This window comes from Desmodus rotundus, chromosome 2 (assembly GCF_022682495.2).
Source record: "Desmodus rotundus isolate HL8 chromosome 2, HLdesRot8A.1, whole genome shotgun sequence".
Lineage (NCBI taxonomy): Eukaryota > Metazoa > Chordata > Mammalia > Chiroptera > Phyllostomidae > Desmodus > Desmodus rotundus.
Window position 1 is genome coordinate 16,898,705 of NC_071388.1, and position 72,089 is coordinate 16,970,793.

Sequence of the window (72,089 nt, forward strand, 5' to 3'; positions counted from 1 at the left end):
ACATATACAAATTAAACTAACATTATAGTAGACCTCCATAAATTCATCACCCAGTACTCTGCCGTTTTTGCAACATTGATATCTCCAGGCATACTTAATTTCATCACCGGGGGAAATATGAGGACAACATCAATGGTGACTATGATGATAATGGCTACATGTGAGATTGTTCCAGGCCAAATATATTTAAATATAAGTATAACTTACACTCATTAATATTTAATTCACCTTTGTAAATATATATGTTTATGAGTTTTGACAAAGATCAACACTCATGTAACCATCACCAATGTGTCCAAATGATCTTAAAGTTGGCATAATAAAATTATGAAAAATAAAGAGATTAATAATATTATTTGAAAGATCTAAAGTTAAAAAGTAATATGTCTGGAAACTATAAATCCTCATGGTGTCAAAGTGAATTGTTTTTTATTAGGCTATTTTGTTCCCTTAAGTGGACTGGTTAAATTTCCTCCAAAAAAGAGAAAAAGAAAAAATAAAGTTTATGTAGTCTTGAATTTTTAACAAAAGCTAAAATCTACCCCTATGAAGAACAAGAACCATAATGGCAGAGAGATCACAAGAAAGCAGGAATTGACATATATACATGGTTGAAAGATCTCCATTCTCACACTCCATAACTACGATTACTGAGAATCTGTCTGTGGACTTGCTTTTTTCTGACCCACAATTCAACAGTCTATGGAAGATCATTGTTTCAGTTCTGATTCTGAACTCAGAATTATTGGTACATTCCCTATGGACCCAATTGACAGTAGATACTGACTTTTCTTCCAAAATCGGCTAATCCCAGGTATGACTTCCTGAGCAGGAGGCTGTGTGAAGGGATGGTAAATCCAGCCAAGGTATCAGTTTCTGCTTTTTTCTCACCAAATAAGCAAAAACTAATATGACTTAGCATAGACAAAAAGAAATCTTTGCACATATGTTAAAATTTTCAGTGGCTAAGCTAACATACGTCGTGGCTTGCTTCAATGATCAATTTGTTAACATTAATCAGCGTATATCTCACTATTAGTAGTTTCATTATCAGGTGAAAATACATCAGAATTGACTTTAGTTCTTATAACTTTTGTGTGTAGTGCATTAGGGAAAACAATGAATCTCTTAGTATGGGTTCTCAAGAAGAATCAAATCAAATCTAACTTATTTAAATATTTTATGCATTTTTTTTATTGTTATTTAATTACAGTTGTATGCCTTTTCTCCCCATCCCTTCACCCCACCCCAGGTGAACCCACTTCCCTCCCCCCTCTCCACCCTCCCCCTTGGATTTGTTCATGTGTCCTTTATAGTAGTTCCTGTAATCCCCTCTACCCACTGTCCCCGCCCCCACCCCCCCACCCCCGCCCTTGCTATTGTTACATTGTTCTTAACTTCAATGTCTCTGGTTATATTTTGTTTGCTTTTTCCTTCTATTGCTTATGTTCCAGTTAAAGGTGAGATCATATGGTATTTGTCCCTCACTTCCTGGCTTATTTCACTTAGCATAATGCTCTCCAGTTTCATCCATGCATTTTGAGTTTATTCTGGTGTATGGCATAAGATGGTGGTCTAGTTTCATTTTTTGCATTTGCCAGTACAGTTCTCCAAACACCATTTATTGAAGAGTTCCTCTTTACTCTATTGTATATTATTGACTTTTTTGTTAAATATTAATTGACCATAAAGATGTGGGTTTATTTATGGACTTTCTCTTTTGTTCCATTGAGTTATGTGTCTGTTCTTATGCCAGTATCAGACAGTTTTGATTAGAGTGACCCTATAGTACAGTTTGATATCAAGTATTGTGATCCCTCCAACTTTGTTCTTCTTTCTCAAGCTTGCCGGGGTATTTGGGGTCCTTTTGGCTCTACATAAGTTTTTAAAATCTATTTTCTAGATCTGTGAAATATACCATTGGTATCTTGATAAGAAGTGTGTTGAATCTATAGACTGTTTTGGGTACTATGGGCATTTTAATGATGCTAATTATTCTAATCTATGAACAGGTATATGCTTTCACTTATTTTTTTTTCTTTTTTAATTTCATTTTTCAGTGTCTTATAATTTTCTGAGTACAGGACTTTTACCTCCTTGGTTAAATTTTTTCCTAGGTATTTTATTTGTTGTTCTTGTTATTTTTGTAATAGTAAATGGGATTGCTTTTTTAGTTTCTCTTTCTGATAGTCCCTTATTGGTATATACAAATGCCATCAGTTTCTGAATATTTACTTTGTGCTCTGCTACTTTGCCTAATTATTTTATCAGGACAAGTTCTTTTTTGGTGGAGCCTCTAAGGTTTTCTATGTACAATATCATATATAAGTCACACAACTATAAAAATTTTAGAGGAAAATATAGGCAATAAAATTTCAGATAACTCACATCGCAATATGTTTACTGATATATCTCCTATGGAAAGAGAACAAAGGAAAAAAATAAACAAATAGAACTGCATCAAATTAAAAAGTTTCGGCACAGCTAAAGAAATCATCATCAAAATGAAAAGGCCACTCACCATATGATAGAACATATTTGCCATGATACATCAAAGTTTTAATCTCCAAAATATATAAAGAACTTACACAATTCAATACCAGGAAGACAAACAATACAGTAAAGAAAATGGGCAACAGACCTGAATAGACACTTCTCCAAAGAGGACATAGAGATCATCCATAGACATATAAAAAAGTGCTCAACATCACTACCCATCAGACAGAGGCAAATTAAAACAAAAATGAGATATCACCTCACAACTGCTAAAATGGCCATCATTAATAAATCAACAAACAACAAGTATTGGTGAGGATTCAGAGAAAAAGGAACCCTAGTACACTGTTGGTGGGAATGCAGACTGGTACAACCACTGTAGAAAACAGTATGGAATTTCCTCAAAAAATTAAAAATGGAACTGCCTCTTGTCCCAGCAATTCCACATTTGGGGATATATCCCAAGAATCCTGAAACACCAATTCAAAAGAATATACTCATATGTACCTATTTGATCATAACAGCACTGTTTACAATAACTAATATTTGGAAACATCCACGTGCCCATCTGTAGATGAGAGGATTAAAAACTGTGGTACATTTACACAATGGAATACTACATAGCAGAAAAATAAAAGGAATTCTGACCTTTTGCAAAGTCATGAATGGAACTGAAGACTAATACGCTGAGGGACGTAAGCCAGTTGATGAAAGACAAATACCATATGATGTCACTTATAAGTGGAATCTAATGAACAAAATAAACTAATGATCAAAATAGAACTAGAGGCATGGAAACATAGAACAGACTGACAGCTGTAAGAGGGGAGGGGAGAAGAGGACTGGTTGAAAGAAGGTGAAGAAATTGAAAAGAAAATATGAGGTCTGTCAGGAAAAGGTCCAACCACTGTTAATGTAATGAGAATAGTTTGAGTGACATTGATGTAACCTGGCAGCCAAAGAAAGGGGACTGGAATGGGCTTGCATGAACAATGATGACTTCACTGTACTAGTCAGTGGGTGCCGTAGACTCTATTGAGTGAGTGTGTGTACTGTGTGGCTGTCGCATTCAAAATGACTGAGTGAGTAGATCAACAAATCTGCATCAAATTTTTCATTAAGCTTGAAAATTCCTCCACAGAAACTATTCACATGATTCAGAAGGCCACAGCTATGGGCAACTGATGACTGGCAGCTTCATAATTCCAACACACCCACTCATACATCATGCCTCCTGCAGAGTTTTTGGTGAAATATCAAATAAAGCAGATGACTCAGCCCCCTAAAGCCCATATTTGGTGCCCTAAGACATCTGGCTTTTCCCAAAATTAAAATCAGTTTTGAAAAAGGAGATTTCAGACCTTCAATAAGATTCAGGAAAATATGACAGGGCAGCTGATTACAATTAGGAGGACTGTGTGAGGTCCCAAGATGCTTACTTTGAATGGGACTGAGGTGTCATTGTCCTATGTACGTTTCTTGTATTTTGTATCTTCTTCAGTAAATGACTCTATTTTTCATATTACATGGATGGATCCTTTCTGGACAGATCTTGTATGTGAAGGACCCAGGACTCAGACAGAGGTGTGGGAATTGACTGTTGGAGTGGGGGACGGGCATGGTGGTGGGAAACAAGGGGGAAGAATTTGAACAACTATCATGTTCAGCAAGCATAAACAATAAAATATTTAAATTAAAACAATAACAAAAATAAAAAGAACTTGAAAAAGCGGGGGGGGGGGGGGAGCTTTACCACAGAGCCCCCCATCTGCCATGGATGGGATTAAATCTACTAAGACATGATCTGCTTGGGGAGGAGAGGTAGCCGATCTCTCAAAGGAGAAGGGCCCAGAGCCTTTTCCTCCATGGGCTTTTTTATTAGGTTCATTTTGCACAGGAATACAGGTAAAGCTCATCAATCATTGTCAGGCAGTAAGGGTCAAACAATAGATAACATATAGAGAACTCTGAGGGCTTATTCTGAGTTACCGTCAGTTAGTTAAAGGGCTATAAAACTTTGGGCGCCAGACTCATTTCAGGCCTGGACCTTTATCATTTAAGCTGAGGGTATAAATAAAGCATGTTTCACAGGATTTTATGCATTCTTTCTTAGGCCTGATTCCCCAGGGAATCTGCCCTTTCCAGCACAGGGCTGTACCGCCCTCTGTCATTGTTTCAGGCTTAAGTCAGGCAGCGGAAGTAAGGCAGCCAAGAGATTAGGAGACTTCTTGCAGACAGAATGAGGACTCAGGCTATGTCAAAGCTGAGGGGCGAAGGTCCATCACCCCCTTTTTCTATAGCCCTCCGAATCCTTCCCTGTGGGCCTCTTCATGACCATGCCTGTCTTAGGTTGTTCCTCCCTTGAGGAATCTTACCCGTCATTGGCTAACTGGTCAAGCTCAGGGTCAAGCAGGGTGAAGTAAAGTGGGCAGAGATGGTGCCCCTGCCAGGGAGATAAGTTTTGTCTCCTTAATGGCTTATGGTCCCAAGGTCTCTGACTCAGCCTTAACCTGGGGGTTACAGCTTCTGAAACCAGGCAGGGTGGTTCCAATAAAAAAGGGTCATATTGAATCTTTTTTCTAGGATTGGATTGAGTAACAATCCATAAAGTAATCACTATGGTCAAGGAAGTAAAACAAACTGCGGTCTTTTATCCAGAATTGTGAGATGGATTCCCACCAAATATGTGTGCAGTGAATATGGAGAATAGGAAATCTCTAAATTCCTATCAACAAAAGTAGAAGTAAGAAGCCTACATATTGTGCGGAAAAAAATAACAAATGCACATCACATTGGAAAAACTTAGTTTTATCAGGAAACTATCAGAGTTAATTATTAACAAAATATAAATATTTTATTATTTGTCTCAGATAAGAACATTCTAATATTGAATTCATTTTGATGAAACAACATTATTCATCTTATATTGAATAATGGGTATTTAAATTCTTACTGTGATAGAACTCTTAATAATTTGCTGAAATTACAAAAATATTTAAAAGTAGACTTTTAATAAGTCATGTTTGATATTGGCCTAGTAATTATTTCAACTTATATTTTTTAAGTTTCAAGAAAATAATTTAAAATAAATAATTGCCTTAAATTCTAAAAGCAAGACATTAAGGATTTTTAATCAAGTTGAAATCCCTTGATTACTTCTTCTGAGTTATGCTATGGGCACAGATTTATGAAAATCAGACAGCAATTATGTGGAGGTACACTCACAGGGGCATATATCCTATTGCACAGATGCAACACATGATTGAGTTATGTTTTGTTAATGAGGGATCACATGTTAAACATATTATGGAACACCTTATGTATTGAAGTATTATGTTAAAATATCAAATAACCATGTTTTATACATTTATGCATAAATATATTATGTAAACTCATTGCATGCAATCTGTACTTATCAGTTTTTATATATTTAATTGTATTTATGTAATAGAAATAATATATTATTGATCATATAATCAACTGCATTTTCAGACTTATGACCTCTTTCTAGTACCAGCAGTAAAGCAACATTTTGCTTGCTTTTATCAATCTAGCCATTGAATAATATCAAAAACAGTGATTCCTTTTATCCTTTCTTTCATATTTTAAGTTACTTTTCATTCATAGTAGGCAGTTGAGTGCTTTCCACATTTTCCCCTTACTGTACACTAGATAAATAACTGGACACTGTGACAAGATAATTAGCAAAACCTAACAGGCATGCTAAAAAACTGGAAGACATTACTGTAGAGGAGTCTACCACATAGAGTTTTAAAATCCTGCTAATAACAGCAATGCATATACCGACTAGAAGTTACTTACAAACTTAAGTGAGTGCTTAGTATTCTAGCAGAACTACATACTTCTTTAACACTATGGAAAAGAAAAGATAAAATATTACCAGAAGCTCATAACTAACATTTACTTGTGCATTACTAATGAAATAAATGAAATTAATGAACAAATTTTCCCCTAGGATCTAGTGAGCATGAAAATTGCATAAAATTAAATTAGTATATTTCAATCACCAAGAAACATGATTTAAATTAATATAGAATCAGAAATCTGTAAGAACTCTGAGTAATCTAAGCGACCATCCTGGGTTTCTCAATGCAAACATACACAGATTTGTCTGGAGGTCATGTGTGAAGTTTGTGCTCTCTGACTAAAGAGAGAAGCAATTTTATTCACCATCAAAAATTTCTGCAGCAATAATTTTTAAACATAAAATGATAACTATAATTCAAATCACTGGAAAGTGCCAGAAAATTTATTCAATTCAATAAAATAGAGTGTCCCACATCTCCACACGATGATTGAACATTACCCTACATTTCATAAGCTATTTTTTGGTAGTCTTCAGTTGCCCGTGTGCACAGCATGAAACAATAATGCAAAATCCCATGCGATGCCAGGTTTTACCCTGGAAAGTTAGTGGGAATTGCTCTTGGTCCCAGTCACAATGAACCAGAGTTAGGTCATTAGCTGGGCTTTCACCTCACTCCTTTCTCCCAGGAGCAGAATGTGTTCACTGAGGCTTGTAATTAGGAATTTCTCAATCATCTCTCTCGATGATGATTAGTTGATGCAAAAGCACCTGTTGAATTGTTGTAAATAAAATTCAAGCATCTCTTGGGCCAGATCTCTTCTGGTGTCCTGACTATTAAAAGATCAGGGATATTTTCATGCATTCAAAATGTAAAGCTTGCCCTCTTCTAAAAGCTAAAAGCCCAGAACAATTTACCACATGGAGTAGGAATATTCTAAACATAATCCACCTGGCGTGGCTCTAACTCTTACATTCATTCGAGGTCATTGAACGACATAACAGATGCATGAGTATCAACACTGAAACAGCTGTAGGGACATGTTCATTTTGTCTCCTGTTTGGGGGGAAATTTTTGTAAACAGGGCAATGCTTTATCAAACATGTCTATCCCAACAGAAATCCATCTACCAGGCAGCCACTCAATACGAAGTCGCACACCACTCTGAGGGCCAGGCGTGAAGTGCATGGACCCTGTGCTGGCCTCACAGAGCGTTTCAGACAATCTATCCGAGGTAACTCACCAAGAATAACATCATTACCAATATCTAACAAAAATTAAGCTTTAGAAAGCAATATTTTGAGAGAACAATCAGGAGAATATGCATTTTTTTTCCTTTTTTTGTAACAGTGCTTCTTAAAACAGATCTAGAGGGCAATTGGTAACACATGTTCTGATGTGGAAATCTCCTCTTGATATATAGGTGTATTTAATTATTAAAATATTCCTAACTAGTGGTATGTGTGTATGTGAGTTCATTGCAGGACTGCTAAGTATTGCTAACATTATGTAGCACTTACTGCATGCTCTGCACAGTTATAAGCTCTTTACATTTATGAAATCATGTAATCTTTGAACTCCACCTGACGAGGGAAGTACTATTATCGATGCTATTTTTAAAATGGGCAAAGTGAAATACAGAGAGATTGGGACTTATCTAAGGTCACACAGATGATAAATATCCAAATATATAAAATTATTTTTCAATGATAATATTTAGAAGGTAATATCTCCAATACTTATTTGAAAATACAAGGGGGGGGGACCCAAAAAATTCGGAATTTATTTACAAAAAATTGTGCATTTATTCTTTTTTTAATTTTTTTTAAATTTTTATTGTTATTCAATTACAGTTGTATGCCTTTTCTCCCTATCCCTCCACCCCACCCCAGGTGAACCCACCTCCCTCCCCCACCTCCACCCTCCCCCTCGGAACTACTATTCTTACATGTTTAAACTTCAGTCACCTTTGAAGTACTCTCCATTTGATGCATACACCTAATAAGACCTTTTTCCACTGTTCAAAACAGTTTTTTTTTTTGAAAGTTGAAAAATCTTTTTTTTTTAATTTTTTTTTGTATTGTTATTCAATTACAGTTGTATGCCTTTTCTCCCCATCCCTCACCCCACCCCATGTGAACCCACCTCCCTCCCCCCTCTCCACCCTCCCCCTTGGTTTTGTCCATGTGTCCTTTATAGTAGTTCCTGTTCAAAACAGTTTTTGAACTTGTCGATATTCATGTCCTTTAGTGCTTCTGCCATTTTTTGTTTCACCTATTCCACATCGGCAAAATGTTTCCCCTTTGAGGACTTTTTTCATCTGGAAGAACAACAAAAAAAAATTCACTCAGGTCAAAATTTGTACGTAGAGAGGGCTGAGCAAGAGGGTCATGCCATGGATAAAAACTGCTGAACACTCACTGTAGTGTTGGCAGATGCACTCGTAAATCATCCATCATGAAATGAGCGAGCATGTTAAAAGAGTCTTCAAAAAACATTTGCTGAGGTGGAACTTAGCCTCTCACAACAACACCAGCTGGCACACCAATATTGATGGGTTCCTAGAGCACTCACCTAGCAAGGGAAGCCTGTATTACAAGGGGCCTATCCTCCAGAAGATAATTCTGTTTTTGTGTGTGTCCCTCCTCATATCATCCCCACATAAACACTTAATATTTCTCAAAGCACATGTTCTAAGTGACAAAGCATGAACAATGTTGGTTTGCATAGTTTAAATATTTTATTGTTGTAAACCAAATTATGGGGGAACTACATGATAGACTAAATCTGTATTGCTTCTCTCAGATTCACTTTTAACAGTCTTTGCTTGGACACTCTGCTTTCCACATACATTCACACACACTATGTGAAATGCTACTGGTGAGATTTATAGTCACGGCAAAGTAACAGGGACAAGATTTAACCTTCCACGGTAAATATCCGAAGCAATGTATAAAACAATGGTTTTCAGCCATTGGACAAAAGATAGCTCAGGACAGTTATCTTTGATATAAAAGAAAGAAATGTACCCAGTTCGCTGCATGGAAAGGCTCTCAGCCACAATGGAGGAGGGAAAATTCAAACAGAGTTTTTCATGACCAAAAGAAACTAACAAACAAAATAGAAATAGACTAAGGGAACAGACTGACAACTGTCATGGAGGAGCAGGTTGCAGGGCTGGGTGAAAAGTTGAAGGGGTTAAGCACAAAACGAAACAAAACTCATAGACATAGACAATAGCATGGTGATTCCAGATGGAGAAAGGGGGTGGAGGGAGATAGACAAGGGTAAGGAAGGATAAATGGGAGGATGTAAGAAGGCTTCTTGGGGTAGTGAACACACAGTACAATATACAAATGATGTATTATAGAATTGTACACCAGAAACCTATATATTTTTATTATAAAATAATATAATAAAGTCAATTAAGAAAAAAGAAAGTTCAAGGAGAGTCTGTGGATTTTGTGTGAATCTTGCTGATTTGAGGAGAAAGACCTCAGAGTACAAGGAGACAAAGAACCAGAGGGAAAAGTATGGCTAAGAGAGGAAGAGATTTTAGGTATGCAGAGGTTTTCCTCTGACCACCAGCCTCTCACAGATGTTTTGTCTGCATAAAGAAGCTGTAAAAGGAACCACAGAGTGGGAACAAAAGCCGTCAGAGACCACACACACATACCTGGGGATACCTTCTGGCACAAGGTAGCCTTGGAGTGCTTAGAAAGATGTTGCTTCTTTAACAGGCTCAAATTAGCACTAAAGCAAGGCTGTTTTAATGCCATCTAACAACACCACAAAAACAAATCTTACACTGATTGTTTCCAGCAAACTTAACTGTGTTCCAAATAAAATACCAAAAGATTTAAACATATACAGAAGAGTACAGCATCCAATAAAAAATTCACCTAATATACAAAGTGAAAGATTACCCATAATGAGGTGAAAATTCAATTGAAGAGACATAGAAATGACAGATAATATCATTAGAAGCCAAGAATGTTAAACTATTTCATATAGATACTATATGTTCTCTGATTATGGTTAAAAATTAAAAATAATTGATAACTAGCAAGTTTTCACGTGTTTTAAATGTTAGTAGGGCTTTGCATATTCCTTAAAGTGAAGCAGTGTCGAGAGAACATTTCTGATCTCTCCCCTCCCACATCCCTTAGACTTCTCCACACAAGAAAGGGCAGTTTTGATGTTAGGAGATTTGACAGAAGGGTGGAGGGCTCTGAATGTCATGGCTCTTGACTTCTAGCCTCCTCTTATCAGAGTGACCCCCCCCACCGTGTGTGTGTGTGTGTGTGTGTGTGTGTGTGTGTGTGTGTGTGAGAGAGAGAGAGAGAGAGAGAGAAATAGAATTATTTCCTTTGCTGTGAAGAGGAGAATACCACAACCAAAATATGCCCCATGGGCAGGGGGATTATTTTGAGATGAATGCATTCAAGATCCAGCAGACTCAAGAATAGCTTCTCACGTCTCCCTGAACTACCTAAAATAAATTTCAGAGGGGTCCTGTGCCAGAAAGGAAGCTACTGTAAAAGATGACCCTTTTTAAAAAGAATCTGAAAGACTTATCTTCATGGCAAAGCAAACACCTGATTACCAAAATCCTTCCTTCTAATCTTCCTATGGATTGCCTTCCTTCTTTTTAATGTCTCGGGTCTCTATCTGGTTCCTTAGCTCAGAATGGAATATAAGTCTGAATGCCCTGGTTACCTTTGAGTTTCATACTTTTATGGGGCTCACCTACATATAGGATTACATGTGTTCTTCTGTTAATCTGTTTTATGTCGATTGAATTATAAAACCAGCCAAGGAACCTAGAAGGGAAAGAGAAAAAATTTCCACACCTGCTCTACAGTTGCCTATACTTAGTAACACTATCAGAACAGGTTTGCACCTGTGGCATGACTAAGGTGGCCTTAACATTTCCCTTGGTTTGATTAAACTTCAGACAGGCTTCTTCCTGACCGTAAGCTCCTGACCTCCCATTTCTTAGAACATTTACTTTAGAAAACTTACAATTCTGAATTTGGCAGCCCAGGAAAATCTTTCTCAATATCTTGATGCAATCCATTTCAAGTATAACCATTAAGAAAAATAAGACCCCTGTTTCCCAGTCTCTGTGGGAAGGTAAAAATTTAACTTAGATAAGTAACAATTAGCAAAGATAAATGATCTAATCATATTTACCTTCTCCCCCATGAAGTCCTCTAGTCCTTCTCCCAAGGTTCATCTCACACTTTAAAATCCTTCTGCATTTTGTTTCAGGAGTTAAGTTCAATCTTTCTGCACTATTGCAATGTCCATGTCTCTATTGCCACAGTCCTGAGTAAAATCTTCCTTGCTTTTTTAACATGTTCCAGTGCAGTTTTCCTTTTACATGAACGCATACGAGTAGTTTTGAGTGGATGAGTTCAATTCAAGGCGGAGAACTGGAAGTTAAAAGTTTGCTTCTGCACGAAGACACATTTCCCATCTGACTCCTAAGCAGGTGTTTCAGCTGCTAAGGAAAACATAAAGGAAAGTGACATAACTGAGAACTAAAAAAAACATCGATTATCTAGAAATGTTCACAGGGAATTTCCAGATCTCGCTCTCTCTTTCTGTCTCTGTCTCTCTGTCTCTGTCTGTCTGTCTGTCTCTCTCTCTCTAAAGCACACATGCCCCCCCTCCACACCCCTTGGCACACTTCCTCTTTTTCTGAACTATCAAATGGGTGAGGGAGAAACAGAAGTCTCTTCCCATACATAGAATCTACACACCGAAATCTGAATGAACGGTGTGTGGACCCTAACCTGTTTTCTGTTTGTTTGTTTTGCTTTATTTTTATTGAGGCACAAGCAAGTGAAGTCATGGCTCCAAGGGAAGCTAATTAGCAAAAGACCAGATAACATCATCCAGATTTCCAAAAGTGTCACTACCCTAAACTACTTCTCTATTTATTGTTTACCTGACTAAACTTGAAGATATATTTTAAATCAAGATTTTTTATAGAAAGGGAAAATATTTTTTATGTTTTTCAGGAATCTCAATAGTTATTGGCAATTAAAACGTGCTCATTGGCTGGCTGTAAGCAACATCAGGCCCCTTACGCAACGTCAGGCAATCCTCTCTGCTCCTTCCCCTCCCTCCTTTCCTTTCATTGGCCCTGCACTGGCTTACAGGTGCACTCTAGCAGAGCTACACGAGCCAGGTGATGGCATCAAAGTAACCAGAATCATGCAATTTTCAGCATTCAGTCCAGTCACTTTTGAATTGGACACTCCATAGTACTGTATGTTTTATTTCTCATAAAACACAGAAGATTGTGGGTCTACCTGTTGTGAATTGCCTCATACTAAATGTTGCCATGTTGTCAAAAAATGAGGAAAATGGAGTATTTTCTTTATGGCCTTATATAAACTTTCATTTGAAAAGCCAATAAACATTTTTGTTTGTATTTTCTTTTGTTTATTTTGTTTTATTAAGATCCATGACCACACAGAGCACACACTAGGTTATTATAATGCATATGTCTGCATCTGTACATTTGAATGTTAAATAAAATAATATAATCATTACTTATCATTTTCTATTTCTCAGCATAGCATAATATCAATATAAGTATACCTTGATCATGTACTGAGAGATTTACCGAGTTCACCAGGTAATTTTTGCTGTGCAAGTCATCTCAAAAACAATACAGCAAACCTCCTGCCCTCCGACAGCCATTCACAGGGTGACTGGAGATACATCACGGCACAACCCTCCTTTACCTCTCTCCAGTTCTGGCTGACGGCAATGCACAGCCTCAGCTTAATGTGTGCAATGATGCGCCCTGATGAGTGAGAGCTTTTCTCAGCGTGAGTCTTATTAGCATTTTCCCGCACTTGGCAATATGCAGCTCAATACTTCCTCGATCCTCATCCCTTCATTGGCCCCAGCAGATGGCTCTGATTTCTTTAAAGAAAGAAGCATTCTCTACTGGCTGTACAAAACATTTTTATTTAAGTTTGCCCTACGAGAGACAGGTGAAAGACTGACTTTCAGTAGCTACACAGGAGACTGCTTCCAAGTGTTCTTTGCATTAATATGTAAGGCAATAATCAGTAAGTAGTATCTTTTGACAAACAACAGGTGGCTTTTCGTTCTAAAGGAGGCAATATCTTATTGTGAATCAAAGGTTTCCCGTGGTTCTGCCATCACTTTCAGGTACCTCCTACCAGCTCAGGGGATATAGATATCTTCACAGACTAGAGCAGCACTGCTCTCCCTGGAGTTGCCTTCCATGCTTGCATTGAACTTCAATGATCTGGCAAGTCACTTCACCAGTGTATGCTTTCCTTGCACTCTAAAATCACAGGGGGCTTTTGAAGTGAAAACTCAGGCTTCCTAATCAGAGAATACAAACCATAATAGTGCATGCTCTGTAAGAACACTCAGTGCTGGAATAAGCACACACAATGCAGATTGCCCTCTGCTTTTATCCCATACTTAACTCCCCAGAACCATGTGCTCTGCATTCAACTACTTCCCATTGCACAAATATGCAATTCAGCTATGAAACAATTTTAAACCATTGATGACGCAAAATGTTTTCTAAAAATTATTTTACTATATTTAGTTGAGTATACCAGCAACATTAGAAGCATTGAAGTTACAATTTGTCTTAAAAATGAAAAGTTAATTTTCTAAACAATTAGATATGAATGCTTTCATGTTGCATGAGATGATATATTAAATACCATGTTATCATATGTAAGGCAAATTAAGATGAGTGAGATGTGTATTTATGCAATAGGCAGCCACAGAGAGGTACCACAGAGAAACTCTGTTTCAACCTATTGTACATGCATAGTACCATTTATAAAATATAAATTATGATATATGTGTGAATATTATCCCTTTCTCCCACAAAAACAACTAAATTACTGAGAAGTGTCTACTGTACTTGTAACAATAATTTTCAACTTTAGGATTTACGAATATTTGTAATCTATATAACAAACATTGGGTTAACCTTCTCCTAAATTTTTTGGAGTGTCCAAACACATATTTTTAATTTAATTTTATTTTTATCCTCACCCAAGGACATTTTTTTTTTTGCTTTTAGAGAGAGAGGAAGGGAGAGAGAAAAACATAGATGTAAGAGAGAAGCATTGGTTGGCTGCTTCTCTCACACACCCAGAGAGAGTATCGAGCTGCAATTTAGGTATGGGTTGTGACTGGGAATTGAACCTACAATAATTAGGTTACATGATGGTGCTCCAATCAACTGAGCCACACCAGCTAGGGTCAAACACATTTTTTAAGTGAAATGCATAGTATATTTATCTGTACTTCTACTTAGTTATGAATCATTATATTTTGTATGTGATGATATATTTTAAAATCCTCCCATATTTCCAAAATTTAATAATAATCAGAAATATGTTGAGTGACCTAATATGCTAGATTAATTGGAGAGTTGAAAATAGGAAGAGTTTATTATAAAGAATTAGAACACAATCAAAACAGCAATTAAATATTTTTGGAGCTGATCAAATTCAGGGTATTTGATCAATAAATCAGCAAACATTGAATGTACTTTACTAGAAACTGGAGAAGGCCATATCAACCAGAGGAAGTTAGGGACAGAATTGTGTGCCTGGTATTATTTAGAGAAATGAGAGAACAGCCTAGAATAAGAAAGCAGGAAAATACGAAATGTAAAGGACATGACTTTCTAACAACGGTACATAAACCAGACATGAGATCTGATTATTAATATAATTACAAATCTGTAGATGTTATATCATCTTGGGGTGTGAGGGACAAGAATATTTTAAAACTTGCTCATCTCTCTTTCTCTTTAGACAGTTTTTACCAAAGGATTTATCCAAAAAGTCGACACCAGACATAAGATCATGAGAGAAACTACAGCCATTTTAGAATTTCTCAATGCTGACTTCGTTTCTAATCTACAAAAATCTGAGAATTTATAATAGACAGTATGTTTGCTTTTATTTTGTTTCTAATCTAACCTGGAGTTTAAACTTTATACTTCTCCAGATGAAGAAACTGAGACTTCCAGAGTTTAAATTATTTATTTAAAGTTATTCAGGTAAGAATGCAGGAAGGTGCTTCAAATCTAGTTAAAAGAGCTTTCCAATATGCCAAAGTAACTCTAGAAATATTAATTTCACAGTGTTTACTCGTTATTGAGTCTATTCTTTGAAGTAAGGATTTTCGATTTTATTCTGCCCTTGCACTAGCCTTTTTCTTGTAGTTTTTATTTGCATCTTAGAGTTGAAAAAACTAAGTCAAATACAGATTGAGAAGTCTATACATTTTTCACAATTAGAGTCAAATTCTATAGTCAAATAATTCAGGATTGAATAAAAGATTTCCATATATTAGTGTACTACGTGTCTTCAGAGATAGAAATAATTGTTCATATTTCTGGCTTCTCTCTGAAAACTAATCCATAGATTTCCTTTAACATGCTTCCCAAATGCCCTGCTAGACCAGTACTATGTACAATATTTTCTAAAAAACACTATAACATTTCTGTATTTAAGTTTGAGCTACTCAAGTTTGGGGTGGGGGGAGCCATGCACCCTGATGAAGTATAAGGATGTTTTAGACTGAACACATCAGATCACATCAGAGCATCATCTATCATCTATCATCTACCATCTGTGTGTTTTCAGTACTGAGCAGAAAGAAATCATGTGTGCAGATGCACGGTGCTTCTTAAATTTAGTGATACTTTAACACAAACTGTGCCTGTAAACCTGCCATACTTGAGAATACGTTTAAGAATACTGGAAGAACACACATTACAATTAAGTGGATATAGTTCCAGGGTCACTTGGATCAATGTAATGTAGTTACAGATAAAGAGCCAGCAAAATGACAAAAATTAGTAGTGAACACCACATCCGACGACCTCAGCTAACAACTACTATAACAGTGCCTAGATTTACTACTTAAACTCATATGGCTATCTACGCAGATAATTCACTTGGATGAATAGATAAATTTGTCACTTAACTTAAATAATTAAAACAAATCCATTGTAGTTTCAATATTCCACAACCAAGAAAATTCTTAACCTTCCTTTATGCAGAAAAACGTCCATTTGTGTTACGAACTATGCTGTAACCATAACGACGAGTGTTGTGTTAGAGTGTTGTCCAAGGTGGTTCTACACTCAGCACGTTTAAAAGGAACAAGCGGCATGAGAATTTAATATAATGACCCGTGCCATGGTTTTCAAGTACCAGCAGACTTAATATTATAATTTAATGCATTTATGCAAAATAATATAATTTAAATCATTTATATGCCTGGACATTATTTATATTTTTTCCTGCATAGTAATTAATTATTCTGATTTGATAATCCCCATAAAGTGTTTTAAAAATGTTAGGAGCTTAACTTTTTTTCTAAGGAATACATTTTTCCTAGAGATTAATCCATATTTATTATCAGGAGATGTGATTTCCCTCTTCCAGGATAAGGCAAGTTTGTTGACATATATGCCGATTTGGTATTTCTTAATACAACGGAGAGAAAACATATTCTGCCTGTTTATTTTTGTGATTAACAAGGAGCTGGGACTGCACTGAAGTGCAGATTCCTTTGATTCACATCTGTAGAAATGCCCAGAGATGAATTGTTTTATTTTCTAACAAGCAACAGATGGATCCAAGGCTGCAGTTTGAATCGAGGTGACGTGAAATTGGACTATTTTCTTTTTAACTATGTTCTAACTCTGAATGATTCTATTATGTTCCATTACAAACTTTGTTTTGTTACAGAGTCTGCCTTTTACCTGCTTGTTTTTTTTTTTTACTTAACACCTATTTTGTAGACCCAGGTATCTTGAAGAGTCTATCAAAGAAATTAGATCATCCTGGCAGCTAACATGCTTGAGGCTACTCTCTGCATGTCCTCTTTTTGTAGCTCAGAGTACTTTTCACGTGATCTAGCCACAAGGAGGGGACAGATAGAAAGCAAAGGAAACCCCGCTACTTGAAAAGATTGATAGAGGGAGACGCTGCTGAAAATATGGTAGATAAAATAGCATAGCGAGTCACATCTGGCTGGCTATGCAGTGTAGAAAATAAATAAACTTTCTGAGCAAGTAAAACTATTGTTCATAGGTGGAGCGAAGTTAGGAATCTAAGAAGCTGTATCCCCACAAAACAGAATGATGTGATGACGGGCTGGTCTACAAAAACTAAATGTGGTTTACAATTTCGAGTTTTGGAAACAGAAATGCAAAATTTCTCAGCCTTCTTTATTCTGTCCCTCTTTAGAACAGGTTAGTTTCAATCTCCAGAAATCTTCTTTAATCTCTTCATGAACAGCTGTGGAATTCATACGGGGGGAAAACCCGATAGTCCCAAACTATTTCATCCAGTGCATGTAAATGCAGCAATTTGCACAGGAGAATGTGTGTGTGCGGTAAAGGGAAAGCAAATGTCTTTCCTCAGGAGCTAGGAAAGGAGTGATTAACAAACACTAGTTGAACCTGCATATATTTGAATCTCCTGTCTCAACCGCACCTTTGAATCAGACTGCCTGCCTGCTTTTGACATGTGGTTGGGCAAAGAGTAGTCAGCCACATCCAAGCCAAAGGGAAAAGACTTATAATGATTAAATAGGATCTTATCATAAAAATAACTTCTGTAGAAGGTGAAAAAAGTACATTGGAGCATTTCACATATTATGCTAACCCTGGACAAAAAAGAAATGAAAGGTTTAAATACAACATATTCATTTTGTTCACATATAGAGTGTCTCTGTAAGTACAAGTACATAAAATACAGTTGCAATATGGATGACCTTTAAATATCTATGATTTCCAAAAATACTATAAACGATGTACTACATTGGTTGAATGAGAGTGCAGGCACTTCATTATTTTTCTGCATCTAATCAGTAGATATCTTTTAATCACCCAAAGCTCTAAGTACAATGCATGTGAATATAAACACCTAAGGTCTAATTAGATGTAAAACTGAAAACCAGGATAATATTTACACTTTCACTGCCTCTCCGATCACGTTGGGCAATGAACACTAATGAAAAATACATGGAGAAAACCAGTACACCTCTTGTTTGACAGTGAGAGTGAAGGCACATGTTTATGTTTCTTAAACTGACTATTAAATTTCAAACTAGAACAAAGACCTTTGTCCCAAACTATTGTTAAAAAATTTGGTGTGCTCTTCATTTGATGTTGGCCAACTAGTACAACCATGCCTTCAAATTCTTTTTTTTTAATTTATTTTTTATTGTTATTCAATTACAGTTGTATGCCTTTTCTCCCCTTCCCTCCCCCCACCCCAGCTGAACCCAACTCCCTCCCCCACCCCCACTATCCCCCCCGATATTGTCCATGTGTCCTTTATAATAGTTCCTGCAATCCCCTCTTCCCACTGTCCCCACCCCACTCCCCCCCTGGCCACTGCTAGACTGTTCCCCCCCTCAATGTCTCTGGTTGTATTTTGTTTGCTTTTTTCTTTTGTTGATTATGTTCCAGTTAAAGGTGAGATCATATGGTATGATCTTATAATTAGCTGAAGCTAAAATACTTCCCACAGCATCCCAAGAATCAGAAAATTATTCAGAACAAAAAAATTCCTGTTATTCTAGTATTAAAATATTCATATTTAAGAAGTATTTTTATTTTAATTTTTTAAATGTGTAAACTTTTAAAAATAATTATTTATTTACTTACTTATACATTTATAAACAGAGGGGAAGGGATGGAGAAAAAGAAGGCGAGAAACACCAATGAGTGGTTGCCTCTTGCGCTCCCTCTGTTGGGGTCCTGGCTGTCAATCCAGGCATGAGCCATCACAGGGAATTCAATCCGCGACCCTTTGGTTCACAGGCCAGTGCTCAAACCACTGAGCCACACCAGCCAGGAAGAAGTGTTTCTTTTTTTATTATATCCAAGAACTTATTCAGATTTCATCAGCTCTGTGCACTAGCATTCTTTATCTGTTTCAGGGTCCAGCCCAGGCACTCCAGTGCATTCAGTTGTACTGTCCCTTTAGCCTCCTTTTGTTCTTGTCAGTGTTTCAATCTCTCCTTATTTTTCTTCACCTTAGGATTTTTGAGACATGTTTTGTCTGGTTGTGTATGGTTTGTCCTTTCAATCAGGTATGTAAAATGCTTTTCTTATTATTATACTCTACTCTCTGAGGTTCTAGTACACCACTCCTTCTTTTCCTAATTTCTCACTTTGACCGTCTCTCAGTCATATCTCCTGTTTTCTCTTCTTCTCTCCCACCTTTAAGCTTGAGTAAGTGACCAAGGGAAAAAAAAGTGCTGATGATGTGAGGTGACGGGTGTGTTAATTTTCTTGATCTTTGTATCATTTCACAATGTATACGCACACCAAATCATCATGTTGTACACTTCAAATGTATACATTATATTTGTCAGTTATTCCTCAATAAAGCTGAAAACAAGTTTGTATGAGTGGCTCAAGGCTCAGTCCTAGTTCCTATCATCATTTTATCTAACTTTTTCACCTTAGAAATTTCATCAAGTCTCATGGTTTTAAGTAACCTTTCTATAGAGATGATTCCCAAACATACTCTAGTTCTAATTTATCTCATGAATTCAGACTCATTTTTCAAGTGCCGATTTGACATCCCTTTTGGATATCTTAAAGTCTTGTCAAAGTTAAAATCTTCAGATATAATCTTCTAATCTTCTTCCATCCCTACATCTTGTCAAAATCCATTTCATCTACACTTTTTTCCATCTCATTCAATCCAGACTCTCAGGTCACAGAACTTGAAGTTTGACTACATGAGCATTGATGACCATAGTAATAAATTTAAACTTTTAAACAGTACAAGCCATTCTTTATTTATGGAACATTTCAGTTTCTACTTAAAACAACTGTAATTTAAAAATATGCACTAAAAGTTTGCAGAAAATTTTTTTTAAGAATTCTGGATAGCTGAATATTGTTTTAAGAAAAACAGTGTGTATTTCAACATTTCGCGAAACAGCCCTAACTATCCTGAATATTGATTGGTATATGAGGGTGTGCTTCTAAAATTCTGACCTTCCAGGGTATCCAGGCTTCTCCAAAACAATCTTTTAATTTTTTATGAAATTGGTTCAGATATGTTGGGAAGTGAAATAATCATGTATTCAATAATTATTAGCTGTCAAAATTTGTGTATTTCAGTATGAATACGTGTGAGAAACTTCATGTCTGGATCAGGACAGACTGACATTATTGGATCTGCCTGGAACAGTGTAATATTGGAATAATGACCTTCAGGCTGCTATTTGCCTAGGTGAGTCAGTAGACATTCAGGCATGTACGATTGGGAGATAAAGTATGTTCCACTGTTGTTAGAAAATATTAACCTTGAGTCTAGGGCATCAAGGCCACTTCTTATAGTAATTGACAACCTCTCTCCATCAAATGACTCAATATTCAAATCCATCAAATAATCAATATTCAAACCAAGAATTACAGATGAAATATTTTCACTATTCAAAACAAGACTTACAGATAAACATGCTATTCTAGATGAAGCATAAGATTTCCCCCTAGAATTCATTCAGTCAATAGTCAGTCTTGAAATAGAAATATTTCATTCAGATGGTATTTGCCAAATAAATACAGGACACCAAGTTAGATTTGAATAGAGTAACAATGTGTATTATGGTAACAATGCAACATTTTGTACATACTTACATTAAATAAATTAGTCATCGATTTAATGAAATGCATTTAACTGGAAGACATTTTTATTTATTAAATCTGGCAACCGCAATTCTGAGAAAATAACCCTCCTTTGAAATATTTATTAAGTTATGTATGTGATATTTATTTAGCACCTAGTATGTGGCAGTAACACTAAAGTACAGTCAAGGTCCAGGGAATAAGAATAGGTTCAGTTCCTCACAGGGACTGCTATGTGAGAGGAGATAAAGACAAGTCAGTGGGTACTTCTACCTTGCATAAGTGTTACATAAGGAATTTGGATGGGAAGCTACCTCTGCCATTTGTGGGTGTTAGAGAAGACATCTGAAAAGGGTCAACATCTAAGTTTACTCCTGAAAGACAAGTAGATGTTAACCTGGAAAGGAAGGTATGGATAAAAGTAAGATATGATGTAGTTCAGGGAAAGATCTATCATTTGGAAACAACATTATATTTCCGATTTTTAAAAAAAATTTTATTTATTGATTTTAGAGAGAGAAAAACATTGATTTGTTGTTCCACTTATTTATATATTCATTAGCTGATTCTTGTATGTGCTCTGACTGGGTATCAAACCCACAACCTTGGCATATTGGGATGACGCTCTAACCAACTGAGCTACCTAACCAGGGCTATATTTCCAATTTAAAATACTTCAGAAAATGCTCAACAGTAATGAATTTGAGCTCTAGCAGTTTTGTTTCTACACCTTGTATTATTCAGGCTCCAGTTAAGGAAAAAAACACTAGTTTTGGGAACAGAAAAAAAAAATTCTCATTTCAATTTCATCCAAGTCTATCACAGATGGCAAGATTGTGAACCTGGAGGACATGTTGCTAACAGAAATAAGCCAGATGCAGAAAGACAAATACTAATATGTGGAATTTAAACTAGTGAACTCATAAGAGCAAAGAGCATAATGGTGGTTGTCAGGGGCTGGGAGTGGTATGGGCTGGGGAGAATGAGGAGATGTTGGTTAAAGGGTACAACTTTTTATTAATGCATGATGAATAAATACTGGAGACCCTAAGCCCAACAAGGCTAAGAAGATTGGTGTTAAATGCCCTCACCACACACGCACATAAGTGGTAATCATCTGAAGAGATGGATATGTTAATTTGTTTGAATGTGATGATTATTTCACATTATAAATGGATGTCCAATCATTAAATTGTATACCTTAAATGAGTACAATTCTTAACTGTCAAATATATCTCAATCAAAAAGTAAATAAAACATTATTTGCCTTGGTATATAGTTGCTAACCAAATAGGTGACTCTGGAAAAGTAAGAGACACGGGGATGTCACCAGCATGGGAACTTCATGCCAGCTCCCACTAAAGAGCTGAGAGGTGGGGCCAGGGAGCTGGGATTCCAGTCTCTGAGGAGAGGACACTGCTGGCATAGGTGGTGTCTCCCAGGGGGACAGCTAAGGATGGTTCTGCAAATGTTAGAAAGCTGCAAGGCAACTCAGCTGAAACTGCAGAAAGGAACTGCCGCAGGGTGAAGAAGTGTTGTAAGGGTGAAGCTCTTAAGAGCCGCTGTTCTGGAAGAATGGAAGTCCTTAAGAAGCAAATGGGAAGGAGCAATTCTCTTCTTGCTCCTCAATCCATGGAGCCGTCCTTTAGTGCTTCTTCTTGGCAGAAACTCCTAGAAAGGCTACAGGCAATGTGCAAACACAGATTTCAAAAGTCCCAGCTTCAGCTCCAAAAATAGGGTATAGAGTGACAGCTTGAAGCTGAAGAAACACTTGATGATTAACACACCTTTTAAGTTACTCTGTGAAGATAACCTGTAGACAGAGGCTTTAATCATGCTTCCTTTCTTATAATTTTTATTTTTCTCTTTACACTTTGTTACTATGTCATGGAAAAAATAATCTTTTTTATGTTAATAGACTCTTATCGTATACAATCATGTTACACTTTTCTTGTTCCTTGCAATTTTTCACATACTTTTTCTCTCCTTCATTGACTTAACTTTTACTGCCATGCAAAATTCTCTGTATTACATTGCCAATTTTTATTCCTCACATTATCATTTTCCACTGTAAGTAAAAAAATAATAAAAGCATGTTTCATCAGTAATTTGGTTATTAATGGTACTACAATTCTTTTATTAGACAGCTGAGACATACTACATTAAAGAATTTTTCCTTTCTGCAGAAAATTAGTGTTCCTAATGAATGTAAAACAAAGCCACATTTTATTCCTAAAACTGAGTAAGATAAGGAAGTTCTTGATATTTTAAATATTAAGTGGTTAAACTAAAAATAAAATTGAACCCCTTTAATTAAATGCAAAAATGAAGTACCTGCTACTTATTATCAGCAGTGAATGTGACCAGTCCCTGACCCCCACCCCCCCAGCCCACTTACAGCCTTTGATCCATGGCAATGAGACAACTTCTAGTATCAGAAGCAGTGGCAAACATTCAGTGGCCTTTCATAAAATAGCTAAAAGGTATAATCAAAGTGATATATCTCATATGTAATGCAAAATTATTTTTACTCCCATACTGAATTTTGTGCCTTAAATGGAAATTATTATTTTCCCACATGCTAGTAAAAAATAACCAAAATAAATATATGTGACACCTACTAAAATAGTACACATTTAACCAAAGGCATGTGGAAATTGGAACTCATAAACAGGGTTGATTAAGCTGAGGCTAATGGTAAGAGTAAGCCAAATAACACTCTCTTCTAGTAACAGTAAAAATGAAATGCAGAAATTAAATTTAAACTACTGTTAAGGGAAAAGGGAACAAGTAGAAATTTTGTATCCTCTGGTTTAATAGTCAACTCACTGGTAATATAACCAGCATTATTTTGAGGAACCTGAAGATGATCTCTCCATTCATAAGACATTAAAATTATATTTACATTGAATGTTGTATATAACTAAATCAACAAAGTAAAACATATTGTGTAGTATTTATCTAATTAATGAACCTATGGTGGTTTAACATCCAGCACTAATACTAACAGTTACAAAGGTAAAAAATAAATCAAGAATGCAGTGATTATTTTCTTCCACATAGTATTACATAATATTTGGTAATTTCTTTTTCCTAATTGATGAAATTATTTTGCATTATATACTGTATGTTGAATGTGCCTGCAAAATGAAATTTCTATTTCAATTTGAAAACACTCATAATCACCAGCATAGGGGCAATACAATATGGGAGAAAAACTTTCCATTCCTTAATTCATCAGCATTATTAGCAACATGTTTAAAACTTCTCTACAAGTGAACTGGTATGAAGTTACATCACAGGTCTTGAGGCAGAGTTGCTCTGTATTATATACCACAATTTCCACTAGTTACTGGTTTCAATCCTTGCCCATTAGAGATGCAAATTAGCTAAATCATATCCCCAATATTTCCTAAAAATAGTAATGCAGAAAAGTGTAAATAAATAAATATAAAAGCATTTATAATCTGTATAGATTTAATCCAACTATTTAATTTGATAGAATAAAAATATTTGGATAATAAAATTGTCAGAATAAATTTTATGCCCTTTATGGTTTAAGCCATAAAGGAAGAAGTGTTAAGGTGTCTTTTGAATCTTATCTTAAAGCAAAGCCATCATGTATAAAGAACATTTATAACAGTTCAATATGTTTTCTATTTAGGAATACAGCCTCACTGTAACACACACCAAACATAAACTCAAGAAAATATATTCAGTGACCCAATCCTTTTGGATAGTTTCCAAAAATTGCTGATTATAATGAATTTCACTCCAAAAGAGTAGTGAGGTTTTTTTTTTTAAAGTTCACAAACATTTCTCTACACATCATACTTTGTACTATTTTACACAATCTTAAACAAAACACTATTAGAGATGAAATACATGAAATATGATTGTACATGGAAAAACATATTCTGTACATACTATTATTCTTCTCTTCTGCATATTGAACTATCACTATCACACTGTGAAATTAATGGGTGTCTGCCTACTCCTGTGTCTGTTTCTGTGACTTTAGTCAAGGAATCATAGAAAATCCAACATGATTTTCTGTGTGGGAGATAGAAAAGCAGAGCAAGAACATGAGATATGGCGGAGCAGAAAAAGAAAAAGAGGAAAGAAACAGAAAGAAAACATGAAATCATTTAGTGAGAAGGAATATTTCTAATCCACAATAATATTTATGAAATAAACGAAGACCTCCCAAATCTGTTGGTGTGAGAGGTTATCATCCATATTGATTTTTATTTACAAGATCTCTAAATTTATCTCTCTCCCTAAGAATATAGATTAAAATCCACAAATAATATGCATCCGGAGCGTCAGTTTCACTAGCAGAATCCTAAGAACTTTAGCACATTAATCTTATCCCTGTTCATTGGACCACACAAGGATATAAAATTTAGCATGGCTTCTTAAGGGTCTAAAGAAATCAAGGAAGCAAGGGCTCATGTTTCCACCCTCACAGCCCTCCAGAGAAATATTCAGCAATAGTGACATAAATTCAGAAGGCGCGTGCACACAAGACACATGTTGTGTGCAATGGCTGGGCAGAAGAGTAGAAACATAAATGTTCCATGAAACTGTGAGCAAATTAAATATTAACAAATTAATAATAACACTTTCGCCACTACTACTCTCTTTGGTTTGCGCCATATATTCTGGCTGCCTGGTTCATTGTCAATCTGTCTCTTGTGACATCTGGTACTAATACTGCTCTTTGAGGCATGAACAACAGCGGGGAAGACACTTGACTGAGTAGGGAAGACATTAGACACGGAGTAGAGACACAGATAAAAAAAGAAAAGCATGCCTTTCGCAGCATAAGTCCTTTCAGGTTCAATAAGAAAAAAATAAGAGTTGCTTCCCAACTGTTCTGCAGCAGCACAAATCACCAACAATCTTTGAGTGTTTCCTTAGCTCACAATAATAAAAGAACAAAAAAAGAGGAGGAGGAGGAACAGAGAGTGTAAAGTCAACTGTTTTCTGATTAGAATATGCATCTGAAAGACAGCCTGACAGGCACAAAATCAGATGGCCTGGCACCAAATCACTGAGCCGGATGCCATTGTATTAGCTCGGGCTGCCTTCACTGAGTAATTTAGTCTGAATGGCTTAAATCAGTGATTTTCAACCTTTTTCTTTTCATTGCACACATGAACTAATTACTAAAATTCTACTGCACACCAAGAATATATATATTTTTTGCTGCTTTGACAAAACAAGTGTAAATTTTACTAAATATTTTATTTATTTACTTTTAGAGAGAGGAGAAGGAAGAGAGAAAAGAAGAGAAACATCCATGTGTGAGAGAAACATCTATTGGTTGCCTCTTGCACGCTCCCACCTGGGGACCCGACCAGCAACTCAGGCATGTACCCTAGCCAGGAACAGGACCAGCAACCTCTCGGTTTGCAGCCGAGAATCAATCACTGAGCCACACCAGCCAGGGTGAAAACAAGGATAATTTTGATTCATTCACTATGGATGGCTATTGTTGCATTGGCAGTTGTCATTATTTTTCATCTGACAATCCAAGGCAGCAGTTGCCAACCTTTTTTTGCACCAGGGGCCAGTTTCGTGGAAGACAATTTTTCCATGTACTGGGGTGGGGAGGTGGTTTTGGGATGATTCAGGCACACTACATTGAAGCTCACCTCCCGCTGCGTGGCCTGGTTCCTACCAAACCCAAACCACTACTGGTTTGCAGCCTGGAGTTAGGGGACCCCTGATCTAAGGGAAAAGAGGTCAGGTCCCTGACTAAATGGTTAGGTATTTCATGTTTTAAAAATTCTTGTGGTGGCCTGACCTGTGTGTCTCAGTTTGTTGGAGCAATATCCTGTAACCATAAGTCTGCGGGTCTGATTCCAGGTCAGGGCACATGCCTAGGCTGTGGGTCCTATCCCGGGTAGGGGAAGTACAATTCCCTGTCTGGATGCATACAGAAGGCAACCAATCAATGCTTTCCTCTCTCATCCATCTCTCTCTCTCTCTCTCTTCCTCTCTCCCGCTCTCTCTCAAAGCAATAAAAAATGTCCTCGAGTGAGGATTAAAAAAAAATTCTTGTGGCACACCAGTGTACCCACCACAGCACATCAGTTGAAAATTGCTGGCTTAAACAACAAAAAAAATAATTTTGTAACAGTTCTGGAGGCTGGGAGTCCAAGATCAAGGTGTAGAAAGTATTGGTTTCTGGTGAGACCACCCCTTTATTTTGTTTTCACATGCCTACCCTGTCTAAATACAGTCACATTGGGAGTTTGAGTATTAGCATATGTATTGGAGGGGTGGACACAATTCAGTTCATAACAGCCATCCAGGAGCTTCAATAAGTGCACGGGTTTTGATACTGGAATGTTCTCTTTGAGTCATGGCTCCGTCACTTACAGTTACCAGTGACTTTGTATGGCACATTTCACTCTTCAGTACCCAGTTTCTCCTCAGTCCAATGGGGATTAAAGCAGTAATTTTTTCATATGATTTTTGTGAAAGTTTAATAAAATGGTTTATGTAAAGTGCATGCACAGAGCTTGGTGCATTTGAAAAAATCCATAAATAGTACTTGTAAATATGATTGTGTGTAGATGAAGTAGACAGAGGGAAAAGTCATGATGAGAATTTCCAATTGTATGTTTATTTCCATAGTAACTTGGAAAAAACACTTTGGTTTTGCACCTTTTTTCCTTATCATTGGGATGAAGAAATACCTTCCCTTCATATATCATAATTACAATATCAAAACAATGAGATAATGCCTATGTAGCATACTGAGTTTCATAAATATGAGCTCTATGAAAAATAAAAAAATATTATTAATAAACAGCAGCATACATATTAGCTTAAAAGTCATTTCTTTACAATGATAAAATTTATACTGACTGGTATATATTGTAGGTGCATAATTGTTTTCTGGACTCTTTGTATGTTGGTTGTACTTGGTTTTGTTCTTTTGTTTTCATCGAGTTACATTCTGTTTTGCTTTAACATGAGTGCATTCAATAAAGGACAGAAGAAAGAAGCAGCATTCTTAATGACACGTTATCTAGGTTCTTTCCCATTTGACTAAACTACTTAGAACCATGGAACACTGATTTCTGTGTTGGATAGAAGGACCTGCGGGAAAATCATCACCATTTTTTTCTGTTCTCTCTCTAATCGTGTGTAGATGAAAAATACAAGAGAAATAGAATTAGGGGAAAGAGTCATTATTAGCCATTTATTACTTATAGGTTTGTAAAACTTCTAAATGAATATTTAATCATTTCATATGTCAAATTAACTGTATATGATAAAACAATTTTAAAATTGTTAAAACATGAATAAAAGAGACTATATAAATCTACCAAATTAAAAGAAAGTAGGTGGATACAATAAAATAGAAAAAGTTAGTTTAGGTGAATTAAATAACCACTTTTTAAAATATTATAAATTCAAAGTATTGCTAAAATACCAAAAATTACTCTTCTGCTAACAAAACACCATGGAGGTATCACATTTTATTTTATTTTGTCTTTTAACTATATGTTAAATTTGAAATTTTAGGCTACACTATTTATAGTTTTATAGCACAAAAGTTCTGAACAACACACTTTTCATATTTGGCTTATACAAAATAATAACATTTTTACTAAAACATTTTTTGCTATTTCTGTCTGTATTGTGTAGAAACATTAAATATGTTATTTCAAAAAGTGTAATTAAAAGAGATAAAAATAGTAGAATATACAGAAGCTATCTTTTTAAAGCATTGTTATAAAACTACCTTTAAAGATTTTAGAACTTGATTTTCCATGTTAAAGTTCTTTTAAAATATATACATTATTTTTAAAACTTTTTTTATTGTTGTTCAATTACAGTTGTTTGCATTTCCTCCCCACCCCTCCACCCCACCCCAGTCAAACCTACCTCCCCTGCCTCCACCCTCTCCCTTGGTTTTGTCCATGTGTCCTTTATCATAGTTCCTGAAAACCCTTCTCCCCACTGTCACCTCCCCACTCCCCTCTGGCTATTGTTAGATTGCTCATAACTTCAATGTCTCTGGTTATATTTTGTTTGCTTTTTTCTTCTGGTGATTATGTTCCAGTTAAAGGTGAGATCATATGGTATTTGTCCCTCACCGCCTGGCTTATTTCACTTAGAATAATGTTCTCCAGTTCCATCCATGCTGTTGCAAAGGGTATAAGCTCCTTCTTTCTCTCTTCTGCGTAGAATTCCATTGTGTGAATATACCATAGTTTTTTGATCCACTCATTTGCTGATGGGTACTTAGGTTGCTTCCAGTACTTAGCTATTGTAAATTGTGCTGCTATGGACATTGGGATGCATAGGTTCTTTTGGATTGGTGTTTCAGGGTTCTTAGGGTATCATCCCAGCAGCGGAATTGCTGGGTCAAAGGGCAGTTCCATTTTTAGTTTTCTGAGGATATTCCATACTGTTTCCCACAGTGGCCGCACCAGTCTGCATTCCTACAAGTAATGTACTAGGGTTCCCTTTTCTCTGCATCCTCTCCAACATTTGTTTGTTGATTTGTTTATGTTGGCCACTCTGACTGGTGTGAGGTGATATCTCACTGTGGTTTTAATTTGCATCTCTGGTGGCTAGTGATGCTGAGCATCTTTTCATATATCTCTAGGTCCTCTGTATGTCTTCCTTGGAGAAGTGTCTGTTCAAGTCCTTTGCCCATTTTTTTAACTGGGTTGTTTGTCTTCCTGGAGTGGAGTCATGTGAGTTCTTTATATATTTTGGAGATCAGACCCTTGTCTGAGGTGTCACTGGCAAATGTTTTCCCATACTGTTGGTTCTCTTTTCATTTTAATGCTGTTTTCTTTAGCCATGCAGAAGCTTTTTATTTTGATGAAGTCCCATTTGTTTATTTTTTCCTTCATGTCCCTTGCTTTAGGGGACATTATATACATTATTTTTAATCAAAAAACATACATTATTCAGATGAAAGAGTTAATGATTTTGAAATGAGAATAAAAGGGAAACTATTAATCAGCGTTTCTATTGAATAACATCTATTTGCATTAAGAACTACAGAATAGTTTTAATTAAGATATGTGGTTAGCTATTAAAGATACTTAAAGACATTTTCTTTATATGAATTCTTTAGCTTATATTTTACTTTCATTTAACTAGAAATAATAATAGCAGAAACATCTATGTGGAATTCTACTCCCTTTGTTATTTCATGGAATGAAGAAAGGTCTTTAAAAGACCCATGAAGAGTGTGTGTTGGGAGAGGCATTGTAAGGTACTTGCCCTTGCCAACTCCTGATACAGTCACAGACTCAATTATACTATTATCTGATGTTGAAAAGTTATCGGAAAGCTTTCAGAAAACTGACACATAGCCCTCCAGCTTGATGCCAGAAACCTGATTTTGGTTTTCAAAAGAATAACTTCAGCACAGAAATATACACCAAAGTGTAAGGCTTTCCCTTGATGAAATTTTTTTCAGTTTCCACAAAGGCAAGTTTTGCAAGCATGAGAGACTAAGATAATTCCTTCTGGGTATAAACAATTGTGTTTTAAAACTCATTAAACTTAATTATTCAAAAAATCAATTATGTAATTCTATTTTAAATATATCAAGTCTTATTAATCACTTTGCAGAGGTTTTGGAGTAACATTTTATCCAAATGCAGATATTATAAACTTCATTATAAACCTAATATGTTTAATTTCCTTTTCAAGTAATAAAGTTTTATGACTAATTGGTAAAATTTATATTTTCAAAAATGTTATATTGGTATGAAAAAGGTAAGAGGAGCTTAATCTAACATCCTAAGATTTAATCAATTATTTAATTTCACCTGCAATTGGAGCTACAAAGTTGATAATTTCATGGGCACAATTCTCTTAAACATTACACAAGTGCAAAATATTAAATATGCACATTTTCCTTCTTACTTCAAAAATAAATGCATTTTAAAATGTTTCTTATTGATTTACATATTTAATTCTAAATCATTCCATTGTCAGAAGAGCCTTCTCCTGCCAGGAAGGGGATCACATTTTAACAGGGCACCAGAAGCCGAGATTTTGGCTGGGTCTGAGATCAGAGCCACAAACACCCAGAGTGACCCTTCGACTGTCATACTGAAATAGTTTTAAAGAGGTTTAAAACCTTGAAAGAGAATGGCTCTCAAGGCTCAAATTATCTAATTCCTTTCATTCTAATTAAAATTTGAAACTTTTAGTCAGATTGAACAGTCAATTGGTTTTCACATATTGTTGGTTTTCAAATATATATAAAGATTATTTGCTAATGCAAAAGAAGAACCTTGTATTTGTTCAAACTCTTTGATACATAATCTCCAATGAATATTTAGAACAATATTCAAATAAGTTCTAGGTGTAACCTATCACATACCTTTGTCTTGATTGCCATCGTGCTTCAGATACATCCGTGTTTTGCCTGTGTTTCTTCTACATTGTATACCCTCAACCTAAGTTTCCTTTCCTTCTGTCATCCCAAATCTTGCAGCACATGCTGCTTGAACACAACAAAGTTAGCTCCCTCACAGGATGGACTAGTTTCTGGCTTCCTTTTTAAAAACTGGACCATGTTCTTTGTTGACTTTGGTTTTGATAGCACCCGTGATCCAAATTGTGTGGACCCTGGGAGTGATGATTCTGTAATCTGATGATTTGCAGAGGTCCCACTGCCTAAGACCATTCTCCCAATAGACACCCTAAATATAAGCATTTACTCAAATTAAGGTCCACGACAGCTCTTCCTTGCAGACAATAATTTGTAATGTTATCCACTTACTGAAAGGTTAATCCTGTAGTTGAAGGATTCTTATTAAACCTGGATGCACTCAGTTCTAGCTCCTTCCTTTAGTCAATGTCAATTGCTGATCTATTAAAACCTAGGAGATAACCATATCTGTGTAAAGATATATGAGACCATAAACACTATTTCAACTGAAAAACACTACATTCTGTTCTTTTTGTTATTAATAACACTTCTTAAGTATGTAACTTTCTTCACTGTAAAATCTAAAACTCAGAAGGAAATGAAGAAAATATGATTTATATCTTGTTTTAAACATTATTCTTTTTTTAATTAAAAAAAATTTAAAATTGTTTATTCTAATACTTGGACATGTTATACAAAGCCTTATAAATGTATTTTCCATATTTCTTACATTGCACAGAAACACTGTAATAGAAATATTTCCCATAGCCAAGTATAATCTCTAATTTCTTCACTGAAAAATTATGAATTAATTAAACATCTAAGAAATGTAATAGTAGATCTTGTTTTCATATTGCTCTAAAACATTCTCCTGGAAAAACACTTAGACCAATTGGGGAGTCACACAGAAGTAATTTGTAGCTCAAGAAAAATCTAGGGCATGGTAACAAATTCATATTCTATTCCCTTTTCTATATGTTAGTGAAACATATAGAAACGAGTAAGATGAACAAGGAAAAGTAATGAGAAAAGCATTTATAACATAGTTTTAAACTAAACTAAGGGCGAAATTGGTATAATATTGTTCTTTGTATGTTTCTAGGATTTCTCTAATTTATCCCCTCTCCACCAACTAAGCTACCAAAGGAGTTTCTCTCTCCCTAGTAAAGTTTTAGTGATATTGCAACAGGGTGCAACCAAGAGGAGAGCCCCTGATAGGGATTTGTAATGGGGCCCAGAACTCAAGGTGTCCAGGCAATATTAGAAAAATATATATAGGATGTCCTCACCCCTACAAGCCTGAGCTGGGGGAAGGGACAAATGGAGCAGGGCCATTCAGAGCTGTTTTGTACAGCAACAGCTGTGCAGCTAACCCCTGGTGTGGTCATTTAACATATCTATAACCTTTAACTGGTTTCATAGATACGTTAAATAGCTGTGGCCATGCTTTGAGCCAGGGGGATGGGAGTGACTTCCACCCAAAATATAACTGGGAGGCAACGCCCCCAGGTTACAGCACCTATATGAGAGCTTGGAGAAGATTGGCTCCAGGCCTTGGGGCCACACCTGCCCAGACTTACTAAGGCAGCCCAGTAAAGCTGGAAGGATAGGGAATGCTGGCAGGTGTAAGTGATTGTAGGAGGGGTCGGATGTGGGGCTGCAGAGGAAGACTGGTGCTGGGATTTAAACCTAGTCGCGGCAGCCATGGAGTGAGAGGACCATGCAGTTTTGGAGGAGAGGAAGGAGGACCATGTGGTTTTGGGGTGCTCCTTGTTGCCACATGGCTTAGGCAGCAGGAGAGACTTTGCCGGGAAGAAAAGGGGAGAAAGGATTCTTGCAGGTGGGCCATGAGGAGGTGGCACACATAGCTTTGGATTAACTGGAGTTGTGGCATCCACACAGCTGAGGGTGCCGGGAGCCTGAATCACGAACTTCTACTTCTTTTCCTGAGATACGGTACCCCGGACTGGGCAGAGGGAGAGGGAAGGACTGTCCATCTGTGGGTATTCTAAAGGACTTTGGTATCTTAATGAAGACATTAAATCATTACTCTAAGTATGTGTAACTTTTAAATAAATAATTTCTTTCCTTTTCACCATCTCTGGCATTGAGAGACGTCTTTCCTCTGGCGGTGGGCATTTCAAAACTAGGAGGTGTGGGGGGAACCCCAGAGAGAGAAAGGGGGGACCCTTTGTGTAATAATATAGCGTGAACCACCCCCCACCTATTCTGTAACAATATAAAATGTATATGGTATAAGTAGTTCAAAGTAAAACCATGGACTTCTTTTCAAGCAGTCCAGGAATTTCAGTAGGATGGAGTTTGCTCACATTTGTGTGGTTTTCACAAGGATTTTGGAGAGAATTGTTCTTTCCAGAAGAACAGATGTAGTGTATACAAATAGAAAACATTGCTGGGAGGTAACTCAGTACCTATCAATCAAAATAGCTTATCATTTGTATGTGGTTCCTTCTTATGGAAAAATGAATAGAGAAACAAAACTTAACTGAAACAGTTTATCCTAATATTTCATAGCCTCCTTATATGGGTTTAATTTACATGAACATTTAAAAGTAGGAGGTAGAATTGAGGGTGGGAGGTGGGGATGGTTGGTGTCGAGGGGAGTGGTAGGAGGAAAATGGAGACAGCTGTACTTGAACAATAATAAGAAAATGAAAGACAACATATTTTTTAAAATGCCTGTAAAAAAACCCCCAGGTTTTCACAAAAATAAAATGTATTAGTATTGTGTGTTTTAAAGAAAGTACAGTAAACAAAGAAAGTAGTAATGGCTCTTACTTCATCAACTAAATCTCTCAGCTTTTCCTGAAGCATGCATCATTCTCAATCTATGCATTTTTCCTGTGGTGCTGACTCAATGAACAGGTAGATAGAAGTGGTTGCTAGGGACTAAGAAATCGGGGAAATAGGAAGAGGTTGGGAAAATGTACAAACTGTGAGCCAGAAGGTAAGGCCTGAGTGATTATCTGATGTACATGTTGACCACAGTTGCTAACACTGTATTGTATAATTGAATTTACTAAAAGAATCGAACTTGAGTGTTCCCACAAGGGAGAAAAAGGTAAATAAATGAGTGATGAATGGGCTAGTCAACACTATGGGGAGAATCCATTTACAACGTATTCAAATGCTTTTACAATGTATATCAAATGACCACTTTAAATATCTTACTATGTTATTTTTAAATTATGTCTCAATAAAGTTGAAAAAATAAAAGGAAGTAGTTGGCAATAAGCAAGCTGTCAACTCCTTTCTGAACATGATTTGCATATTCACAGGCCTTCATTTTCAGGTGTTCGTTTTTTAATAGGGTCTTAAAGCATCTTTAGAACATATTGACTGTACACCCATCGCAGCGCCTACGTTTCATGAAAACACAGAAGCTTTGTACAAAGATGCCCCTTCTGTTCTTATGACTTGAGGTGTGAGGCCCGGAAACCCTGTCCAGCACTCCCCAGGAGATTGAATCAGAAGAAATCGGCCACATGAGACTTACTTGGGAGCCTTTCTCAATTGAAATCAGAGCTTAATTTCTTTTGCTTCAACTGCTTTAGTATTCTGAAACTTGAGAAAGCATTTAGCAACACCATCAACGAAGTAAAAACTTGAGGGAATTACTTGCTAGCAAGTTGAAGCATGTTATTTTCACTTTTCATGGCAGTGCCCCTAAATCCACAAAGTGGGTACTCATTCCCATTCTTAATCACCCGAGGTAGAACTTTCACAGACTTACAATTTTCAGAAAACTCCACTCGGTGTGACACATGAAAATTGATTAACCTTGTGGAAAAGCCCATATAGGATTGTAGTGAAGGAGTAAAGGGATAATCTTTATTATTTTTAAAAGCTCCTTAAAAAATTATCCTGTTTAATTCAGTCAATTAATAGTAATCCATTTACTCAATTAACATTAATTAAAAATGTATAAATTTCTTTGACAGGTTTCAGGACTGCTACTGAACTCCTGACTAAATTGAATATATTTACATATTCAGGGAGAGTATAATACTGAAAAAAGTGACTGCTTTTATTTTTTTCAGACACTATCTCCATCTGTGAAACATTAATTAATTAAACTTCAGAATAAAAAAGAAACTTGATTTCCAAGATATAATTAAACTTTTCTCATTCAAAAGAAAATTGAGAATACTGGCTTAAAGCTGTTTTAGATATTTTTTTAACCATGATGAGGGAGGAGATCCAGTACACCAAATAACAGAGGCCAGTCAAGTGGTTTTTACTAACTTTTAATATTTTCACATTTTCCCTTAACAGACCTCAGTTACACAGAAGAGAATGTATCATGATCTTTTAGTTCATGGCACACTGTCATTAATGATCCAAATATAGCCCTCTTTTGCTTATTTATTGAGTATTTATTTACATGTAGTTATACAATGACTCACCCACACATGAACTCACTACCCCACACCAAAACAAAAACATGGACAATAACTTGAAAGGGACAGAAATTGTAGCTTCGCCAAGAGAGTCAATTATAGCCTGTAAGTAATGTTCAGCGATGCAGTGTTGGATTTATTTATGTGAGTATGAAACCATTAAAGGCAAGCAAGAATAATTTTAATGGAGAGAGACTGCTCATAGGTAATTTGAAATCACTGCAGGGATTCCTGGCTTGTAGTAATAGATAGTCTATATTCTGGGTAGGAACACAAAGGTTCTTGAGGAATCTTGCTTAAGAACAATGGACTGTGGTTACAGGCTGTGACTTCCATCTACTTTGGGAAGCAAATGACAATAAAACAAAACAAAACAAAACAATTACTTAAGGTGTCTTCAGTGATTTGGTGTTTTTCAAGATCATAGGAGGAATGTGAAAAGTATCTCTGAAAATTGTCTCTTTTCAGGCAGCAGGTTGAGCTTATATCCCTTTATCTTTGCAAAGGTTTATTATAATTTGAATAATTATTACCACACAACTGCCATTGAATGAAATTTCTGTCTACATAGATAAATAGATAAATAGATAGATGGATGACTGATATAGATATATTTGCTTATTTTTACAAATATATATGTATATTTAAAACTAAAGCAACATTTTATGACCCTTGCTACAGATTTTTTTTAAGTAGAGCTGCTGTTACTTTATACTGACAATGCCTTATTGTTTCTAGATCTTTCTGTCAGAGTCCCAGAAAATGATGAGAATTTTGTTTCAGCTCTTGACACTAGACTTAATTTAACCAACAAAAGTTTATTTTTAATTATAACTGTCATTTGAAAAATATGTAAATTTTAGAGAACTTTTAGAAAGTAATATCTATACATACATAGATATGTATATACACACATAATATGTACATAATATATACATAATATGTATATATACATATACAATATCTATGTGTATATATGAATATTATTTTCTATATATTTCTTTCTAAATATATATGTATATCTCCCTGCAGAGCCTCTTGCTGCCCCTTGCTGTAGGCACATTCTCATCTCAGAGCCTTTGAAAGCTGCTTTGCTCACTCTGCCACCTTCTTTAACGATGTGCCCAAATATTTCCTTCTCAAAAAGGACACGCCTACTGCCCTATTTCAAAATTTCAGTCAGCTCCCTATTGCCCACAAATGCAAATTCACTGGCTATTTTCTTTGTCTTTTATTTTCTTCATAGAAATGTGTCCCTTTATAAATAAAACATAATTTATTCAGTGGATCTCTTTATGGTCTGTCTTCTTCCACCTGAATCTGAGAAGCCAGGACGCTGATGTATCCCCAGCGTGCCGTGAAGGACTGACACACAGTTTCTACTCAGTAAAGATGCAACAAACACTAGTGTCGTTTTATTTCACTTTTAGTATTTTCTTCTATTATTTCCCCCTCTGCGCATTATTATTTCTTGTGTTTCAGTAAGTTATGTCATGCAGTTCTCCTAGCGTACTCCCAGCCCTCTACTGTACCAGATAAGAGGGAAGTCAGATTTGACAAGGTTTCAGTAGCCTTTTTCCGTTTAGTTGGAAGCATTTTGAAAGTCTGATGTTTCTCTGCGCCTGCGGGCTCATTGTCTGACACAACTTTTCTTAGCGTTTGACAGTATTACTAGGCAACAGTTTCATAACTGACATCACGTTTCCTGTGGCACTCCCTGCATAACCACGCAGAAATTTTAATTCTTTAATATGACCTTTTCTCCTTTCCTTCCTTGTGATTCACACTGGCCTCATCCAGCTCCCTGGCTTGCCTGCCTCCTACCTCCCTTGCATGACTACTCCCTAATCATTGAGCCCTCGGCACTATGAGGTTCAGATCAGCATCAAAAAATCGGAAACAAAGCCTTGGATCTATCGACCCCCTAGACAGCAGTTTAGTCAAAATAGAAATAACACGTAGGCCTCTCTTGTTTCAGTCGCACACCCAAAAAACCTGTGAAACCAGACCACAAGATAGCTAGAACATCAGGACTAGAGGCAATGATCAATTACCCCAGCACTGACCAGCCCGACACCATGACCCTAACTCCCTTAGTCCCCTGTAAAACCTATCTCCCGGAAGCCATTGGGGAGTCAGGATTTTGCACATTAACTCACCTATGACTCTGGGTTTGGTTCCATTTCCTTAAAAATGACTTTACTTTCTTTGCTGTAAGCTCCTGTTCATGGCCTATTGGCCTTTGCTGTGCACAGGCAAATGGATCCCTATAGTCTGGTAACACCTATAATTTAATGCATAGAAGTTTTTCTGCCTATCTGATTATTAGGCCCTGGCATCTGCGTTACACAAGGCTCTCTCTCCTCCCAGTTCTCTAGCCTATTAGGGAACCCCGCAGGGTGTTCTCCTGCTTAGTTAGGCCCCACACCCCAGACAGTTTCTTTTAGTGCTTCCACTGCTGCCTGGTAGTATGTAGACAATTTGGGCTGGCTTCTGCCCAGCACACATCTGAAACTGTTACCTCTTTTACTGTGCCGGTAAAAGCAAAAGACGTGATTTGATCAAATTAATGTTTGCATCTACTCTGGATAAAGCCCTCCTAGAAATTTTGGATGCAGTTTGGAAAAATTGGGAAAAAAAAAAACAGACTATAGAAGTAGCATCAAAGGGACAACAGTGTTTTCTCCAAAGGTAAGCACACATTACCAGAAGGAGGGCCATCAGCACTGTGCTAACCTGTGTTCTCCTTCCTTCTCCATTCTGTCTCCGGGAGTCATGTGACTGCAGAACTACACTGGTATTATGTCTTATGAGTGGACAGAGGAAATCCCCTTCGATTATGTCTCAAATAATAAAGACATTTGTGTGTGTGCGCGCGCGTGTGTGATAAGGCCCTACGCTTGTATTATCTGTCTGATAATAGAGATTAAATCTCTTCTTCCATAGAAAACTTTCAGTCATTTAGGATAAATTCTCCCTCCACATTCACACATTTGCCTGTAAAAATTGGGAAGAATATAAAATCTTCACTTCATACAAAAGCATTACTGTTAACCTTTAAGATTTTATTTAAAGATAATATGAATTAGATACATAAATATTTCTGATTTTCCCTTGACTTTTGACCAAGATACCTAAATTAAAGTAAGATATAATTGTATAACAGATTTAGAAGTTGTCTTAAATTTATTCTTACTTTAAAATATGGAAAAGTCACATGAGCATATAATATTAAATGGACCAAAGCGCTTAATGATCCTCTCAGCAAATGCTTGTGCAGCTGTAATTCAGATGTGCTCCTGTAGCTCTTCGTGGTTTACAGGACGTGTAGATTCTTAATTTCTTCATTACATCATCCTCATTCAAGCTAATGAGGTTTTGACATATTTAAAAGGGGTAAACATAATGAAGAAATCATATACACAAGTCAAATTACATTTAAGATGTTTTCCTATTTATCACTAGAATTAAAGGTGTAATTTAATATGGATTTTTGATTAAAAACAGATGGCTCACATCTGTTCTCAAAATGGAAAAAGTAACCTCATTTTAACTGAAAAGTGTAAGTCACTGAGGTAATATCTGATTAGGAAGACATGCGAATATAGTTTTATTCTATCTCCATAGATAAGTCCCAATATTTACCCACTAAATGAGAAACCAGAATACACATAAATACACTCCTACAAAAATATTCTTATTTAAAAAATCTAATTTGGTAAGATATCTCATGTGTGAACTTTCAAGCATGTTATTTTTTCTAGGCACTTATGAAAAAATCCCAAAATAAAGCCACCTAGGTCAAGAATAAGAAGTTAACAAAGTTGGAGGAGATGTTATGGCCAAATAGGAGATTTTCAGTGAAGTTTTGGGAATGAGGTGTTTTGTGAGAGAGGGTTTCTAAGGTAGACTCCAGGATTCCTTCCTCCTGGTGTGCGCACCGTCCTGTTTTCTGTAATAGTCCTGTGAGTTCTTCTATCTAATAGAATACAGCAGAGGTGACTGGAATATGTGATTAGATGACAGGATTAGGGTGCATAAAACTGTAATACCTGTTTTGGGAAGAAACACTTGGGAAAGTGCTGACCTGGGAGAAGCAAGCTATCAAATTTATATGCTACTGTATTGAAAAAGCAGGGGACTAAAGGTGGCCTTTGGCCAAAACCAAGGAAGAAGGAAGGGAGGAAGGAAGAAGGAAGGGAGGAAGGAAGGAAGGAAGGAAGGAAGGAAGGAAAGGAGGGAGGGAGGAAGGTGGAAAGAAAGATGAAAAAAATAAAGAAAAGGAAAAGGAAAGAAAACCAAAGTCCAGAAACCTAAAAAGAACTGAATTCTGTGAAGGACCACACAAGTTTGCAAGTAGATTTCTCCGGAGTCAGGCCTCAAATGAGACTACAGCCCTAGCAAACACCTTGTTTGCAGGTTTAAGATTTTGTAGCAGAGGGTCTCATTAACTTAAACCCATTTTTGCTCAGCAAAAAGTATGAGAAAATTTATGGGTGTTCTTTTAAGTGTCTAAATTTGTGACAATATTATTATTATTCAATATTACACAGCTAATACAATAATTTTTCACTCTATACTTCATAAAATATTCATTTCACTAAGAAAAGGCAAAGTACCCATGCTTGACAATGAGATTGCAGGAGACAGAAGTGAACTCTTATTAATAGTTCAGGACCACACAGAGCTGTCCAGCCTTGGGCTCTCAGGTATGGCAAAAAATAATTTGTGCAAAGTTATGCTGCTAAAATTTCCGTATAAAGCAATGAAAATAAAAGACATCATTTTTAAAGGGTAGTACAAATATGTTGAAGGAAATCATTGTTTTTTCCTCATTGGTTCAATTTGCTGGTACATCAAGGGAGGTGAAGACACATAGGAACCATCCCTGAGTTCTGCAGGATGCTAAGATATTCTAGAAACTGAAAGAGCACTATCCCTAAAATGAGGCCACATTAGTTTCAGAAAACACCACCATGAAACAGTTAGGCATGTGACCAAGAATGTGTTCCAAAGTAAGCTTAGTGTCAGATTGCTAGATCCGAAGATCATAACCAGCTTTGAAACTTTTAATAGTGGAAATTCTTATCTAGAAATTAATAAAATACACTATACAATAATTAATCTATGGATACATAGAAAATTAAATATTAAACCACCATATATTTACCCATTATAAATATTTTAAATTGTTGCTATAATTTTTCAGTTTAATTTAAATATTCTAAAGAAATTATATCTGCAAATTATTTTTTTAGATTGTAGAATCAATGATAAGCATGCTTTCTCAGATATATGTTAGTGTAATTTTTTCATTAAGGTCAAGGGTTCAGTAAGTGATTGTATAAAAATAAAATTTTCTATATTTCTTTGTACCTAAATCTTATGAAATTCAACTATTTATTTATGAAAATATCATGTCTGTAAGGTACACTATATCATCTTCTTCTCGTTATTTTATGTTAACTTTCTCCCTCAGAGAGAATACTTACTAGATAATGGATGGATGTGCCCATTTTCATGAGTACACTTGCATAACTCTCAGCACATAAGCATTAGTGAGTGTTTCTCTGCAATGGCAGATGGGAAAAAGTTAGTTCTAAATCTTTATATGGGATGTACACTGTGATGGAAGCTAACATGGAAGAGAAAGTAACTACTAATTTTATTGGGAGCAAAAGAAAAAATGACTGAATTGTAAAAATCAAAAGTTACATATCACTACAATGTTGATTACACTATATTGTAAAAGGATATCATTCAACACAATGGTCAGACTACACAACAGAAAAGGAAAAAAAAAGTTCTACAGAGACTGCAGATGACAGCTTGGTGCAGAAATTTCTATTCAAATCATCACCATTTGCCTAACTTGTGATCAAATCTACTTTGGCATTTGGCATCCTATTTCCTCAAAGATGTGAACCTTAATGCAGAGATTCCTTAAGTGGAGAAAAAAAATGAACTAAAAGATGTGGGAGAATGGCAGAACCCAGGGAGAACAGAGTCAAGAGCTGTGTTTACCATTATTATAAACTCTTTTTCCATGTGTTTATGACTGTCTCCAAACATTTGCTCATTGCATTTGCTCATTGCATACAGGGCAAAGATGATGTTCTATGTCTCACCCCTCTGCATTACCTGTGTGCTCCTAATTGCTGTGTTAATTAACTGACTGACTTTCTCCCTGGAAAACACACACACAAAAACCCTTGACATCAGAGCAGCTTTGAGTTCTGGGGTATCCACAGGTATTCTCTTGTTTCTTTCCTACTCTTTTCTAAAACAGATCTAATCTGTATACCAAAAATTTTATTATGTTTTTCTAATTATTGTACTTGTATGTGGGGACCTAGGCTGAAATGTTCATATATGAGTAGTAAAATGATTCTTCAGAGATCCATGATACTGTAGCTCAATTTGACATGAACAGAGCCCAAAATGAAGATACTCTTACACCTCATATGTTACTTAATGCTTTTAAAATATATAACAAAACCAACATAAATATGTCCTATAGAAGCCCAAAGAATGAATGGGACCTTAAAAAGAAACTGGAACCAAACACTGTAAAGCCCTTGCCCTTTCTCCTTTCTTGTTTCCAAATTACCTGTCTTTATTTATTTTTTCTTCTAGAATGTTTATTTATTTGTTTGTTTGTTTATATTGTATTTTTCCATCACTATTTATCCCCCCTATTCCTCCTTCCATTTCTACCCTCCCCTTTGCTTCTCTAGACCACTTGGCACAATATGCCTGTCTGTATAGATACTGAGCTTATAATTCCAGATTTGTGAACTGGATAATTGCACATTTAGTGGAGATATATAGTGGTTAACCAGCTTGGAAAGGTGTACATTACTGGTTTGATCAATGATAGCTAAAGGGGTGAGCCAGGGTAGAATATGATTGCTCAGCACAAAGACTTAGAGTGAGCACAGTATATGAATCAAGTAATATCATTCCAGTGTCAACATTTGAATACTTCGAGCACTTTTAACACTGTATCCTTTGCTTCCACTGTCTTGAACACAGCATCATATCTCATGCATATCTACAAGAAAGGCACCTGACTTCTGACCCTTTCATTTCCACATCCACAAATGAGACAGGCGAGAAGCTGCTGCAAATGTAAGTTTTATCCAGGCTGAAATTACTGGATAAAATTAGCAATGCAATTCCTTGCCTCTATTATCTTTTCAATATATACAGCCACACATTTCTTAAGGAGGAATTCATGAAGAAAGTTTTCATAAAAATAGCATAATGAAATACACAATGCAGAGGAAGGATCGTGTAATTCTCTGGGTCTATTGTTTGATTACCTTAGGTACTGCTTTTCTTTTGTCAATTTAAAGAAAAGTAGTAAATGTTTACACCAATTTTTATCTTGTTTTCAAAACCGTCAATCAGTAAACCCAAGTAATAACCTATGTTACTTCAGATATTTTAGGTCGTCTAGCACAAGATACAAACCCACTATTCCTAGCGTGCCAGTTCCAGCTTGTGCCAGATAATGAGTTGGCTTTGCAAGCTGGTTGTTAAAATACAGTCATGATTGAAAGTCAAATTGTATGAACTTACACGAATTATTTTTTGAAATAATAAATGCCAAAACAAATCACATCCTAACTTTTTTACTACACACTATTATCATATATGCTCTTGAAATTATTTTAACTATTTAATTTATATGGGGGAAGTAAATAATCATATGCTACAATACATCTCTTTTCAACTTTTCATTCAGTGACATCACATCAGTAGCTTAAAAGTGGTCCATGTAGAGATTTTTACACCACATGTTACTCAGGGCATTTTGTTGTTATTCAGAGAGCTGGTTGTTCAACATTTAGCAACATACCACTATCTATTCCTCTCTGGAAGTATGAATTATGTATTTGTAGACTTCACGCTGCTGTTCTCTAGAGATATAGAGATAAACTGAAAATCCCAAAGAGCTAGCTTAAGAAAAGACATTAGTTGAGTAAAATTACCCATTTTGTTTTGCTTCTTTTGCTTGACAATGTGGTACCTTTTGGTATGGAAAGTGCTCAATGGGACAGAAAAGGAAAGGTGGGACAGTTGCTTTAACCAGGTAAACTTTGTAAACTGTGGAGATGGTCTATCAATAATAAATAAAAGGGCGATGAGACACGAGATGCAGAACGGGGGGCCATGAAAAAAGACACAATGTTTACAAATACTTTATTTTTACTAGATAAATGTGCTAAGCAGGGTGTAAGGTAACTTCTCCCTCTCTCGTTAAGATCTACATTATCCAAAATTCTTTTGGATTAAGACTTAATCTTTTATTCTAGGGAGTTTCAGATCATGTATAGGCACTACCAAAACGATCCAGTCACTTTCAACTTAAGTCCATCAGGTTGTTCAGGGTTATTTCAATGTATTTACTCCTCAATTTGTTTTTTTATTATAAAACAATAACAAAGAATCTTTAATAAAAATAATGACATCTATTTTAGTAATTGATTCTGTTTGCCTTATATTTTCAATGCTTTCCTTGATGTTTTTTAGTATCATAACAATAAAAAATTTCAGTTAAGTTTTAAAGCCCTGATTAATATCAAAATTTTAGATATGATTAAAATATTTTTAAATGATTCATTTTTCTGATCTGCTTAAAGCCACAAAATAAATGCTGAAATTATTTAAATTATCATACATGCATAGAGCAATAAAGTTAAACTTTAAATTATTGTAAACTGGAAATAATTACTCTACTTTATTGACTACCAGTTAGTATGATTTAACTTTTTGTATAATCAGTGATACTGTAGAATGTATCAAATAGAAGAACCACATTGAAAATAAAGTCTGCATTTCTAATCTTCATATAGTTTGATTTTGTGCTAGTTGAATAATTCACTGAGTGAGTTTTATATTGAACCAAAGCATATTCAAAAATCCTGAAAAGAAAATGGACTCATTTCCATTTTAAATGTCACTGAAGTGAAAACACTCAAGTCCTGAATAAGTGATTTCCTTTCATAAGGTTAAATATCTATCAAGAATATTACCTGAGTTTTCTCAAAATTGCCCTTTAAATGCTATCGCTGCCCAAAAACCAATATAAAGAAGTAAGCTGGTATTGTCTTAAAATCACAGAGCCATAACACTAAATTGCTGAGCTATTATTGCAGCTGGAATATCATCAACAATGTTTATTTTAACCAATTTTATAAAACATTTTTTGCTACTATTTAGTAGTATGTTTACAAACTTGATTACTGCCCCGTAAACTGATACTGTAGTGGGTGAGCCATACTATAGCAGATCATTGCCACACAATGGGTTAAGTGTTACAACTGAAGTGTTAGTAATGCACTTGGGAGTACAAGGAAGGATGCTACCTCCCAGGGAGGAAAGGAAGGCTTCAGAGAAAGGAAACCGTCATGTTAAATGGTTAAGGATAAGGGGCACCTGAAGTCAAAAGCTTTCTAAGCAGAGGGGAAGAGAGCAAAGGCAGAAATGTTCTAACAGCCTCAAATGATTAGCAAATTGAACAATGTTTAGTATAATTAATAACCAGAAAATTTATATTAGAGAAAAAAATTATTCATTTACAGCCATTTGATCTAAAAAAGCCATCTTTACAATTGGTGGAGTAGATCATAAACTGCAAACTAAAATTAGAATCTTTAGGGAGAGGGTCACAAGCGTATTTATTTTGAAATAATTATCCAGAAGATTCTAAAACTCATTGCTAACACAAAGTGTACAAATGCATCTTGAGTTGCTGAGAGCACTTGCCTGGTTAAAACTGATAGAGTCCATGACACACTACCTTGAAATATGACACCTTGGCTTATGGAATATGTTAAGCTGAAAGAGTCTGAGAAACAGACACAGGAAAGTCACTCTGACCCCTGACCCCATCCACACCCTGTCTACCTCCCCTGAAAGAGGTCATACAATCTGCGGGTAAGAGACACCCTTCTTATACCTGCAGGGAATAAATATCGATACTTCTCAAGCTTACCCCCAAGACAAAAGGATGCCAAAGAAGGACCTGAACAAGCAGGACTAAGTTTTCCCATGTTTTACAATCACTCCGTAGCCTATTATTTTCCTGCATGAGGGTACACTCTTCATCAAACCTCACATAAAACACTCAAGTCTAACTCTTTCTTTGGGTCTTTATTTCCTTATGAAGGCTCCTGTGTCGTGTAAAACTTACATTAAATAAGTTTGTATGTTTTTCTCCGGCTAGGCCATCTTTGTTAGTTTAACGTTCAGACCCAGTTGGAGACTCTAAGAGGGCTGACAAAACCTTTTTCTTCCCCTCCAAAATAATGAAGGAAAGATGTAATTTGGAGTGACTGAGAATAGCACATAAAAAGGATTTGTCAGAACTTCAGAAAACAAAACTCTGACCATGAAACTCCAATTTCTGTGGGAACATGTGGAGTGTGGAGATGTTAAAATTTGTATATGAACATAATTATCACCTTATTTTTGTCTTGTATAGCAAACAAGTGCATTTGTCCAAATATTAAAAAGCAACAAAAATAAAAACTAAAATAAGCACCATGATACAATGTTTGGAAGAACTAACATTGGCATGGAAAAGGTAAACATAAGCATCAATGTGCCATTAATATGATCATACAATGAATACATTAATGCAATAAATACATTAAGATAGTGAAATGAGAGCCATGCTGCTACTACTTCTGTTGGTTTACTTGGTTGTTTTTTTCCTGCAATGGGAAACTAGCAGTGTGTTGGGCTCTTTGCTCCAAATCCATTCTGATAAATACTGGTCTGTGATTACAGAGAGAGGACTCTGCAAAGCGCATTTTTCCTAATTCCTTCCCCAGCCTGTCTCACACTAAATGCCATCAGCAGGCACTACAGGGAAAGTTGAATGTAGAACTGAGGAGGTGGACTTTTTCTTCTGTGTGATTGTTGTTGCTGTGATCTTATCGGCAGCCCTTTACCATGCCAGCAATGCTTGATCCCCTCTGCACACACGCCACCCTCCAGTGACTGCTGGTTCCAGCCTCCAACATTGCTCTGCACTCTGAAAACCAGTCTCCTTGAGCCCCTTAAATGTACGTACAGGCTCCAGACGGACGGTATTCTCCACTTAGAAGTCTGATCCCCAGATGCTGCATGTGTCTCCTAAAAGCAATAGTTTGGGAACCTTCATTATTTCTCCAGCACCTAACATTGATAGATACCATCTGTACTTATTATTTCTAAATTAACTCCACATTTACTTTGTAAACAATTTATATATAAAAACTATAACCAATCACATATATTAAATACTTTCTATAAAAACTTCCAGTATTTCTTTTCCTTCATTGACCTTAACTGTGTTATGAGGAGACAGTTGCAGAAATCTGATCAAATTACAAAACTAATGTGCCCAAAAATTTGGCATTGATACTGCATGTTTTTTATTTAAATTTCTTTTAAAAGCTGGATATTCACTGGGTATAAAGTGTTGTGCATTTGCATTTGTGCCAACTAATTAGCTGTGATTAATAGCATGATCTGAAATGTCATTATAATTTTGTAAGACTAGAGGCAAGTAATTAGTGCATCTCTACCAGCAAAAATATAGCAAAATACAATGATTTAATCATTATTCCAAAAGTAAAATGAAACATGATGAATGTTTAACTCAAAATAATCTTTCAGTAAATAAAATATTGTCTATGAATACTTGATATAGTTTGAGGATTTCATAATGAGTTATATGTGTGAATAAGAGGAGAAAAGAAACAGTATTAGAGACTGAGGAACTGTCTTCATTTAGAAAAGATATACTTTAAAGTTGCTTCAGGTGAATATTCAATGTTAAGTAATATTAAGTTGAATTTTGAGTGACTTAGAGTGAACCATCATTTTCACTATCATTGTACACAAGAATCATTGTAAAAATTGCATTAAGAAGGGTGGTAAAAGTGAATGGGCAAACTGATTATTCAGCATAACTGTTATTCTACAAAAGCAAACATCTTTAGGGAACCTGTACTTTTTTTATAATAACTCTTTTTAACTCAATGAAGTCAATGTATTCTCTAAATCCAGAGTATACTAGGCCTGTCCAGAAAAGTCCAGCCACACCTATTATTAATATAATGAGAAAGGTTTGGGCAACATTGATGTAACCTGGCAGCCAAGGAGAGTGTACCGGAATGCACATGTGTGAACAATGACAACTTCACTGACTAGTCAGTGGGGGCAGCAGACACCCTTGAGTGAGAATGTGTACTTTGTGGCCATCACATTCAAAATGACTGAGTGAGTAGAACAATGAATCTGCCTCAAATTTTGTGTTGAGCTTGAATATTCCTCCACGGAAACTACTTGGATGGTTCAGAAGGCCACAGCTATGGGCAACTGGTGACTGGCAGCTTCATCACAACAATGTACCCACTCATGCATAACGTCTCATGTAGTGTTTTTTGTGAAATGTCAAATTGGCCAGGTGACTCAGCCCCCCTGCACCCCAGATTTGGCGCCCTGCGACTTCTGGCTTTTCCCAAAACTAAAATCACCTTTCAAAGGGAAGAGATTTCAGACTGTTGATGAGATTCAGGAAAATACAATGGGACAGCTGATGGCAATTGGGAGAACTGTGTAAGGTCCCAAGGTGCCTACATTGAAAGGGATTGAGGTGTCATTGCCCTTTGTACAATGTTGCTTGTATCTTGTGTCTCCTTCAATAAATGTCTCTGTTTTTCAGATTATGTGGCTGGAAATCTTCTGGATAGACCTTGAATATAAGCGCAACATGTGAATGCCCAGGAAAGAATCAGGTAAATAGGAAGAACTGTTAACACAGAACTGTCAAAAAGCAGTCAGGTGAAGTTCCCTGCGGGAATTCAAGGGCTTTCAATGTGTCCTCAAGGGCTTTGGGGACACACACACACACACACACTCTTAAATACAAACAAAATTTTTAAACTGACTCTGAATTTTCTTTACAAATCTGTAATTACTTTATGAATAAATTATTAAATGACTCTTGAATGTAAACTAATGCATAACATTGGCATTCAAGTTAAAGTTAAGAAGCATGAATGTCTGGAAACAACCTATGTGCAACACAAAGATATTTTTAGTAATAACACTGTTTATTAATGTGTTATCAATTATATAAAATTATCAGATGATCCAATAGCATCCTCGTATTAATCAAATACTAATTAGCCAGTCAAGAAGATTTTAAAGAATACTATATAAAACCAAGTAAACCCAATAAAAAAATTAAATAGTTTTAGGTGGGAACAAGGAATGAGGATATTAGAAAATAATCTATATTTATAGTGAACAAAATTAAATTGAGTCAGAACATCAGAAATCTTACTATGGAAGATTAGAAAAATACTTTTACAACTTTTTTTCAAAGTAGCCTCACAGCAAAGTAGAGTGAATTAATACCCTACCAAACATTGAGGATTTCAGAAATATGGGCATTTAATATGCAAAATAAGCAATATCTTATGCTGTATTTGAAAATGAAAATGTTATATGCATATAATAAAATAACATATATATATAATTATCTATGCATCTATAATTACACATAAAATATGTGCATATGCCAAATAATAATTGCTTCTGGAAGATGTTCCGTGGTATCCTAACAGTCAGCAGCCACTTAAAGCATCACACACTTCCTCCCCAACAACAGGCATGCTTACTCTGGAGGATGGAATTGGGAAAGGGGGGAAACTATTCCAAAGAACAAAGTTGTTTCCACACATGTCTTTGTTAAAATTCTGCTTAAAACTGACCTTGAATTTTACCTTATAGAGAAGACTAATTACAAATAGTATTCAAATGTAGTAACTGAATCGTACATATGCTACACATCTAGGCCCAGGGAAAATCCTCCAAAATGTGTAATTTAAATTTTAGTACCTTGTCCAGTTTAACAAGATTAAATTTACTTAAATTCAACAAGCCATTCCTTATACACAAAAAGACTACCTAGTATACCATAGTAAATATCCTAAGTATCCATATATATACACATTGGATTCATACATATAATTTCAAACATGCATCTCTATAGCCCAAGTTAATTTGTTCTCTATTTTGTATATTAAGATAAAATTCATCAGGTAAGAACATGTAGATAAGTGAGAGGGAAAATCTGAACTAAAGGTTTTCAGGTTCCAACATCAGTGGAGTTTTTGCCTAGCTAATTATTCTTGCTAATCAGTAGCTACATTCTTCTGTTTTTTTTTTCTCCACAGTCTTTGATAACATTTTAATCACTTCCAAAAAGGACTAATCTTCCCCCCTACACTTTTGCATACAAACTGCCTATAATTACATTAATAATAATTTGGTACATAGTTTTGAAGAAAAGAAAGTTTACAAAGAGAATTAATATCCCTATTTTTCCAGGCACCTGTGTATTTTTATAAACATATAATCCTTTGGGGCTGTAAAAATTAAGAGGAAACACTCAACTCTTTAAGGTAGAGCAATCATCCTAAAATACATGGTGCCAAAAGGCCAATACAATTAATTGTGTATAAAATGTGGTGCGTCATTAAATATCCCTTCAATAATAAATCACTTTTACCAGATGGTCTTCCATCTGACTGTCGTCAGGAATGGGCACCTTTGATGGCACTAAAGATCACAGTCCTGTTTCCTTGTGATATTGTGTTTGGACATTTGCCAGAGAGAGCAAAATAAACAAATCAGCAGTTTGTAAACCTAATAATGGTGGTTTTTCATATTTCCTATTTCAAGTCTTGAAATAAAAGTTTTCCCATCCGAAACTGGACAAAAGAGAAACTCATGTGTATTTGCATAATTTAAATTACTTATTATTATAACAACAAGCACCAATTTAATTCTCTAAATTCTCTTTTCAAGAATATACTTGCATCTTAATTGAAATAAGTGTATATATTTTCAGTAATAAGAATTTTGAATTATAAGTCCTTAGAAATGTAAGTGTACATTAGGAACCACAAATTTAATTTATAATTAAGCAAGTTAATAATTTCATTTGAAATTATCCTACCTTCCTACCTTAAGCTTTTTTTTTCTAATTCTTTTCATGAGTCATTGAGAATTTGAAATTGCTAGAATTTTGTGGTTTCTCGAATATAGATTTTTCTTACAGAATATCAACTTTATCAGTTTCAGATGATTATTGAAGGAAAAAATACATTTCCATTGTTATTCATTAAATTCCTGCGGTTGCTTAGAAATCAGTAACAATAGAGCGATGCAGGTAGGAAGGCAGCTAACAATAAAACACATCATGTCATTTTTAATTGCTTATAATGTCCAAGTCTACAAAAACTCTGCTCTGACTTAAAACTGAAGCCATGGCTATGCAAAGCTGATAAAATACTAAATTCTTTTTTGTTTTCATTAATCAATAATCTACAATTTGATTGTTGTTCTTGAATATGTTGTCTAGCCCTGAATTTCTTAGTAGACAAAGCAAAACTGTTCATTAAAGTTAAATTTCCCTCTCTTTTAGAACTAAAACTTACCTTTAATAAGTAATAGTATTTGTAGGTAGCTCCTGAATGACAAAACTGAACCTTGTTCCTATTACTTGAATATAGTCAGGTTTTGAAGGATCAGGACCAGAGACTCAAATCAAAATATTTGAATGACTGAAAAAATAATGAGCTTTGTCTGAAAAACAATGAAAACGAGTAGTAGGAATTTTTCATATCCAAGCACTAGGGCTTAGATGTGACCTTAGAGCGCCCAGTACCTTGATGTTTTAGGCAGACAGCAAAGCTCAAATGACTACGTTAAACACTGAAGGTTCAAATTCACGGAGGCCTATGCCAGCATGTGCAATAGCTCAAAGGAAATTTTCCTACATGGAAATAATTGAGTTCACAGATTTTAAGAAATATATTAATGTCCTTTTATCTCTTCTCCTTCTATATATACTTATTTCTATTTTGTCCAAGACATCCAGCTGCCTCAGGAAAGATTAAATTGGAAGAACAAAAATGCAAAGGGAAAAAGCCAATGTTCACTTGTGATAGAATACCTGAGACCAGAGAATGTGATCTTCAACTTCAAGCAATTTTAAAAGAAATGTTTCCAGATTTTTGTATGCTTTCATTAACATTGCAAGAACAAGACTTGGTGTACTTCATAGAGTTCTTACAATGAAGCTTAGAATAAAGATAAAACAAGATGTGATAAAAAGGAGTTTCCTTTTATACAGAAATAGGGAAGTTACCACCATCACAGGACTATTAGGAAGATATAAGGTCCCCATGATTCATGTTCTAAAGTTTGGAACTTGAAAGATGAAAAACTTGAAAGATAAGAAGTCGAATAGAGTACTTTATTTTTTAAGGGCTGATAAAAAATGATTTCAGTCACTATTTACTCAATTCTCTCAAACACAGTACCTGCAGTGAATGCCCTAGGACACTGATCTTTACCTGTCTGCCATAATGTGGCTGAGAAAAGCTGTATCTAAAAGAACCTATTTACTTATAGGTCATCACGTGCAATTTGGCAGGAGAAAGATGGAGCAGGGTTATCACAGGGAACAGTTAGAGGGAGAATCGAAACTCTTGTATCATTTATGCAAAACTCTAAAGGTTTCCTTAGTTTGAGAGGAGACCCAGAGGCACTAAGAAACTAATTGGACCAGAAAAGACCTGTATGACATTCTGATTAATAAATGCAGCTTTATATAAAAGAGAGTAAGAAATAAAACCTTTGTAATCAATTGAAATGTATAAAAGTATAGAACTTAGAATTTCTACAGTTTCTCAAAAATACAGTTTATATTATAGGTGTAGTTTATCATAGTTCTTTCTCAGCTTTATTTTAAATTGAGTTTTTAAATGGTCAAATGTATTCTATTATTCTGTGTTATCAGAATAAGATGCATATTATCATTGATCCAGGAAGAATGGTCCCTGTTTCTCCAATGAGTTTTTCTGAGAGAAATTCCATATAAAAATGTATAAAGAAATTATAAATTTGAAAAAGAAGTGAAGAAAAATAGAAAGACATACACACAATAAAAGAGAGTATATTAGAAAATATTAGGAAATTTAAAAAAAATCTGAACTCTGAGGATATATCTTGCTATTTTCTATTTCTTTCTAACTATCTAAAACTGCACCACTTTTTAGTTCTTAATAAGATTATGACTCAGGTTCAGGCATTTTAGTCTCTTATTTCACCTAATTGTAATTGAAATATTATCCATAAAGCTATAAAAAACAGAGACAGACATGCACTACTATTGTACAATAAGAAGAAAGAATGCTTTCCACATATGAACAGTTTTGGAAGAGAGTGAAGGTAAACCTACAACTTGTCCTGAGAAAATAATATAAATACCTGAACATAAATAAAACATCCTACCATAGACGTCCATTAACACTCTCATTTGTAAACATGAGGGCTAGGGGATACTGCAGTCACGTGGCTGACAGGGCTAGAGACTGCTTCTGTTTGCTTTTGTCCAGCATTCAACAGCTTTGGAAGCAGTTCCTAGGTGGCCCAGGATAAAGTATTAACAGCTACAAGGGAGTGGAGAGTCAGCCTTGAGGCAGGCCTTTTCCTTGAGGCAGAAATAAAGAGCTCAGGGGGAAAAAAAGACTTAGTAACAACAAGATTTTTTAGAAATCACAGAGATAAAATCTCGTGTCTATACTGATCAGCAACCTTTTTTTTTTTTCCTTTCGCCCAGATGTTGTACTCTGTATGTAAGAAAATGACCCTAATTTTGAATTAAAAGGAAAAAAAAAAGAGACGGCGCTGTCTTACCACAATTACAAGGACAGGAATAAAGCACAGGTCTCCCATCTTCTTTTCTTTATATGATCTTTTCTTTACCTGTGGGATCTCTGCTATTTCCGGTTTCCACCAGTAGGACGCCACACAATACTGCAAATGATAGCAGCCTAACCTGTGCTTCTTCTCCCGAACATCTTCTAGAATCTACCTTATCATCTGCTATTTACTTACTTGGCTTTGGAAGAGAAATTCATCATATGCTTGAATGTAACCAGTGGCCAGGTTTTTGTTTTTGGTTTTTTTTTCCCCCCATCATCAGCCTTTCTGCTTGGCTAGACCTTTTAAAATTAAATTAGAGAAAGACACTACTCATTTTTTTAAAAAGTGGTCTGTTGGCACTTTGTGGGGCTGTGGCACAATTGCAGGGTGCTTAGCCTTATCTGGACGTGGATATTAAATAGCAGTAAACACCCCCACCCTCATCATTGTGACAATCAGATTTTCCGAGGCTTAGAATGAGTATTAAAATGGTTCATCTCAAAGAATATAGTCCAGCTGTTACTCCCCTTCAGAACCTGGTTTACTTTTCTTGGCTACTATCTGGAGGTCTGATTACCCTGCAGAGACAGGTGAGGTTCTTCCTGGGGAGGACATGCCCTTGCACAGAATCAGCAGCCATGACCAGAACTTTTACCTCATTAGTCACTTTAATTGGGTTTTATTAAAATACTTGTTTTTTTTCCCTAAACACAAATTTATTTTTAAATTGAAAACTTAAATTAATGTATTTGAGACTAAAACAACACCAAAATAATGATAATATCATCTTATGTTGTTTACACACTCCCTCTATCCTGAGACACATTGATCAAGAGGTCTGTTAGTTTTGTATTCCATTTTTATTAATTTTGTTTATATGACCCAAAATATTAATTCTAGAAACTTCACTTATATTAATTTTCATTCTTTTATTGCTGTTCAACTACAGTTGTCCATATTCCCCCCCCCACCAGCTCCCCCATTCCACATACCCCTACCTCCCACACTCAATCCTACCACCCTTTGGCTTTGTCCATGGGTCTTTTATACATGTTCCTTAATGATCCTTTCCCTTCTTTCCCCCGTTATCTCTCTTCCCACTCCCCTCTGGTTACTGTCAGTTTGTTCTTTATTTCCATGTGTCTGGTTATATTTTGTTTGCTTGTTTGTTTTATTGATTAAGTTCCACTTATAGGGGAAATCACATGGTATTTATTCATCATTCACTGCCTGGCTTATTTCACGTAGCATAATGCTCTCCAGTTCCATCCATGCTGTCACAGAAAGTAGGAGATCCTTTTATTAGAACTTACTTTTGTGACAAGAGCTGATTACAATTTTATAGTGTTTTATATCTTATCATGTATTATAAACTGAAATTTTGTTTGCCCCCTAATTCATGTGTTGTAACCCTAACCCCTAATGTGATGGTATTTGAGGTGGGACATTTGAAAGAGAGTTAGGTTTAAATGAGGCCATGAGAGTGAAGTTGCAGTAATGGGATTAACATCCTTATAAAAAGAGGAAGAGACACTAGAGCTTTCTCTCTTGGCCATGTACAGCTATAGCTAGAAGGTGGTTATCAGCAAACCAGGAACAGAGTCCTCACCAAGAACCTAATCTGCCCACACTTTGATCTTGGACTTCTAGTCCCCATAACTGTGAGAAATAAATTCCTGTTATTTAAGCCAACCAGTTTAAGGTATTTTGTTATAGAAGCTCAAAGTAAAACACCACCATTTTATCTGCTATGTTATTGATCCCTCCCACTTTTTATAGGTCCACTGATAATTTGCTAAAGATTTTATTTTACATGTGTATATAAAATTCATTTCCAGTAGAAAACCCCTATGGGAAAAACCAGATGAAACAGAATGTTCAGATAATTTTGCAAAGTGGCAACCCCGTAGGTCAGTTCAATTAATTAAGTGAACATACTCACCAAACCAGTTGTTAACTATCTCAAAAATCAAAGACCTGGTTTGATTTTTACAAAGCGAGAGAAAAGAATAATTTTATATCAAATCTGCTTAGATTTACCAATATGACAACGTAGGATAGTTATCTAAATCACTTAATATTAATACAATACCAAAAAATGTGAAAAATAAAAATCATTTCACTGTAACTTTCATTTTTGATAATATGTTTTCTTTAAGCTGACATAGCAAGGACATTAAATAGATAAATTGCATTAGGTTGGAGGATAAAATGTAATGATCATTGGGCCAAATTTATAGATATCTATCATTTCTATAAATTGAGAAAGATTTGGACTTTATTTCTCCTTTTCCTTACTTGTGTGTACATTCCAGCTATTGCTTGGACTACACTAAATGAAGCACACATTAAAAAGTCATTTTAAAAATTAGCCCTTGAGAATAATGTTTAATAATTGTATAGTATTTATGCAATTATAAAATTATCCAGTGCTAAAAACTTTAGTAAATGAGAGAAAATCAATTATATCTTAAATGAAGTTTATCTGTGACATTAATATACCTTCTTCTTAAACATTTATTGTAATTTTAAATTGTTATATGGATACATTTTTCAAGTCCATTTCTCTAGATAGTGTATTAAAATGTGTTAAAAATTATTTCTGTTTCACCTGTAATAACTAGAACAATAGCCATACCTCCCAAAAGTATGTCATTTCACCCAATTTTCAGAATAGACAGAGAGAATAGAAAGGAAAGTGAAAACAGTGGAAAGTGGTTCAATTTTGAAATAAAAAATTAGATATACCAGAGTAATACAATTTTTTATTCATTTATTTTCATAACAGGATTCCTATTGAAAAAATTATTAAGTACTATATTTTTTTTTATTTCAGTAGAAGCCTCAGAATAATCAGAGGGGGAATTTTTATCTTCTACAACTGCATCATCTCTTCATGAAGATTGTAGACAGGGCATTTTTATAACAAAATATCTCCTCAACTTACCTTCAAGGGCAGAGTTACAATCATTTGTTTTTCAAAGTGGATACAAAAGATGAATTCCCAGAACCTGAAAGGAAGGGATACCTGGGTTTCCCATGGTTATGCTGAGGTAAGGAACTTACATAACTTTCCGAAGTCAAGGGCATGGGGCCTTGAGCTAGAAGCTAGCAGGGACTTTGCTGATCCATTCCTGTCTCCTGAGACATATTATGAACACCCTTACCTACATCATCACCCCAGGTTTCACCCAGGAAACTGGGTAGAGGGACAGGTTGGTGGTCACAGATGATGGAGGAGACTCCAGAGAAGACTTTCAAATAGCTGCATCACTGCTGGTGAGAATTGGCCTCAGGTGTCTCACAGATTCCAAGTTTTGAAGCATCAGCATAGATCAATGTGTCCTAACTCCAAAGAGAAAAAGTTGACTAAACGAATAAACAGATAATAGGAAAGCAGTAAGAAATAACATAAAGAAAAATGAAACAGGGCAAAAACAGTGTTTCATACAGGATGGGTGGAAATGCAGATTTTCTTCATATTTAACATCATGTGAAGAAACCAATAAAGTCATTTTTTATTTAATTTAGAAGTTATGTAGATGTCCTGTAGACAAAAAGTAACTAAATCTAGAAGCACTGTCAGAAATTTATTCACTTACAATTAGAAGTATAGTCTGAATTAGATGAGAAAGAGTTGTATAAATGACATACAAAATTTACAGTTCCTTTCCTCAGTTAAAAAGTAAGAAAACCTTATTTAAAAACAAAACAAAAACATTATCTTTCCAATGTAATCTTTAAGTCAGAATCTAGTTGCAATTTTCCCCAATTTCACAGAAAATACAATTATATGGCTTCAGTATCACACTTCTTAGTTTCCACATTTCAGCAAAATGCATTGTTTCACTCCTTGACTCCGTAACGCGCCTGTGCGTTCATCCCAACTTCCATCCGAGGCATAAAGAAGGAAACAGCATTATTATACTTGCAAGAATGTGGTAGAAAATATATGAAATAAATCACATGTGAGGAAATGTTGTCTCAGTATATATTTAATGGTGCATCAATAAATTGCCAATCTTGGCCCTCTGTTCTTGAAAGAAGTATTTTAAGAGTTGGAAAATGTGCACTAAGAATGCAATAAAAGAAAAGAGTACCTAAGCGACGACTCTTGATATTCCATTCCTTTTTGTGTGCACATGTGCACTTGTGTTAAGAATATAATATTTCAGGAACTTGTGGGAATGGGAATCTTAAAATACTATTTGTATTAATTTCCCATTGCTGATGTAAGAAATTACCACATATTTGTCACTTAAAGGAACAGAAATTAATTTTTGAATAGTTCTGGAGGTTGGAAGTTCAAAATCAGCCTCAGTGGGGTAAAATCAAGAGTTCAACTGCTTTTCTTTTGAGCCTCTGAGGGAGAATGCCTGTCCATATGTTTTTCTTTTTTCTTTTTCCCTAGCTGCTAGAGGCTGCTGACATTCCTTAGCCCATGATCCCGTCAGTGTTTGCAGCATTCTAACCTCTGCTTCTGTCACCGTATCTCTAGCTCTTGCTCAGGCCCTCCTGCTTATATTTTATAAGGACGCCTGTGATTATATTGGCCCCCTGGATAATCTCCAGCTTCTCAAAATACTTAATGTAATCATATTAGCAAAACTCCTTTTGTTATGTAAGGTAACATTCGCAGATAGATCCTGGGAATTCCCCCATGGACGTCTCTATGGGGATATTATTCAGCTTACCATACAATATTATTCATGCAGTTTCTTTCCAAGTAGTTTTGATGGTTACTGGAAAAATTAGAAGTGGAACTATATGCTTATATGTGGATATTTTGTGCAATTGTGGTGTATGTAATTTACAAATATATATACACACATATATTAAATAAATAAGAGATGGCATTACTTTTACCTCACTATAAGAAAACAGTAGGGTTATTGAATTACTGTTTAAAGTTCGAAAAGAGAAAATATACCATTGGAGCTACATTAAGACATCCTTGGGGGAAGTATTTACTTTTATATCTGATGCTCAAGGGATAATATTTATGTTAGAATTAAAAATCAAATACAGTTTCTCAAATTATTTATTTGAAATTAAAAAAAATATTAGCTTATTCTTTTCTTTCTATTAGTGATATATTGGTTATGAAAAATCACATTTTAAAAAGGAGCAAATAATATGAACAAAGTAATTGTGGCTCATTAGACTATAGATCATATTTAATATTATAGTTACAATATAACAATGCTATATTTTATTTAAAAATCAAGAAAGAATAAAAGTTGCTTTCATCTTATGACCTACCCTGAAAAATTTTGAAAAATAAAAATAAAAGGAGAAACTTTAATAGTTTTAGGTAAATTATAATTCTAGTCATGCTGTTACTGTAGGTACTTAGCTAGTCATTCATAAAGGAAGGAAGTAAAGCACATTATCAAGCATATTCAACTGGGGAGCATACATTTGTTTCACCAGGACGCTCCAGCTTTACACACTCCAGGGAATCACAGCATTGCACTGCGAAGGGGTTTAACAACTCTCCCTCCCCAATACAGGGAGAAAGAACCAGCTTTTCTATCTCTGCAGTCTACTCACCCAGTCTATGGGAGGAGATAAGCACATGCACAAGTCAAAATGGCGCAGGGAGAGGCACTTGACCATAGAGGCCTGTCAGTCTAATCTGGGAAAGGGATAAATTGGCTAGGGGTTGGACACATTAGAAGCTCATGATAGCTTGGGAACATAATTGGTTATTTTGGAAAAGTGCCGGGCTTATCCCAAATCCAAGATAATATAACCCAGATTAACAAAGACATTTTCTCTGTCTTTCTTGGGAACATGCACCTGCACCATTCATTCATTCATGCGTTCTCCCCACAGACCTTGCCAGTCTAGCAGCCTTACAGGTGGCAGCCCCACAGGTGGCAGCCCCACAGATGGCCGGTATGCAGGCTCCAAATGCAGGCTCCAAACGCAGTCACAGACAGCTGGGAATGGTGCAAAGCTGGTTGATGGAGACTGAGACAGCTTAGCAACCGCCTGCAGGCTCCAAAGAACTAAGCTTTAATATGAAACAGAAGATCAAGACACTGGACTTTGTTTTGGCCTTGCTGAGGACACGGTTGGGCTTTTTTCATGGAGGAAGGGATGGAGATGGACACAGGGGTATCCTTCTATTTCCACCCAAATAAATCTTGTCACACCACAATCTCCTGTGTATAGGTTCTTGTGAAAGAGCCCCAGTTCCACCAGCAACAATGCCTTTCCAAATTCAGGTATTATTGTTGTTTTTAAAACTGTATTTTATACAGACACTTCTTAGTAAGTCCGGGCTGCTATAACAAAATATCATGAACTGGCTGGCGTCAACAATAAACATTTATTTCTCACAGTTCTGAAGGCTGGGAAGTCCAAGATCAAGATGCAAGTAGGACTCGATGTCTGGTAAAGTCACTCTCCTTGGTTTTCAGATGTCTGTCTTCTTGATGTATCTTTACATGGTAGTGAACAAAGAGATGATTATTTTTCTGTGTCTCTTCTTTTGAAATCACTAATTCACTTTCAGAGAGCTCCATCTGCATGATCTAAACACCCCCAAAAGTCCACACCTCTAAATCGCACTGGGAATTTAGGCTTCAACATATGATTTTGGGGAAGTTGCAGGCATTCAGTCCATAGTAGATTCTGTTTTCAAAAACTTTACATGTAAGAGGAAAGAGCAAAATAACCTGAAATTATTGAGGATTTTGTTAGATTAACTTGAACCACAGGTTAGACTGTGTTATATTGAATTTTCTTAAGTCAAAAACAGTTGAATATTGACAGTTTTATAAAGTTCACCCTAATGCAATAGGTAAACACACACTCACACAAACATGTGAACAAATCATTCCAGATAAACTAGAATACCCAGATCCCTTATCAGTTTCTTCTCTTGTTTTTCACAAAATCTATTCCAAATCTTCCTAATAATATAAAGCCACAAGAGTGAAAACAGTTCCATAGTGTCAAAAGAATCAAAGAATTATAAACACTCCTGAGGAAACTGATAACTTGTTCAGAAAAAAATAAGTTATACATTACACAAAACATTTTTTCTAAATGGATTAAAGGGAATATGTAAAAATTAAACATTGAATTTGAGAAAATACATAGTAATCATTTCCTCATTTCTAAATCTTGGAAAAAAATTAGATCTGAAAATCCCCTTTGTGACAGCATGGATGGACCTAGAGAAAGTCATGCTAAGAGAAATAAGCCAGAGAAAGACAAATACTATCTGATTTCACTCATATGCAGAATCTAATGAATAAAGTGAACTAACAAGGAGAATTGGGGCAGGCTTATAGGTGGAGAGCAGATGACAGGTAGTCAGGGGTGGGGGGTGTTAGGGGCTGGAGGGATTGAGCATAAAGAACAGAACTTGTGGACATGGACAACAGTGTGGTGATCACTGGGGGAAGAGAGATAGAGGGGGCTAAGGGATAACGTAAAAAAGTACCATAAAGATTAAAAGAAAAAAAATTATCCATCTATGTGACTACATAACAACATATGTTATAATTATTATAAACAGTGTTTAAAAATGACACATAATGTCTAAAACATGACCAAAAGTTAATAACATTAGTTCTTAGAAACTTATAAAAATGGATAAAGAATAAAATCACATTGATAAATGCAACATATTAAGTTCCTTGAATAATATGTTAGTATGTATTTTTTTAATTGTGACCAGTCACTACTGAATAACATACACATATAACATACATTAAAATGCAAATAATTGCCCACAAAGAAGCATTTTGGGTAATAAACATGCAAAATGAAATACAAATATATGAAGATTTTAAAATCTGCAATGCCTAGAAGTGTTTTTCTAACTTCCATGAAATTGATACTACTGTGAGTGTAGTAGGCGAAAATCAACTGTGCTCATAATATAACTGTGATGTTCCTAATAGAATATGACAAGTGTCTCTCATAGAATACGCTTAATACTGCACTACATTTAACTGCTTACGGTTTCTTCTAGAGTATTTATGGTTTTGAGTCTAACATTTAAGTCTTTAATCCATTTTGAGTTTATTATTGTGTATGGTTTAAGAAGGTGGTCTAATTTCATATTTTGCATGTATGGTCCAAATTTCCCAACACCAAGTTTCCCAATAATAGACTAAAGATAGTCCATTTGTATGTTTTTTGCCACCTTTAACAAATTTGATTGATTACAGAGATGTGGGTTTATTTCTGGACTTTTGATTCTTTTCCATTGATCTATGTGTCTGTTTTTACACTAGTACTATTCTTGGAAGGCAGCTATGCTCACCACTATACCACCAACGCCCCATGGTGCTAGTACCATTCTTATAGTATAAATTGATATCAGGTAACATGATTACTCCAACTTTGGTTTTTTTTTTCCCTTCAGGATTACTGTGGCTATTCAGGGTCTTATGTGATACCACATAAATTTTTGGAATATTTGTTCTGGCTATGAAATATGCCATTGGTATATGGATAGAAATTGGGTTGAATCTCTAGATTGTTTTCGGTAATATGGACATTTTAATGATGCTAATTTTTGTTATACCTAACCATGGCATATACTTCCACTTATTTGTATCTTCCCCTATTCTTTTCTTCATTTTTTGTTACAGAATTTTCTGAGTAGAGGTTTTTTACACCTCATAAGGGGTTAACATCCAAAATTTATAAAGAACTTCAAGACACCAGCACCAAATATATAAACAATTCAATTAATAAATTAATCAAAGGCCACAAGTAAACATTTCTACAAAGAGGACATACAGATGGTCGATAACATATGAAAAATGCTCAACATCACTAATCATCAGAGAAATGCAAATAAAACCACAGTGAGCTATCATCTCACAACTGTTAGAATGGCTACCATCAATAAATCAACAAACAACAAAGTTGGTGAGGATGTCAAGAAAAGGGAACCTGATGTACTATTTGTGGGAATGCACACTGAGGCAGCCACTGTAGAAAGCAGAATGGAGTTACCTCAAAAAATTAGAAATATAATTGCTTTATGACCCACTGATTCCACTTCCTGAAATTTATTTGAAGAAACCAAGAACATTCATTGAAAAGAATATGTGCACCCCTATGTTCATTGCAGTACTGTTTACAATAACCAAGATTTGGAAGTAGCCCAAGTTTCCATCAGTAGATGAGTGGATGAAACAGTTACCATTCATTTATACAATGGAATGTCATGTGGCCATACAAAGAAGGAAATCTTACCTTTTGGGACAGCATAATTGGACCTACAGAACATTACATTAAGTGGAATAAGCCACTTAGAGAAAGACAAGTACCGTATGAACCGGCAAGCAGAATGGAGACAGACTCATAGACAGAGGCCAAGCTGACAACTGCCACGGGAGCGTTGGACCACAGTGTGGTAAGTTGCAGGGTGATGGATGGGGTGGAGGAGGCAGAGCAGGGTACAGGGGAATGAATAAATGATGATGGACAAAGGCTTGGCTTGGGGTTGCGAACACCCATTACAGTGTACAGGTGGTATGTTGTAGAACTGTGCACCTGAAACCTGTATAATTTTGTTCACCAGTATCACCCCAATAAAATCAATAAAAAGGAAAAAAAGGACAGCTGCACAATGATTATCAATCTTCCTACATCATTATTGCTGATTTCTTACTAAGTATATCCCGTATCTTGCTTCATTTTGCCCACCTCTTTAACAAAAATAACTGAGACCACCAGTTGTTGAACTGTTCCGCCATCTTGAGAGCATCCAAAATAGTACTATGTCCCTGATTTTCCTTAGCAACCTTCAACCCATATGCAAACTCTACAAAGATCCTCTCTCTATTGATCTTTCCAGTGATGTTCCAGGCTTCCTGTGCTCTGTGCTAGCTCATTAAGCAGCAAGTTAAATAAATATAATTTAGCTCAACTACAAGAATATTCCAATGACCTTTGTATGGTGTGGGTTTCTTTATTAGGCATTCTTCTCTTATTTTCACTAGGTAAATACTATGTTTACATTATGTATCACATTCAGGAAGTGAAGGAAATGGGATAAAAGGTTAGCAATTTAGCTCTATCTCTTTTCTTGTTAAATTAAATAATATATAGCTGAAATAAATATGGCAGACAAATCATTAAGGGTGTGAAATCTGCACAGTGAATCCATGAGACTTTGTCCTGGTGTTCTTTGCACCTTTCTACATATTTGGCATAATCCTCAATATGTGAATAATAGGCAATATCCATTATGCTACTTTATCTGTACTCTTCTAAACAGTTTATTTGAAGAAAGAAAAAAGGTGTCTACACCATAGGTAGCCACTTTTTAGCTGTTTGTTGATTAAAAGTTAAATTAGGTTTAAATTCTTGTAAAAAAGAATGGATGTTTGCCACTCAGGTGTTCCTCATGTGGGCAATTTTTATATACATGACTTGTTATTTAAAAAATAAGAAATAAATAGTTAATTCAGAATATTTGTGAGGCTTCCTTGAGGATTAGCTTTCATGACAAAATAAAGAAACTAGTTTCCATTTGAACAGAACCTATTCCTATTTTCTCCCATCATTGATGATAAAGAGTGAAGAGTGGCCATGAACGGTATAATTATAGGTTTAATTTTGGCATTTTCAGATGGTTTTAAATTGTATGACATGTTCAGTGGCTCACTGGATAATGTACTTTTCCTTCTTATTTGAACATATCATGTATTTTAAAAAGATATTGTAGCACAATTACATATTTTATAATGTATTTCCACTTTCTTTATGAATGCAATATAAACAGGTCTACACATTCAACCATTTACAATCTGAATATTTAAACACAACTACATAAATGTACAAAACAGAATTCAAACTATGACTAGGACTTTATGGAAGAACAAGAGATTTGAGAATAAGAGTGAATGCTGGGAAGTTTTCCAGCTCAGCACCAGATCCCATTTTAATGTCTTGTGTGTTAGCCGTCTTTTCCAAGTATTTCACTCAGGGTTTCTTCCTCTTTTATCTTTTTATCCTGCATTTTATCTTAGCCACATTAAACTTGTTGGTTTCTTGTTGGTCGATGTTTCTTTTAGCTAAATTTAAATTTATTATTGTAATTTCACCAATAAACTCACTTATTACTTTTGATATTAAAAGAAAGAATAAAACAAAATGAAACTACTTCAATACCTATGATAAGTACTGAACAGGGATAAACTGCCTATTTTTAGTCAAAATGCATTAAATAAATAATTATAGTTTTTATAATTGAGTTTGCCTATCTATCTTAAGGTCACAGTTATCACAGAAAAACTAAAAATATATGCATTATTTCTAAGTTATTGGGCTTTCCACATAGTAGACTATAGGTTTCAATGTCAATCCTAATTCATAGAACTTTGAATATAAAAAATATGTATAAATTAAAAAGTTCCAATTTCTCTTATTGTTAAAGTATGCATGCACAATGTATATATAAATCATTAAGCTGACATAAAAACTGTCATTCCAGAACATAACTATACAATTTCTTCTATTAAAGTTTGGTGATTGATTACTATAATTAGATGGGTGTTCGACAAAAGCTACTTGAACAAATTATAGAAGAAAAGAAAATCATAAATCAGAATTAACTTGAAAGAAAATTAAAATAAAATGGAATTCACCTTTTAATTCAAATTCTATAATTGATTGAGTTATCTCATTTGACAACATTAGATTCTTTCCCATTAATCATGAAAGCTCAAACATCCAATAGAAAGAACCAATAAAATTTCAAACAGTTGATAAAGGTGACTTATTCAAAAAGCAACTTGTAAGAAGTACTTCTAGGTCAAAACATATTCACCAATGTCTATGGTTAATTTTCAAAACAAAGTGAAAAATAAAAGTCTATAACCATAGCCCAATATCTTATAAGTAATCATATGTGGATTAAATAATATATTTATTTGTAAATACAATATATTTGCACTTTAATTATTTAAAATTGAAATAACGGCCCTGGCCAGGTTGCTCAGTTGTGAGTTCTAACCCAGGCAAGGCACGTAGAAGAATCGACCAATGGTTGCATAAATATGTGGGCCAGAAGTGGAACAGATGGGAGTTTCTCTCTCTCTCTCTCTCAATAAAAAAAATTAAAATTGACATAATATATGCTATAGGTTCTCTCTCAATTAGAGTATTTAATTAATAGGACATACTTATTTAAGTATTATAGGTAAACAGGACTGGGAGCATTTGGAGTTCGTGAGCACTGTGAATCAGTAACAAGCCGACGCTGACAAATATTTAATAAATACTACACAGTGGACACTAGTTAATGACTTAGTTCTAAATAACAAAAGAATAAGTGTAAGAAATTTAGTAATAATAAGTGAATTAAACAATTACTATGTTCAGAATTTTCACCTGTGCCATAAATATAAATATTCATATTCACTTTTGACATCTATCATTAACATTCTTTCAACAACCCTGGAAGAGGCTTTTACTATCTTTATTTCTTTAAATGGGAGACGGAGACTTCAGAAGGTTGGCTGAAACACAGCCACAAGTGCATACACGGCAGAATCAGAAATCGCACGTAGACCGTCGCGGCCCCACACCGTGTATTCCCTCTGCTCGCGTGTTGCATGTCTTTTCCATTGCCATTTTCTGTATCCTGGGATTATTGCTTGAGCTTATTTATTCTTAATGCTTCCACTTTTTAGACAACATTGTATTTGTTTTTTTTCTTTGTCAGATATATACTCTGAAAATTATGAGAAATGAGAAATCCAATTTCTGATGGAATTAATATATCAACACAGGCACAGAAAGTCATACGTATGTGTAGATACATAGTGTTGGGTACCATCGAGTAAATATTCTCTTTAATTCTAGAAACCACGGTTCATAATTGCCACTCCAGTTAGACTGGAATTTGGATACAGGGTGACATTCATCTCTTTGTTTCCAACCTGAAATGCATATTACTATAGCACATCACATTGAAAATGCCGCGATCGGAATCCAAGGCAATTCGTCGGTATTTAACATGCAGTTGTTGGTTGCTGAACAAATGTTTAGATTAAAATAGTAAAAAACTAAAACTTCTCACATTAACAAAATTCTCCATGATGGTTTTTAAACATATAATTGATTGAATTCCTAAGCACCTGAACAGGAAAAAAAGTTAACATGTTGATCTATACACATATATCATACATTAAAATTTATATAATTGTATATCATATATACATGTATACACACAAAAATATATTTAGTGTTTTTAAAGTCTATATTTACTTGTTTTCTTTAATTTTTAAATGTTTTTTTTTGTTTTTATTGCTGACACCAGTAATGTCCATTGAATACTTACGAGTGCAATAATGCCTTGAATGGAGCGCCAATTCCATCTCAAATTACATTTCAAAAAAAGCATGACTGAAGGACCAAACAGAAGTCTGGTATTAGAGAAACACATTATTTTTATATGAAATATGTATTTAAATCCCCAATATTGATTTAGAAAATTAACAAAGTAATTAAAATGTCAAAGTAAATTTCTTTTATTTATACAATATTTATTGAACATATACAATATAAAGTACACTGTGCTAAGTGCTGTATATTTATCAGTAACAAATTACCCTGCCTCCTGTCTTTCAATGGGAAATGATAAATGGTCTTCTTGTAAGTTGGATTAAAGAAAATTTATGAGCAGTAAAATTGGCAATATAAATATTCCAACTAAAAAATATAGAATATTCCAACTAAAAATAATCTCATTTACAAACATTTTTGTGTTCTTGGTCATAATAAATTTTACCTGTTTTAGAAAATACATCCACAGTTCTAAAAATTTGCTATTTTTATATAATGCCAGTTGAAAGCCTTTCAACTGTAACTGTTATGCAAATAAGTCATCAATCTTTTGTGAAATAGGGAAAGTGGAGACTGATGAAGAAAACAAATGTCTTTGTTGGTTAACAGACTTATCAAGTTGGAAAGACTGACAACATATTTTCACACAGGCAAACATAGTATCTATAAAACAACTGTATGCATATGTAAAACTGACAACGAAACTAACTTTACAGTTGCTATGAAAGCTCTATGAAGAAAATATCCACTTCATCACCTTTGCAAATCCATCTGAACCTTCAAACTAATACCATTTTCCTTCCTCAAGGAACAGAGAAGATTAAAACCAGCATAAGTTAGTAGGCAAGAATTCTCTGCCTCTGTCTGAAAATCTTTTAGTGGCAAATTTGCACTGATACTTAATATTTGTACATAAACAATACTGTCAAGGGATGCATAAAAAAATTCAGCTTTCATAGAAGGATTTTCCTGAACATGGTCACTTCCCATAGGTTTGCCACCAACATGTAGATACGTTCAAACTACTACAGTGTTTCTTTCCTTACAAATTATTACTTACGAATTTATATATATATATATATATATATACACATAAATAATAATGTAATATATATCAGTAAAACCATTTTTTCCAATTACAGTTTACATTCAATATTATTTTGCATTACTTTCAAGTATACAGCTTAGTGGCCACGTAACTGAAACCAAGGTTCAGCTGTGTGCCTTAATGAAAGCCAAACTTGTGAGACAGGTGCTGGCGGAAAAGGAAAGAGGTTTTCTTCAGGTATTGGCAGCCTGATAGAGGGGGGACTCTTGTCTCTGAGCCCATCTGAACACCTCAGTGCAGGCAGGGGTTTTTATAAGGAGGGAGAGTGAAAGCAGAACAAAGAGATCAGGGGGAAAGGCTGTAGATGTTCAGCCTTTCCCCCTGATCTCTTCCCCCTGCTGTTGGCTGGTCCCAATGTGGATCTTTAATGTCAGCTTCCTGGAGCTGGTCAGTGCCAGCCAAATCCCTGCAGTTAGGTAATCTGCATCACCCAAAGTCTTGGTCAAGGTCATTTCTTGTACAAGCAGGAACTGGAGCTTCTGATGCCTGCAATGCGAGTATGTAAGTGTGTGAGTTATTTTTATGTTTGTTAGTACATTTTTTTCTAATCCCATTTCATGGTAAATTAGAGTAGTATAAAGTTTTTATTCCTTGTTATCATCAGACAATCATGTACTTTACAAAAAGTTCCCTGTTGCCCTGATATTTCCAATACCCAGCTCGCCCCATACAGAGCTGTTATAATATTTTTAACTTTGCTTGTATGCTGTAACTAACATCCATGTAACTATTTGGTAATTACTAATTAGTACTCCCTAATCCCTTCACCATTTTCACTCAATCCCCCAACCGCCTCTCCTCCTATACTGCTCAGTCCATCTCTGAATCTATGAGTCTATTCCTATTTTGTTTGTTTATATTGTTCTTTAGATTTCACATATAAGTGAAATCATAATTACATTTTTTATTTATAGTCATTCCTGGGATTTCCATGAAGTTTAAAGATAATAAAATAAACAAACATAATTTTAGGAAAAAAAAGCTTAGAAGAATGGAAGTAAAATATGTTTGTTTTAGTGTTGTAAGTACTTCTGGGCAAACAGATTTAATATCAACAATAAATTTAACCTGCAGCTTTCCATCAATCTGTTTTCTTTGGTAGATAATGGCTCTAATATTAAGTTATAAGTTTTGAGGCACTTTGAAGGAAAGGTTACATCTCAGTATAATATATACTTTTAAAATTCAAATCACGGGGTAATTATTTCCAGGCATCCATATTTGAAGTGATAAAACTACTTGATACAATTTTAATATTTGAATGAGATATGAATTACATTACACTGACTTAGCCTTGTTTTAATGTTCTGTCTGAATATAATTTAACTCGTACTGGCGAAGTGCTCTCCTAGGCAGCCATCAGTTGGAGCGCCCTCCTGGCCGGCCTCTTCAGATGCGTGGGTCAATAGGTGCTGTGCAGAGGACGTGAGGGGGTGCACCAGATGTGCATGCCCAGCACTAGGAGGTGAGCTGAGCCTGTGGCATCTCCAGGCTTCTTGATGGTGAGTCCTGGAACTCCCCTCTCCCCACTACCATAGACAGTCAGGGGATTCTAGGAGTCTCCCCCAGTGGCCAAGATGGTGCAGAGGGAGGTTCTTACACCAAGGGCTCCAAAAGCTAGAAAGATGAGTGAACAGGACCCCAGCGCAATGAAAGCTAGCTAGATAATTGGATAGAAGAGAAGTCCATTCCTCCCTATCCACATAGGAATGGAGGCTTAAACAGGAAGGAGAGATGGTCTTTGAGTTGGGAGCCCACCATGCAGCTAGGTCGTGCAGCACTTGAGTAAATCTCTCTCTTTTTCTCTACTGCATCTGCCTCACAAGTTTAGCTTTCATTGCAGCAGGCAGCTGAACCCCCCTTTCGTTCACAAAAGTCCAGGCCTGCCGATGGTGACTGCTCTCCAAACAAGTTCATGTGCATGCGCACTTCATGTTTCTTGCAGCTCCCTGGAGCCTCTATTTTGTTACGATATTTTGTCACAATCAGCTTGTAATTTTTGGACTAAGGGGCTGATAAGTTATCCAGTAGCTTAAAATCAAACACTTTCCTGAAGCTAAAGAAATGAAAAACTTTGATAACACCTTTAGATTTGTTTATGCCCTTTATTAATTAAGATTTTTTACAATAACCTCTAAAGTAATATGAAAATGGATACATATAAAGCAATTGATTAGGACCTTGTTGCACAATGAATACTTTTCTTTTACAACATAATTTGTTAAAAATTGTTAAATAATAGAATATCATAGTCAAGGACTCATATTTTTTAGTTCTTTGTCATCTGAATTTCCAACTAAGATAATGACTGAAGTATGAATCAAATTCAAGTATCTTAAGCTAATTGTATGTTTTTGCATTACCTGTACCTTTAAAATTATTATAATTACACAAAATAATTACAATTACGAAATGGTTATATATAATTTCTTTAAGAATACCCTTTGAGTAAAATGAGAAATATCTACCCAAATCTATTCTTTTTGCTTTGTAGGTGAAATGAAAACAAACAAAGGAATTTATATATTTTCCCCATTTCCTAAAAACTTTATTTTCAGAATAAGTAAATGTCCCTGTTTGGGCACTGTCCAAGGGACTGTGAGGTGGGGCTGAATCTCACAGGAAACAAATGACAGAACGGAGTAAAGACGGCCCTGGAGGGGACAGCACAGAGAAATATACATAGCACTCTAAAGCGGGTTTTTACTCTCTGAAAAACTGGAAAGAAATAAAGCCTTCCACAAAAGAAGTAAAATGTTTGTTTCCCATATTCCACTCTACATCAAACTGATTTCATTCATCATTCTCTTTGTCCACTGTCCCTCAGCCAGCTGCTGCTTTCACACCGAAGCAGAATCCTAGGCCTGGAACCTTCAGATATGCAGCCAGCTCTCTAATGTAGTATTTTCAGCAGTGCATGGATGGCAACTCTTCACGTCGTTTGTTCTTTCCCCTTTTATCATCGGTGCAGCTCAGATGCTGACTTTACCAACACAAGGCATATACCATGTGTTTTGTCCTGATAATGACTATCCATGTTTAATTATATTTAAAATTCATAATGGAAAGAAATTATTAACAAATTGTGATAAACATGCTATGTGAAATCTGTAACAACTTGGTGCTGACAATGTTATTGGATTTTATGACAAAGTTACCAGAGTGAAAATAAGTCATGCATGCCCAGAAAATTTACATGGCTCTTTCCCCAACACAAAAGATATTAGTCATTTTTTTTAACATTAGCATAAGATTCCTTGCTCTGCCCTGCATTAGCTTCCTGACCTTGGCCAGTCACTTATCTTCTTTAGAAACTCAGTTTTCTCTGTTCAGTAAATTAACATGAAAGGATTAGACCTTGTAATTTCTAAAGTTACCTCCAGGTTTCAAGTCCTGATTTTATGACTGGATTAAAAAACAACTCTCAGAAAGGTGCTATAAAAGAGACAAAAATAGACATCTTTCGCATGCCAATTATGTGACATGAATGTATTTGCTTTGCTGCTTATTACACAAATAATAATTTTGAAGGTTACAGATAACAGTCATGGGAAATTCATACAAATCACAATGCGTGATAAAATATCTCTTTATTATTGATAGATATATTTTAATAAATGACAGCAGAAAAATTTGGTTTGTCTTTACTATTTCTTCTAGTCTTTGATCAAAAGATTTCTTCTAGTCTTTGATCTGGTTTATCAGACCAGATTTATCTCTGATATAAAATAGTAGAAAATTTAATGTTCTACAGAAACTGTAATTTAATTTTTCATGGTGCAGTTAATAAAATTAAAGGTTGGCAACCTATGATTATTCCTTTAAAAAATTTAGAATTTATTTATTTGTGCTTTTCAAATACTTTGTGCATTTGTTTAAAACTAATTAAATATATTAGCTATCTTCTTAATAAGCAATGTCACTATTATTTTAATGATGACCATATGAAATCATACATTCTAAATTTTTAATATAAACATTGAAAAAACATATT